This window comes from Leptodactylus fuscus, chromosome 6, assembly GCF_031893055.1.
Source record: "Leptodactylus fuscus isolate aLepFus1 chromosome 6, aLepFus1.hap2, whole genome shotgun sequence".
Classification (NCBI taxonomy): Eukaryota; Metazoa; Chordata; class Amphibia; order Anura; family Leptodactylidae; genus Leptodactylus; species Leptodactylus fuscus.
In genome coordinates, this window is record NC_134270.1 from 123,545,945 (window position 1) to 123,617,850 (window position 71,906).

General features: G+C 42.4%; 5 protein-coding genes across 5 annotated transcripts in view; 3 read left to right on the forward strand and 2 right to left on the reverse strand.

The window, feature by feature from the left end:
* The window catches only part of LOC142209377 (keratin, type I cuticular Ha5-like), a 4,398-nt gene extending 4,156 nt beyond the window's left edge, over window positions 1-242 (forward strand). The window contains exon 6 of the mRNA XM_075278350.1: window positions 18-242. Coding sequence (XP_075134451.1) covers window positions 18-242 — 225 coding nt within the window. The remainder of the gene's footprint in view (window positions 1-17) is intronic.
* A 12,899-nt stretch (window positions 243-13,141) lies between these two features.
* LOC142209350 (keratin, type I cytoskeletal 19-like) lies at window positions 13,142-16,672 on the reverse strand. The gene is made up of 8 exons (XM_075278316.1): window positions 16,089-16,672; window positions 15,713-15,795; window positions 15,406-15,562; window positions 15,100-15,261; window positions 14,327-14,452; window positions 13,955-14,175; window positions 13,780-13,814; window positions 13,142-13,314 (listed from the first exon to the last, which is right to left on the reverse strand). Exons 1-8 carry the CDS (start codon window positions 16,653-16,655, stop codon window positions 13,253-13,255), a joined length of 1,413 nt encoding a protein of 470 aa, XP_075134417.1. The 5' UTR covers window positions 16,656-16,672; the 3' UTR covers window positions 13,142-13,252.
* Window positions 16,673-17,614: 942 nt separating this feature from the next.
* Window positions 17,615-21,853, reverse strand: LOC142209356 (keratin, type I cytoskeletal 19-like). Its single transcript, XM_075278324.1, has 8 exons — window positions 21,336-21,853; window positions 21,144-21,226; window positions 20,831-20,987; window positions 20,257-20,418; window positions 20,046-20,171; window positions 19,577-19,797; window positions 18,665-18,705; window positions 17,615-17,756 (listed from the first exon to the last, which is right to left on the reverse strand). The coding sequence occupies exons 1-8, from the start codon at window positions 21,819-21,821 to the stop codon at window positions 17,665-17,667; spliced, it is 1,368 nt and encodes a 455-aa protein (XP_075134425.1). The 5' UTR covers window positions 21,822-21,853; the 3' UTR covers window positions 17,615-17,664.
* A 3,517-nt stretch (window positions 21,854-25,370) lies between these two features.
* On the forward strand, window positions 25,371-28,670 carry LOC142209354 (keratin, type I cytoskeletal 19-like). Its single transcript, XM_075278322.1, has 8 exons — window positions 25,371-25,946; window positions 26,031-26,113; window positions 26,197-26,353; window positions 26,694-26,855; window positions 27,047-27,172; window positions 27,429-27,649; window positions 27,763-27,797; window positions 28,603-28,670. Exons 1-8 carry the CDS (start codon window positions 25,371-25,373, stop codon window positions 28,662-28,664), a joined length of 1,422 nt encoding a protein of 473 aa, XP_075134423.1. The 3' UTR covers window positions 28,665-28,670.
* An 8,979-nt stretch (window positions 28,671-37,649) lies between these two features.
* On the forward strand, window positions 37,650-41,218 carry LOC142209358 (keratin, type I cytoskeletal 19-like). The gene is made up of 7 exons (XM_075278325.1): window positions 37,650-38,165; window positions 38,341-38,423; window positions 38,723-38,879; window positions 39,033-39,194; window positions 39,287-39,412; window positions 39,559-39,779; window positions 41,023-41,218. Exons 1-7 carry the CDS (start codon window positions 37,650-37,652, stop codon window positions 41,216-41,218), a joined length of 1,461 nt encoding a protein of 486 aa, XP_075134426.1.
* Window positions 41,219-71,906: the final 30,688 nt, after the last annotated feature.

The following is a 71,906-nucleotide window of genomic DNA, read 5'->3' on the forward strand; positions in this document are numbered from 1 at the left end:
TTTCTTTGCAATCCTAGAAAGTGGCCCTTGAAACCACATTAGCAGAAAAAGAAGCCAGTTATAGTTCCCAGCTGTCACAGTTACAAGATCTCATCAATCAAGTGGAAGCAAATCTGTCACAAATCCGAGATAAGCAAGAACAGCAGAATGAAGATTATAAGACATTAATGGATGTGACGACACATTTGGAGAGGGAAATTTCTACATATCGTCTACTACTTGATGATCAGGACACGCAGTAAGTAAATCATGTCACTGGGTATATACTGTGCAACCTACTTTTTATTACTCCAGTGGTTTTAAAATGAGAAGTGAAGCAACTTTCCAGATAGTCTTTTGCTTTGTGTATATGGATCTATCTATCTACTGTATGTGTATCCATTGTTACAGACTACAATCTGTATAAAAACATATAAGGACAACAAAACATTGTATACACACCAAAACAATAGGAAGGAAGAAACACCAGGACTTGGAATCAGAATAATATGGTTGGTTGATCCATGTTTCACAAAAATATAAATGTCCACTTAATTCAAAGTACTAGTGCAGTGCAACGCTAAGACCAGTTATAGACCTGCGCTTTTCTGTAACGTCATTGTCCCTGATGTCATCACTGAGGCCTGCCAAGAATCATGATATGACATGACATGAAACACAGCATGCCCAGGTCATTGTTGAGGCCCAATGCTGAGCCTGGGCTAATGATGTCACAGAAGAGTGCTGAATGTCACCAAGGGAGCACCAAGCACCATGAGGATGCCCAAAAAAGGTAATGGAAATTTCCATTTGTTCATAAAAAAACAAACAATTAGGAAAACTCGAGTCAAACCCAGCTCGGTACAAACCGATTTGCCCATCTCTAGTCAGTATACACTTTGTGGATAGAGTTTTGCACTTGTACTTTACACATGAATTCTTGTAGGAGTACCTGGGTTAGCAAATATCTATGACTGGTCTTGGCGTTGCACTGGGCTAGCACTTTGAATCAAATGAATATTGTGAAACATTGATCGACCAACAATATTGTTCTAGGGTGTAATTTGACCTGCTGTCGTTGTATAGGTGTAGATTAGTGTATTGTAGTGAATTGTGTAGTCTAGTAGTACATTTGCCCTTTGTTGCTTAGTATTCTACAGACAGGAAAATAGAGGGCAAATGATCCAGCATGGTCCTGCAAATATCACTGCAGGACATAGAGGACATACAAGAGATGTCACCCAAGAATTCATGTGTATGTTTTCTAAAGTATATCCTGATTTATCTTTCAGTGAATCAAGGTCTTCACCCCCTTTACCTGATGGTGAGTATAAAAAATATAATGTGCTTTTCTCACCAAGGATAGTTTTGTAACATACTCAGTGTGCCAACCATGTCTGGAGTATGGAGAGAGAAAAGGAACAAATGTCCATGGCCTTCTACCACCTAGGGGTCCTTCTCCTTTGCAATGTATGAATGGAGATATTGTAAAATAAGAATTACATAGTAAGAGGATAATATAGAGGAGAAATAGCAATTGAGAATGTGGAGGAAACAAGGTTGGAAAAAGAAGGGAAGGAGCTAAAAGGTTTAATTACATAAAGTTATTTTAAGGAGCATTTATGGAGAACCTGAGGGCAACTTTGTTGATAGTCTCTATAAGGGATTACCTATAACAGACCTGGTCACAATGCAAGACACAGTCTAGTGGTCGCCACCATGGCCACTTTCTATAAACATGAAGGAATATTGTACCGTTTGATATTTATAATATTTTCTTTATCTTTTAGTTCGCGCAAAGCTTGTAAGAGTTGTCTCTGTTACGCAAGAAATTGAAAGCAGAAAAATTGTGTCCCCAAAAGAAAATTATTAAATGTTTGACATCCTGGGTCAGATTGAAGTTCCTTGGGCCAACCAGAAGAAATGATTCTGAGGTCCACTTTCTGTCTACATCTACATTTAATTGCACTTGGATATTTGTTGTTCTCATTGTATACATCATCTCTAAAGTCTAAGATGTTATTTGTGATCAACTCATAATAAGTAGACCCTAGTGGTTGGCTCTACAGTCACCTCCAAATGGTACAGTCTTCTGCTAGCCACTTTGGGTGTATTGTTGTATAAGGGCCTGTTGACATGATGGTTTCAGCTTAAACTACAACTATAACTATTATGGAGAACATCTTCAGCTTTGATGTCTCATCTATGGCTGATAAACGTTCTGCACTGCTATATATTGTCAGTCACCTTTTAACACAGTGAATGTGTTTTACTGTTAGGACAATCATCTCACTTTATGCTCTTAGATTTCTGTGTATGATGTAATGTCATCTTTATTACCAAGAAGCATATATCAATTAAATGTATCTTGACTATGAGTAAAGTTAGATCTATGGGAGAGGCCACATTATTAGAGGGATGGTTGTTAGTTGGTGGCTTTTATTGTACATTGTCATTGTCACTAGTGAAACGTAATCCTGATGTAATGGAGCCATCATCATATGGCAACCATCTAATATACATTACTAATCAAAAACATTAAAAAGTCATTCCACATCATAGTGAAAATAAAACAAATTGGACTCTTCAAGCCACAAGAAACTAAATCATTTTGGAGATCACTTTAAAATCCATGCATCAGTATATAATGTATACATTGTGCTTGCTTATAGTCACTTACTATCACATTATGTTTTGTTAGTTATTATGTGTCTTGTTAAGTTTGTGTTCCATATCAAATACAACTTTAGATGAAGATTCCTTTGATCCCCCCAAAGGGCATGGACATGGGATATGGACAAGATATCATGAGGGCATCCAATTATTATTATCATAAACTATATATCATTGTACACACAGGCCATATAGATGGCATCTAATAGGTTATTTAAAGAGAACCACTTAAGAAATAGACACTAATGGCTTATAATTGGCTCCAAACTCTATCCAAAAGTGGTTCTTCAGCTGGACCTTTTCTGCCCATTATTATGTCAGTATCTGGGCCCTTCCTCTGGTATCGTGTGACCCTGATTGAATGTAAAGAATATCACACGTTCTGATATTACTTAGCCATAAAGATGGAGTCAGGGATGAATATAGTACTCTTGAATAGAGATGAGCGAGTACTGTTCAGATCAGCCGATCCGAACAGCACGCTCCATAGAAATGAATGGATGCACCTGGTACTTCTGCTTTGACGGCGGCCGGCCGCTTAACCCCCCGCGTGCCGACTACGTCCATTCATTTCTATGCGAGCGTGCTGCTCGGATCGGCTGATCCAAACAGTACTCGCTCATCTCTACTCTTGAATGCTCCATTTGAAGGGTAAAAACTAGATATGTGCCCACACTGGGACAAGTATACTAAAACTTCACTTTTATTCCAATCATTGAATACAGTGGAAGATTGCAATCTTCCACTGTATCGTATGTACTTTAATTGATGGAATAAAACTGAAGTTTTCAGTTGCTTGTCACACTGCTGGATACATATGAATTTTTTGTATTTATCAGTCCTAGATTCCAAGGGATTGTCCACACACCACCTTGTTGTGCCACAGGAGCCTATGTGTTTCCATGACAAGTTTCATCTTGAGCTGTATCGATCTTCGTCAATGAAAGATTAAGGAGAATGTTTATTACAAAGATTGTAAGAAGGGTTGACCATAGCATTAGATATGATTGAAAGCTGGGATTATAACCCAGGATCTAGGAGAAAAGCAGACCTTTTTAGAAGAGAGGTGTGTGTAGACAATGGGAGGTACAGTTAGGGTGCATTCACATGGAGGAAAATGGTGCTGATTTTGGTGTGGAATCTGCATCAGATTCAGCACTGAAAAAAAGCCTCCCATTTAAGTCAATGGGAGGCTTTTTTCAATGCTGATTACACACCAAATTCAGCACCATTTTCCTCCATATGAATGAACCCATACTCATGTTTCCCCTAATATTTATATTTCTGTAGTTCCCACCTCAGATGTATGTCTACTACTCCACTAAAGAAAGTCCAGGACCCATTTTTAGAATCTGAGGAGGTCCTAACTGATTTAACCAGGCCGAATGTTTTGGAGGGATGAATTATGGACCCACCACATGACGTGCCTACCTTCTAGAACAAATGCTACTGGCCAACAATATCATTCCATTGCCTGATCCCATCATAGAACCTCATTAAATGGTAGACCAACTGAGCTGAGTTGTATTACATGTTGTCCTTTTTACATTGTATGTGAGAACTGTTTAACTTATAGACAATAATTTAGTTTAACTTACATTTTACATAAATTAAGATCTATATTAAATATATATAAAATATATGTTCAAAACCATTACATTATATCTCTGCTTGACATAATCCATTATTAAAGGAATTCTTAGTGTATGAGCGCTAGAAATCACTGGGAAGGATTACATGAATATATAGATTGTACAGTATACTGGGTATTTATGTCGTCTATTTTAGACAATACAATATATATTTAATTTGTCTGTCACTAATTTAATAAAATCTTCTAAAATGACTCCATTTGTTGGTTTTAATATATAAATAGAGATGAGCGAACACTAAAATGTTCGAGGTTCGAAATTCGATTCGAACAGCCGCTCACTGTTCGAGTGTTCGAATGGGTTTCGAACCCCATTATAGTCTATGGGGAACATAAACTCGTTAAGGGGGAAACCCAAATTCGTGTCTGGAGGGTCACCAAGTCCACTATGACACCCCAGGAAATGATACCAACACCCTGGAATGACACTGGGACAGCAGGGGAAGCATGTCTGGGGGCATAAAAGTCACTTTATTTCATGGAAATCCCTGTCAGTTTGCGATTTTCGCAAGCTAACTTTTCCCCATAGAAATGCATTGGCCAGTGCTGATTGGCCAGAGTACGGAACTCGACCAATCAGCGCTGGCTCTGCTGGAGGAGGCGGAGTCTAAGATAGCTCCACACCAGTCTCCATTCAGGTCCGACCTTAGACTCCGCCTCCTCCGGCAGAGCCAGCGCTGATTGGCCGAAGGCTGGCCAATGCATTCCTATGCGAATGCAGACTTAGCAGTGCTGAGTCAGTTTTGCTCAACTACACATCTGATGCACACTCGGCACTGCTACATCAGATGTAGCAATCTGATGTAGCAGAGCCGAGGGTGCACTAGAACCCCTGTGCAAACTCAGTTCACGCTAATAGAATGCATTGGCCAGCGCTGATTGGCCAATGCATTCTATTAGCCCGATGAAGTAGAGCTGAATGTGTGTGCTAAGCACACTCATTCAGCACTGCTTCATCACGCCAATACAATGCATTAGCCAGTGCTGATTGGCCAGAGTACGGAATTCGGCCAATCAGCGCTGGCCAATGCATTCTATTAGCCCGATGAAGTAGAGCTGAATGTGTGTGCTAAGCACACACATTCAGCACTGCTTCATCACGCCAATACAATGCATTAGCCAGTGCTGATTGGCCAGAGTACGGAATTCGGCCAATCAGCGCTGGCTCTGCTGGAGGAGGCGGAGTCTAAGGTCGGACCTGAATGGAGACTGGTGTGGAGCGATCTTAGACTCCGCCTCCTCCAGCAGAGCCAGCGCTGATTGGCCGAATTCCGTACTCTGGCCAATCAGCGCTGGCCAATGCATTCTATTAGCCCGATGAAGTAGAGCTGAATGTGTGTGCTAAGCACACACATTCAGCACTGCTTCATCACGCCAATACAATGCATTAGCCAGCGCTGATTGGCCAGAGTACGGAATTCGGCCAATCAGCGCTGGCTCTGCTGGAGGAGGCGGAGTCTAAGATCGCTCCACACCAGTCTCCATTCAGGTCCGACCTTAGACTCCGCCTCCTCCGGCAGAGCCAGCGCTGATTGGCCGAAGGCTGGCCAATGCATTCCTATGCGAATGCAGACTTAGCAGTGCTGAGTCAGTTTTGCTCAACTACACATCTGATGCACACTCGGCACTGCTACATCAGATGTAGCAATCTGATGTAGCAGAGCCGAGGGTGCACTAGAACCCCTGTGCAAACTCAGTTCACGCTAATAGAATGCATTGGCCAGCGCTGATTGGCCAATGCATTCTATTAGCCCGATGAAGTAGAGCTGAATGTGTGTGCTAAGCACACACATTCAGCACTGCTTCATCACGCCAATACAATGCATTAGCCAGTGCTGATTGGCCAGAGTACGGAATTCGGCCAATCAGCGCTGGCTCTGCTGGAGGAGGCGGAGTCTAAGGTCGGACCTGAATGGAGACTGGTGTGGAGCGATCTTAGACTCCGCCTCCTCCAGCAGAGCCAGCGCTGATTGGCCGAATTCCGTACTCTGGCCAATCAGCGCTGGCCAATGCATTCTATTAGCTTGATGAAGCAGAGTGTGCACAAGGGTTCAAGCGCACCCTCGGCTCTGATGTAGCAGAGCTGAGGCTGCACAAGGGTTCAAGCGCACCCTCGGCTCTGATGTAGGAGAGCCGAGGGTGCACTTGAACCCTTGTGCACCCTCAGCTCTGCTACATCAGAGCCGAGGGTGCGCTTGAACCCTTGTGCACACTCTGCTTCATCAAGCTAATAGAATGCATTGGCCAGCGCTGATTGGCCAATGTATTCTATTAGCCTGATGAAGTAGAGCTGAATGTGTGTGCTAAGCACACACATTCAGCTCTACTTCATCGGGCTAATAGAATGCATTGGCCAGCGCTGATTGGCCAGAGTACGGAACTCGACCAATCAGCGCTGGCTCTGCTGGAGGAGGCGGAGTCTAAGATCGCTCCACACCAGTCTCCATTCAGGTCCGACATTAGACTCCGCCTCCTCCAGCAGAGCCAGCGCTGATTGGCCGAATTCCGTACTCTGGCCAATCAGCACTGGCTAATGCATTGTATTGGCGTGATGAAGCAGTGCTGAATGTGTGTGCTTAGCACACACATTCAGCTCTACTTCATCGGGCTAATAGAATGCATTGGCCAATCAGCGCTGGCCAATGCATTCTATTAGCGTGAACTGAGTTTGCACAGGGGTTCTAGTGCACCCTCGGCTCTGCTACATCAGATTGCTACATGTGATGTAGCAGTGCCGAGTGTGCATCAGATGTGTAGTTGAGCAAAACTGACTCAGCACTGCTAAGTCTGCATTCGCATAGGAATGCATTGGCCAGCCTTCGGCCAATCAGCGCTGGCTCTGCCGGAGGAGGCGGAGTCTAAGGTCGGACCTGAATGGAGACTGGTGTGGAGCGATCTTAGACTCCGCCTCCTCCAGCAGAGCCAGCGCTGATTGGTCGAGTTCCGTACTCTGGCCAATCAGCGCTGGCCAATGCATTCTATTAGCCCGATGAAGTAGAGCTGAATGTGTGTGCTTAGCACACACATTCAGCTCTACTTCATCAGGCTAATAGAATACATTGGCCAATCAGCGCTGGCCAATGCATTCTATTAGCTTGATGAAGCAGAGTGTGCACAAGGGTTCAAGCGCACCCTCGGCTCTGATGTAGCAGAGCTGAGGGTGCACAAGGGTTCAAGTGCACCCTCGGCTCTCCTACATCAGAGCCGAGGGTGCGCTTGAACCCTTGTGCAGCCTCGGCTCTGCTACATCAGAGCCGAGGGTGCGCTTGAACCCTTGTGCACACTCTGCTTCATCAAGCTAATAGAATGCATTGGCCAGCACTGATTGGCCAGAGTACGGAATTCGGCCAATCAGCGCTGGCCAATGCATCCCTATGGGAAAAAGTTTATCTCACAAAAATCACAATTACACACCCGATAGAGCCCCAAAAAGTTATTTTTAATAACATTCCCCCCTAAATAAAGGTTATCCCTAGCTATCCCTGCCTGTACAGCTATCCCTGTCTCATAGTCACAAAGTTCACATTCTCATATGACCCGGATTTGAAATCCACTATTCGTCTAAAATGGAGGTCACCTGATTTCGGCAGCCAATGACTTTTTCCAATTTTTTTCAATGCCCCCGGTGTCGTAGTTCCTGTCCCACCTCCCCTGCGCTGTTATTGGTGCAAAAAAGGCGCCAGGGAAGGTGGGAGGGGAATCGAATTTTGGCGCACTTTACCACGCGGTGTTCGATTCGATTCGAACATGGCGAACACCCTGATATCCGATCGAACATGTGTTCGATAGAACACTGTTCGCTCATCTCTATATATAAACATTTGTGAAAATACTGCATTCTGGACTTGCTGGAGAAATTATTATGAAATTAAGATTATGTTCTTAAAAGGGTCTCTCACCATGATTTACTGCCAAAAAGAGCTAGGAGATAAGAGCTGGTTGACTGTGTGCAACAAGAAGCTACTGCATAGACTGGGACAAAGTTGAGGAGGGGGCTGCTACGGCATGCCCCTTAACCTCTAGACATTGCTAATCTGAATCTGGCTATTATGTTGCTTTACGCTAGGTTCACACTAGCGCCCGGAGTCCGTTCTGCGCTTTCCGTCTTCTGCATGCAGAAGACGGAAAGCTGTCAGACCGGGACGGCCATGTGCGTCGGTGAGCGTTTTATGCTCTCCACCATGAAACCGTTTTTTTAAACCGGACACAGAGTACTGCATGTCCGACTCTGTGTCCAATTAAAAAAAAAACGGTTTTGCGGCGGAGAGCATAAAACGCTCACGGGCGCTCACGGCCGGACATCTTTTAAACCCATTCAAATAAATGGGTTTGAAAGAGCCCTGCAGGTTTCCATCTCCTGCTCAGTTTTGTGCAGGAAACGGAAACCTGCAGAACGGAGACCGGGCGCAGATGTGAACAAGCCTTTAGCTGATGCCTGATGCTGCAGTCACATTAATTAAAGTCAAACACTCGTGATTTACAACTGATCCTCTACAAGTGATAAGTGCTGGCATCTCCATGCTGAAGTTGCTGTTCCAGAGTTATACTGTGATAAGGGAAGCTTTTAGGACTTTTATCATCACTTTAATCAACAAAATGTAACTCCTTATAGTGATGATAGTAAAGTGAAAGAGACTTTCCATTCACTTTGGTGATAGCTGAACTTACACCCCTGCTACCCCCTCCCATCACCTACTTCCTGGATGTTTGCTCTCTTTCAGCCGGGAGCCTAGCTAGAGATAACACCAGCAGTTTACAGCCCTCTACTATACTAAACTACTGGTTCATTTATACATGTACTAGGAGGTACAGAAAATAAGCCATGCTGAATATAAAACCATAATTATTGTTGAAAAACCATATCAATGTGTAGCCCTGTGATCAAAAGAACTAGGAAAGCAAATTTTAACATGTTTATGTGCAATATTATATATAAAACAATTTTGTTTTAGGTAAAAGAAGCAAAATTTACATTCTTTTTAAATTTTATACCATTCTTCTACTTCTAGTGAAAAAAATATTCAACTTATTTAACAAATAAGGCTAGTTATATCAAGCCTTATGTGTCCTGAAAAAAATATTGTAAAATTAGTTTAGATAGGCAAAGTCATTAAAAAGATACTGTGTAAAGCAATGTATACAAAAGTGCTGAATTTGGCCTGGGTATTGGGGAGGCTTGGTCCTGAAAGAGTTAAGTCATGGGTGACAGAGTGGGCACCAATAGGTCATTCTACCATGACTGGGGTAAATGGACATAAGTTAAATCTTTGCCATGGGTGAAGGAAAGAATAGCTATGATTCTTTTTTTTTTTTTTTTAATGCAGATTGTGAGCCCCATATAGGAATTACAATGTACATTTTTTTCCTATCAGTATGTCTTTGTAGAATGGGAGGAAATCCATGCAAACATGGGGAGAACATACAAACTCCTTGCAGATGTTGTTCCTGGTGGGATTCGAACCCAGGACTCCAGCACTGTAAGGCTGCAGTGCTAAAGACTGGTGACTTCACTCTTCATATTCTTCTGGACCTCTCTGCAGCTTTTGACACTGTTGACCATCAACTCCTCCTCACTATGCTCCGCTCAGTCGGCATCAAGGACACTGCGCTCTCCTGGTTCTCCTCTTATCTCAGACCGCACTTTCAGTGTATCATTTGCGGGCTCTGTTTCTTCCCCTCTTTCCCTTGCTGTTGGGGTTCCTCAGGGCTCGGTCCTAGGCCCCCTGCTCTTTTCTCTCTACACAGCCCCCATTGGACAAACTATTGCCAGATTTGGCTTCATGTACCATCTTTATGCTGATGACACCCAATTATACACATCTTCCTGTGACATCACCCCTGCACTCATACAGAGCACCAGTGACTGTCTTTCTGCTGTCTCTAATATCATGTCCTCACTCTATCTGAAACTAAATCTCTCCAAGACTGAACTACTACTGTTTCCACCATCTAATAGATCTGTCCCTGATATATCCATTGCAGTCTCAGGCCTTACTATAACTCCTAGGCAGCAGGCCCGCTACCTCGGGGTCATGTTTGACGCAGACCTTTCCTTCACCCCTCATATTGAATCACTCGCACGTTCATGTCACCTCCACCTCAAAAATATCTCCAGAATACACATTTTCCTTATCAGAGTTACATTAATGACACTTATTGTCTCTCTGATTCATTCTCGCCTTGACTACTGTAACTCCTTACTAATCGGTCTTCCCTTCACTAAACTCTCCCCTCTACAATCTATTCTGAATGCAGTGGCCAGGCTCATCTATCAGGCTAGACGCTACAGCGATGCCTCTGATCTGTGCCAGTCGTTACATTGGCTGCCTATTCATTATAGAATAAAATATAAAGTTATCACCCTCATCCATAATGCCGCACCTCCATACATCTCCTCCCTCATCTCTGTCTAACACCAAACCCGCGCTCTCCGCTCACTCAATGACCTAACACTTACATCCTCTATTATCAGAACCTCCCACGCTCGTATACAAGACTTCTCCCGAGTTGCACCACTTCTCTGGAATGCTCTACCCCGGACAATCAGATTAACTCCCAATTTCTACAGTTTCAAACGCAAACTAAAGACGCATCTTTTCAGACAAGCCTATCACAATTTCTAACATAAACCCTTAACCCTCCTCTGTCCCCCGCTCCCACATTACCCCACATGATATGATGTCATCTCATGCTAACTTTATAGGTCCAAGCCACATGTTTCAGGACATGACTGGTGACGGCTCATACAGTTTTATGTTTGTGTAATGACAGTCACCTCTATTACAGAAGTGTCTGACCCCTGTATAAGTAATGCCGCCCCTGCTACCTCTTGTGTCACCCCCTCTACCTCATAGATTGTAAGCTCTTGCGAGCAGGGCCCTCAGTCCCATTGTGTGAAATGACGTTCTTTGTTATGTATCTGTCTGTAATTGAACCCTACAAATTGTACAGCGCTGCGGAATATGTTGGCGCAATATAAATAAAATTTATTATTATTATTATTATTATTAATAAACACTGAGCTACCGTGTTGCCCCTCGCTAAGATTCTGTCTATTGTCTAGCTGACTATGAAAATAATAAGAAAGTTCATGTACATAAGGAAGTAAGAAGGCAAACACATTTTTGTTGTTGTTTTCATTGCAAACATGGGGCAAGCTCTACAGTTGGTAATTCTGTTTGGATTTTTGTCACTTTTGAGGGCAAGAATAGCAGCGTGATGAAATGCTTAATGAGTATAAGTCTGTTGGTGACCACTTGTCTTCGTTTTATGCTAGCCTACTTAAGGAGCTACTGCATTACCTTAGTGTAAATGTGCCTGTGTTCTGGAAAACCCCTTAAAATAAATCCCATATACTAATGTTATTCTTTGTAATTATTAAGACTGATTAGAATCGGGAAGGTCACACTTGTATGAAAGTAGAAAAAATATCTACTTTTTTTTCAATATTTTTTATATGTTATTATGGCTGGCTCATTGTAATGAATAGTAATACATACATACATACATACATACATACATACATACATACACTCACCGACCACTTTATTAGGTACACCTGTCCAACTGCTCGTTAACACTTAATTTCTAATCAGCCAATCACATGGCGGCAACTCAGTGCATTTAGGCATGTAGATATGGTCAAGACAATCTCCTGCAGTTCAAACCGAGCATCAGTATGGGGAAGAAAGGTGATTTGAGTGCCTTTGAACGTGGCATGGTTGTTGGTGCCAGAAGGGCTGGTCTGAGTATTTCAGAAACTGCTGATCTACTGGGATTTTCACGCACAACCATCTCTAGGGTTTACAGAGAATGGTCCGAAAAAGAAAAAACATCCAGTGAGCGGCAGTTCTGTGGGCGGAAATGCGTTGTTGATGCCAGAGGTCAGAGGAGAATGGCCAGACTGGTTTGAGCTGATAGAAAGGCAACAATGACTCAAATAGCCACCCGTTACAACCAAGGTAGCCAGAAGAGCATCTCTGAACGCACAGTACGTCGAACTTTGAGGCAGATGGGCTACAGCAGCAGAAGACCACACCGGGTGCCACTCCTTTCAGCTAAGAACAGGAAACTGAGGCTACAATTTGCACAAGCTCATCGAAATTGGACAATTGAAGATTGGAAAAACGTTGCCTGGTCTGATGAGTCTCGATTTCTGCTGCGACATTCGGATGGTAGGGTCAGAATTTGGCGTCAACAACATGAAAGCATGGATCCATCCTGCCTTGTATCAACGGTTCAGGCTGGTGGTGGTGGTGTCATGGTGTGGGGAATATTTTCTTGGCACTCTTTGGGCCCCTTGGTACCAATTGAGCATTGTTGCAACGCCAAAGCCTACCTGAGTATTGTTGCTGACCATGTCCATCCCTTTATGACCACAATGTACCCAACATCTGATGGCTACTTTCAGCAGGATAATGCGCCATGTCATAAAGCTGGAATAATCTTAGACTGGTTTCTTGAACATGACAATGAGTTCACTGTACTCCAATGGCCTCCACAGTCACCAGATCTCAATCCAATAGAGCATCTTTGGGATGTGGTGGAACGGGAGATTCGCATCATGGATGTGCTGCCGACAAATCTGCGGCAACTGTGTGATGCCATCATGTCAATATGGACCAAAATCTCTGAGGAATGCTTCCAGCACCTTGTTGAATCTATGCCACGAAGAATTGAGGCAGTTCTGAAGGCAAAAGGGGGTCCAACCCGTTACTAGCATGGTGTACCTAATAAAGTGGCCGGTGAGTGTACATACATAGTAATTCAACACATTATTATTGCATGAGAAAAAAAAATCTTTATTGAAGTAAAGGACCCATAACAATGCTTAGAAGAAGAAGCAGCAAAGAATTTCAAGATGACTATATTAATATCGTGTCATCAGCCTTTGATATATAAGGATTATATGGCTTTGTAGTACAAGATGACCAGCCGTAAGGTGAGAAATTAACATTTGGTGTGGTGGCCGTGTTCAGGGGTGTGGATGATCTTCACGGAATGATGAGACACTGTAGAAGAAGCAAACAAAGAGTTAATATTTATCCTCAGTCAGTAGAGTGGTCATAGTCCCACCCGGCCTGGTGTTAGGACCTCTCTGCTACATAAGAAAACACACATTTTATAAATGACAACCTCCAGTTTTATCATATAAATCAGGAGGATACTATATTGATAACAAAAGGGGTGAAGTGAACTTCACATCTGTGTTGGTATCACAGATTTCCTGGAAAACATTCTTCAGCATTACATGACTGTTTTTCCAGTAAAATTGTGGTGAAGATGCCCCATCACAGACGCACCATATGTCACACACAGAGTCCTTATAGATCCATAATACTCATAGGGACAAATTGTTTAACTTACATGCTCTGATCAGATAGCTTTTGCCATGTGCATGAGGCTATGTCTACTAAGATGGCGCCAAGTGGAAAATCAGTGTGAAAAGGTGCCATGTAGTAACATTATAATCTTACCATCTTTTGGGCTGGAGAGGTGGTGCCCAGAAACACTGGAAAGGAGAAAACAGAATATAGTCTTAATCTAATAAAATGTTCACATTTTTGTAAAGGTTACACAAAAATCATATTATAACCTTCACAATTACTGTAGGTGTCACATCAAGTTTTGCAAAATAAATTTAACACATACTGGATGTCATGACCCTCAAGCAGGCGCTTGTATGTGGCGATTTCCATTTCCAGATGAGTTTTCTGGTCCATCAGGATCTTGTATTCATGGTTTTGACGTTCTAGGTCTGCACGAATCCGTGACAACTCAGACTCAACGTTGTTGATCAGGCATTGTAACTGGGAAAGTTGGGTGCCAAAAGTGGCCTCTGTCTCGGCCAATGTGCCTTCCAAAGCGGATTTCTGTTGCAAGAATTGAAAATAGGAATAGATCATGTTGTCTTGTATTGGACTTTCAGGTACACTATTGTGTCAGAATCCGGGCCTACAAGAGGATCTTCTGGTAATTTGGCCAATCCAACTGTATCAAATTTTGATATGAAGCCTCACTTACCATGCTCAGCTGGCTCTGTAGTTCAATCTCAAGGGTCTGAACATTGCGTCTTAGTTCAATGACCTCAGTTTGGACAGATTGTAGTTGTTCAGAACCAGATGCCATCTCACGGTTTAGTTCTTCACTCTGGTAAATGTAATACCATAGAATGTTGTGAAAACTATGAAAACTATAGAAAACATTAAAGTAGAGAACTGAAGCTGTATATGTTTTAATGAGGTAGAAATGTTTGGAACCATTATGAAGAAACACATGGCAATGTACAGTGTAATGAGGAAGATTCATTGAGACTTGATGATTCGTGCATCATTAGAGGATTCGCCTTACTTATTATGGGGTGGAGGCTACTGGTCTGCACTGTAAATGATGAATAAGGTAGAGCCAATGGCCCCACTTACAGCATGCCCTACTCACTCCCCACCATTCGGGAAAGTGGTGAGATTGGCAAAAAAATTGCATTTGTAACAACTTACAAACCTGTATTATGTGATTATTTTTTAAAACTGGTGTAGATTCTTAAAAAATGCCCCAATGTGTTTTATTTTTCAGACCAGAAACTGTAAATGAATCCAGTTAATATTTGTACCACACAATGGCACTATAAAGTATAGGGATTTGTTGTGTCTTCATGGAGGTATTTTGTCTTAAGAGCACACCATGGGCTTGTAATGGATGCAATGGGAACATGCTACATTTATATTGTAATATTTAGCAGACTTATGTCTCTTCTCATTCTGTATGTTTGACAAATGGTAAACTTAAGAAAAACTTACTCTTTGGAGGAACATGCTCTCGACTTCCCTCATATTCCTTTCCATCAGGTTTTCATATTGTTGACGTATTTCAGACAATACTCTGTTCAGATCCACTGAAGGAGCAGCATCAACCTCTACATTGACTCTGGCACCCAACTGAGCACGCAGAGAATTCACCTCCTACAAAGAAATATAGATACTGATTGACACAAAATTCACGTTTCTATTTTCAGCTTAGTTGTATCTTCCTACAAAGTTACTGTTATATTGCAAAAAGTATATAGGGTTATTCTTAGGATTTCAATGAAAGCTAAAAGTAATAACCTCCTCATGGTTCCTCTTCATCTGCAGAAGTTCCTCCTGAAGGTTTTGGACTTGACTCTCCAAGTCACATACCTCCCTATTCAGCTCTTCTAGGACTCGGCGCAAGCCATTAACATCAGACTCAACATTGTTTCTAAGTCTTTGCTCCATTTCATACCTAAAGATAAACACAAAGGTGGTCCAATATAAAGAAGGATTAGGTTGACCATAGAATTATACATAGAATTATACCATAGAATACAGTATTTCAGCCAACAAATGATAGACCATAGTTGACTAGTTACTCTATTGTGTTGATGTAACATACTTATTCTTGAAGTCATCTGCAGCTAGTCTGGCATTGTCGATTTGCAGCACAATTCTGGCATTTTCAATAGTAGCAGAAGATATCTAAATAAAAGAGAGAAAATCGTGATAGATTATCTAGTCGGACACTTATAGAATTCACAGGCTTGTCATCTGAATCTATAATCTAATGGTAATATTGTCAATTAAGATGTTGTGTTCAATTCTCCCTCTATAGAGCTGATACCAATAAATGCCTCTATTCGTATAAAAACTGGAATACATATATATATATATATATATATATATATATATATATATATATATTTGCTTAATATTGTGATTATATTGTATTATTCTTCTATTTCTCATAAAAGTCATATATCCTTGATACTCACCTGCCCTTGAAGCTCCTGAATGGTTCTAAAGTAGCAGCTAAAATCAGGCAATGTACTAGGTTGGTTCTTGTCGTACCACTCTCTTATATTCCTCTCCAGCTGGGCATTTTCTTGTTCTAAGGATCGAACCTTTTCAAGGTAGGAAGCCAATCGATCATTTAGATGTTGCATGGTTTCTTTCTCATTGACATTTAAGAAGCCTTCACCTTTCCAAGCACTGCGGCCTCCACAGTTGCTAAAATGGCTGCTGTGACCATGCATACTTCCAAATCCATATCCATGGCCTATAGAAGTATGTTTGGAAACAGATATTCCTTTTCCTCCGCAGCCTCCATGAACACTTGGGGTTCTATAGTGACCTCCATGATGGGAAAGGCTTGAACTTCCATGATGTACTTTCTGGAATCCTCCATGAAGAGATCCATGAGATGGTCCATGATGAGAAATTTTATGAGAATCTCCATGATGCACTTTATGGTGCAGAGTTGAGATATGGCTGGTGATCTTATGGCTGGTCCCCTTGAGGGATCCAGCGGTAGAATGGATTGGCTTGATACAGTGGCTCATGTTGAGAGAACTTTGAGAATCAGCCTACACAACAGCTATGAAAACCCAAGGACAAGTGCTCATTTTATAATACGGACAAGGGGTGTTGCAAAAATCAAAATGCTTTACAAGCATCATGTTTTGTTTCATTTAGCTGTTGATGTGATTTATATTGAAGACATTTGTATAATTGCTTAAGAAAGATCATAAGCAAGGTGGAAATAGTGACAAGTTTACTGCTGTGCAGTGCAACAGCGTTATATTCACCACACCTATGGAGCTAGAACAAAGGACTGGATGTCAGCATTATGGCTACATGAAAGGCTGTCTGTGGACATTGATGTCTTTAAATATACTGTGAAACCAATTGCATTGACATTGATAATTTAAAGGGGTTTCCCACTTTGTTAACGCAGCCTTTAATTGTATCATGGAACCATAGACCCTTTTATATAATATTGTACAACCCCTTTAACTGTATTCAGTGAATATAATATTATAGAACATATATATAGTACAACAATGTGCAGTAAGCAGAAAAAACTTTATTTATGAAGTGTGAAAAGAATGAATGGTGGTGATATACAGTAATACAGAGCATATATGGTAATATTAGTGAAGTATAACATAAGTAATATAGTCTAAAGCATACAGCCAAACTGTAGGCCATAGATCGCAACACTATAGCCCCAGGCAGAAATATTCATTCTGAAAAATTAGCAAATCAATTTACTAATATACAGTAATGTAACTACTGCCGGTCTCTTGTCTGTGTAGTCAACCAAGTCAATTGCTCAATACTGTAAAGGAATATTACTGAAATTAGGAAGAAGACATCATAAAGAATTTTCTTAGCCGTGAAGATTGCACAATGGTTTCCCTTTACAATTTTTCACTTTAACCCAAAACAAGCTCTAAACAAGTAAACTTCACCCTACAAATACACTAACACAAATAATTGCTATCTCCATTATTTCCGGGGTTTCACTTTGTTCTATGCTGCGTCCTCGGGAATGGATGATCACTTGGCTTAGTGATGTTCTTTGCTTTGGTGGCTTTGGTGGCTTTTTCCATGGTCAGCTTCATGAGAGCTGGCGTGATGTTTTGAGAGGGTTAGTGATACTGCAATGAGAATGGATGAGTTTTTTTTAAAATCAAGGTAATGTCACAGTCATCAAGGTATATCTATAGGAGTTTGATGAAGTAGCAGTTGTGGGGTGTGAAGAGGGGATGGAGCAAAGCTTGTCTGCCATGTAAAAATATACCACTATTATAAATGGGACATGGCAGGTGGCAGGGGCACTTTTGTGGGGCCGATGAGCTGCAAGATATCCCTCTGATGGCCAATATATGATCAGTGGTGTTAAGTTTTCAATAGTTACCATTAAGCTTGATCTATGATGGTGGGTATGAAAGGTGAATCTTAAAGAAGACCTTTCACCACCTTCACTGAGTTTTTTTCATCCTTTAATAGATATATTAAAGGATATACTAACTAGACTCTCTAATGTCAAGTGGGTGGTGTCAGACATGAGCCTTGTCTGTATCTGAATGGAGCTTTGAGTCTGAGAGCTTGCCTTCTCCTGCCTGACCCCACCCACTTGACATTACAGAGTCTAGTTAGCATATCAGGCACAGAAAATAACTGATTACTAGAGATGGTAAACTTAGAGATATTATTTAACTGTGCTGGAAGGGACTTTATAACTTACATGCAAAAATGCTTAAAATTAATATGAACTGAATGCAAAGGGGTGAAATATGTATGAATTTGTTACAAAATGCCACTTTAGATGCATCCCCAAGTGTTCGCAAAGGTGGTCCCCAACTGTTCCAAGTTTGTGGATTCATATTACAAGTATACCTTTAAGTGATTAATTCATAGTATGTGCCATAGCTGGGTTTATATTTTTGCTACCTAAAGGTTGCCTATAAGGAAAGGCTAAGGTAAGTTTCAGATACAGGGATTCTGTGTTTATATACTGTGAAATCATTGACTTTTTTTCATATGATATGACTGTGTTACTTACATTCTTTGCTGATCTTATCTTGATGGCGATGGTCTGGCATGCTGCAAAATAATATATTTAAATTCATTAAGGGTATACAAAAACAAAGAGAATACAAAGATTACCCTAACCATTTCTCATATCTAGCCAAACCCCCAACATGTCACATTTTATTGATTTCACAAAGAGAGGGAAGGCAGGAAGGAAGACCATGATATAAAAGGAAAAAGAGAAAACTCCTCTGAGTTTGGTAAGCTTAAAGTTAATTGTATCCTAGATGATGCAGCTTCAGCCTTCTCCTCTGCCTCCTGCTTTTAAGAGATTTCTCCCTGTGCTTACAAGCAGGAGGTAAGTGTGAAGCTGATTCTCATAGAATACACTTGATATTGCACAATACAATAGTTACCTCTCTCTGAGATCTAGAACTTGCTGCCTAAATGACCAGTAAGTGCTATGAGATGGAACTCTGCACCCTCTTCCTTTGAAGAGAAATAGGCATAATGGGAAATATAGGCTGCAGGGTTTGACTACAAGGGATACACAAGAGCCTCCACATTTTTCATTGATAATAGTCTATGTTGCACTATATAGGGAAATAAAGAAGTGCTTATAGAAAGACTGGCATTGAGAAACAATAACAGAGAGTTGCAAGCCTAAAGTGCCCCTAACAATGTAATGTAAAGTATAATAATGTTTCTCCTATAGTATAGTGCACATGATATACCACATGTATTGCCAGTACATCTTGAACTACTACAGAAATTCTCTCTATGGAATATCTTAAAATCATGATCTTTTACATCAGTATCTGTACATCAGTACTGTACATTTTACATTCTATGGTAATATTTGATCAATGTCTTCTTTATTGGCTCTATCTTTCAGGCAGAATATTTATTACTATCACAATAACATTAAAAAAAATTAACATACTGGATGTCTTGTTCTTCAAGCAGTCTTTTGTATGTGGTGATCTCCATCTCTAGATAGGTGGTTTGGTCCATAAGAATCTTGTACTCATGGATCTGACGTTCTAGTTCTGACCGTATCTTGGACAGCTGATCTTCTACATTGTCAATCAGGCTTTGAAGATGGGAAAGCTGGGAGCTAAATGTTGCTTCAGTCTCTGCCAAGGAGCCCTCAAGAGCTGATTTCTGTAGTCACATGAAGAAATTTCAGTGAAATGTTTATACCTGTTTGTAGTCAAGTAGAACTTTTTTATTAATCCACCAGATCTTGAAGTTGCAATTAAACCTTAAGGTGGCCAAGCAAAATTGTATTGAATATACTGTTCAGAAGGGTTGTTCTTTCTAAGTAAGAGAATTTTATATATATACAATACAAGCAAATTGATCTAGTACATAGTATTCTATTACATTTACTAAGGAACTGATATATGTACCATGCTGAGTTGACTTTGCAGCTCAATCTCCAGGGTCTGCAGACATCGCTTCAGGTCAATAACCTCAGTTTGGACTGACTGTAGTTGTTCAGACCCAGATGCCACCTGGCGGTTCAGTTCTTCACTCTATATGAAAAGTCATATGAAGTCACAAAGTACACAGTAAGAGAAGAAGACATATATACCAAGTTGAGTAAATCCATCAATTTACCCTAGCAAGGAACATGCTCTCAACTTCCTTCAGGTTCCTCTCCATCAAGTTTTCATATTGCTCTCGAATTTCAGACAAGACTCTGTTGAGGTCCACGGATGGTGCAGCATCCACTTGCACATTGATCCTGGCACCCAGCTGTGTGCGCAGAGCAGTAATGTCCTTCCAAGACACAAGGCAAAGAAATGTTATTTATGAAAGATGCTAGAAGTGTAGGGAATCAAGCCAACTTTCCTCAGATTCAGAGGCAATTTTTACACAAGGCTTACCTACTTGAATGAATGTGAACCCGCCAACAGTTTGTTTAGAAAACACTAAAAGCACAAACCACTGCTTACTTCCAAGTCCCAAACTTTTTGGTTGTTATGTAACCATAGCCATCAAAGGCTTCTACATGGTCTAGAATAGAAAAATTGGGCATTTCTAGAAATATTCCCATTCAGGTAAGTGAAATTTTGGAAACTTACATATTGTCATAGTCTGTTGGAAAGCTCAAATTCCATTTTAAGGGAACACTTTATGGGTAAATAGTCATTGAATATAGTGTACAATAGGTATATAGAATGGAATTTACCTCTTCTTGGTGTTTCTTCATCTGAAGCAATTCATCCTGCAGACTTTGCAGTTGCATCTCCAGGTCTGCTCTCTCCATATTTAGGCCTTCAAGGATTTTGCGCAGTCCATTTAAGTCAGCCTCAACAAAGTTTCTCAATCTAACCTCAATCTCATATCTTGGGGAAAGGAGATGGAAACAATTGGAAAAAGTCTTATGTACATAGGTACTTACAGTATATAAAATAAGACTGCCATAGTATAAACTATTACAACAATTTGGCCACATATCATTGGTATCATTTAGTCTTTTATTACTATCTGATTTAACCTACTTGTTCTTGAAGTCATCGGCAGCTAGTCTTGCATTGTCAATCTGAAGGACAATCCTGGCATTTTCGACAGATGCTGCTGAGATCTATTGAAAGAAAAAATAACCAAGCTGTTTGCAATGCAAATCATATTGATCATATTAAGCAAGCCCAATAGCCTTAAAGAATTTTTTTCAGATACTACTAGTGTCATACCTTAACTTGAAGTTCTTCGATGGTCTTGTGGTAATGCTGAGAATCAGGTAGTGATGTATGAGCATTTTTCTCGTACCACTCACAAATCTTCTTCTCAAGTTGGGTATTTTCTTCTTCCAGAGAACGGACCTTTTCAAGGTAAGTAGCAAGGCGGTCATTCAAAAGTTGCATTGTTTCCTTCTCATTGACATTGAAAAATCCCTCATTCTTCCAGCCATGGCTTTCAAGACTATGACCACTGTGTCCACTTCCATAGCTACTTCCATGAGTGAAAGAAGAGTGTTTGGAGAAGACAATGGGCTTAATTGGTCCACTATGAGAATTATGAGAGACATGGTGAGCTTTATGGAATCCTCCAAAATGAGAGCCTCCATGATGAAGAGATGGAATATGGCTAGGGAGTTTTGGAGAGTGACCTCCAAGATGAACACTTGGCTTAAAGTGTCCGGAAAGAGAACTGGTCTGTTTGTGCTGGTTGTGGCTCATGTTGATGAAGTTGGGTTCTTGAGCTTGGTTGGATCTCAATGTATCTTCCTCAGAAGAGAAGTCGATGTCTTGCTGTGTACAGGTCCCTCTTTATATAGTATGAACACTATGGGGTGTTGAAAGTGATGTTTAATTTGTTTACAATTATTCAGATTCTCAGCCCTTTCTTGTCAGCATCTTACTGAAAATGACTAGAATTATGGTCTATTTGGCTATTTCAGAACATCAGTAGAATAGAGTCATGACCAGCAATGGCTGTCATCAGTTGTACTTGTCATCAGTTCTAATTATCCTTAAGCTTAATTATTTCAAATGGCAAAAAGGAAATTACTGACCCACCCAATTGGTTTCAACATTTAGTGCATCAAAGCAGGTTTCATTCATACATCACTTGTGGCTGCTGATCCCAAAAATCTCTTTTAACAATTTGAGCCAATGATGGATACAATAAATAGCTGTAACAAATTGTATTTGTATAAGTATCTATATACTATCTAAACTTTAAAGAGATGCGTGGTATAAAGTCCTGTATATTGTTACACTGGTAATATTGGTAGGACACAGAGGCATAGCTAGCGGGGGGATAGAGGGGGTGACTTTCCCGGGCCCACTAACTCTGTGGGGCCGACCTAGGGGGCCGCCATTATTACATAGTTTATTTCTGCAGTCACCCATATAGTTAAAATGTATCCTGCAGCTTCACAGTCTTGTAAACCGCAAGCCAATACACGCCTGCTGTTTGCAATACCCCAAGACAACAGACGGATGTCTGCTTCTTGGCACAGGCGGCGTGATGACGTCACATCATCGTGCCTCCTGCGCTGAGACACAGACGTCCTGTTGTGGACAGGGATCAGGTGGCGGCTCCATTCATCAGGATCGCAGGTAGGTAAATATAACTTTTTTTAAGGCACAGTTATGGGTATATTAATAGTATAAGGGGTGGTTAGGAGGGGAGTTATAATGATAAAGGGAAGGCTTATTAGGGGGCATTATGACGATGGGAGTCAATTATATAAGGGGCATTTGGAACATAAGGGGGGTCGTTTATATAAGTTTTATTATGGGGTATTATGAATACAAGGTAGGAGGTAATTTATATAAGGGGCCATTAGGGGGCATCATTTATATTAGAAGGCATTATGAACATAAGGGGGTGGTCATTTATATAAGGGGTGAAGTATTTATGTCGTGGGAATCATGGGCATAATATAAGGGGGGCAATTAATTTAACTAAAGTGACACTTGGACTTTGTTAAGACTAAGTTCCCATGTAGCAGACTACAGCAAAAAAAAAAGCGCTGTAGAAAAAACATGACAGTAACATTGTGTTTTCTTCTTACAGCACTTTTCATAGAAGGTCTGCTGAGGTTTCCCTTGTGGACTTTCTGTTTTCAACACACCTATATGGAAACCGCCAACATTTCTATGCTGCGATTTCCAAAACTGCAACGCTTTTGGAAATCACAGTGTGTATGCTGCATGTATTTTTACACAATGTGTTGATGGGATTTACTAGAATGCCATGGTTTTTCACCATGCATTTTCACCACGTGGGGCCCCCTTACCACCCTCACTTTGCAGTAAAATATACGTAGCGGATACACTGCAATTTTCAAAACAGTCGCAGTTTTGGAAATTGCAGCATGTCAATTATACCTATAGAAACTCCAGTTATTATATCCCAGTTATATCTCTATAGATATAATTGATACAGATAGTCCGCAGAGGAAACTTCTTTGAATTTTATGTGCAAAGCACTGCAGGAAGAACTGTAATGTGTCACCGCCGCGGTTTTTCCCGCAGATCTTTTTAGCTGCAGAACGCCACATAGGGCCTTAGCCTTAAGGCGTTTTCCATTTCATTTTTATTGATGATCTATCCTCAGAATAGATCATCAATAAGAGATCAGTGACACCCCACTGCTCAGCCGTATGAAGGGGCTATGGCATCTGTTTATATCACACACTGTCTGTTTATAGTGACCGTGTGGTGTCACATAGATTACTGTCTTGTCACATAGATGTGCATAGGATCAATTACATTACAAGGCTATGAAATGAATGACACTGTGTAAACAGAGAAGGGGTCACTGTGCTTACACAGGTACCACGAGTCATTCAGACAGCTGATCCTGGGGGTCCCGGGTATTGGAACCCCACAATTTTTTTTTACCTTTTTATTGGAACTTTACAGGCACTGGAATAAATGGTCATGGCTGTCCAGATTAAAGAGACAGGGAATGTGAACGATTAGTCAGAGACATCACCTGTAAGTCACTAAATGTAACTGCACTGTATTGTATTCACCTAAATCATTTGCTATATACCACTATACATTCACCATATACTGGTAGTTTCGGTATATGAACGTATTCAAATTGGGGGCCCATTTGGTCATGTTCATCCCCTTCCCTGTGCTGAACCCTCTGGTAGGACATGAAGTTTCTTGAGGAACCAGTAAAGTCTAACTACTATTTTTTCTAGAAACCAATCTGTGTTCCAGGATCTCCAGGTTCTCCCCCAATAGCAAATGCCTGGGAGAAAGAGGGACTGAAGATGTTGAAATTTCAATGTGCCTGCTCCTTTGTACCTGTGAAAATTGAGCCATCACCAAATCTACTGTATCTCATAGGGATTTATTCCCTTCTACCCAGTAAAATAAATATACACCCAGGGCAAGAGGAAAAACTGTCAGCGAAGCTAAAAAGTGGCTGCTATTAATGTTAATTTCTCTTACTTGTATAGCGCCAACATATTCTGCAGCGCTTTATAGACATTTTCAGCTACTGTCCCATATAGGGCTCATAATCTAAATTTCCTATCAGTCTTTCTTTGGAATGAGGGAGAAAACCCACACAAACACGGAGAGAACACTACATATGCTGCTGTCTCATGTGTATGGCCAGGTTATACACATTATACAAGTTATAGAAGTCCCAAAAATGTTGCTAGGTTCACCGTTCCTTTAGTGGTTTGTTAGACCCCGTCCTCTTTCCTCAGTTTACTTGTCTCCTTACAAGTCATGGCCTCCTTTCTCCACGTTCCCTATACCAGCATTAGAAAACTGACATTTTGGTTTTGAGAAGTGTCCAGAGAAGGGTCAATGAAAAAGACATTTTCAAGGCATTTTTCATCTTATAGTACTGGGATCTTGGTCTCAATGGCACTATAGAAACAAATTCAAGTTACAATGTAGTTCCTATTTCTTTTTGACTAGCACTGCCATTGTCAGGGTGGAGGATGCATGGGTCCTTTCATCTGAAGGTCAAATATGGAAGAATAATTAATTGTAAGAAGTTTCATAACTATTTAATGATTTATATACAGCTCACAAAATGTTTAATGTTAAATCCTTCAACAAAGCATATAAAACAGATGAATGCCTAGTCTGTTGTGTATTCATGTAATAAAAATTAGTTTTATGTAACCCTCCCAGTCTTCCCTATATAAGGGACCAAGACAGATCCAGAAAATACTCAGAAGAGCATTCAGTAAGACTGATATCATTTAATTCCTAGTCTTCTATACCTTCTCATATTCTGTCATCATGAGCCACAGTGTATATTCATCTTCTGGATCCCACCATGGAAGGTGCCATATTGGCAGTCAGTTACCTAGGATCTCAAACCATGTCTATGGTGCCCATCATGGAAAATCCCACAAGATCCATCAAGGAAGTTCCCACACTTCTCACCATGTTGGATCCAACATTTCTCACCATGGATATTCCCACAAAGTCCATTATGGTGGAGGCTTGCATCTCTCACATCATGGAAGTTCACATAAAGTCCATCATGTAGGCCATTATAGTCCAAGTGTTCATGGAGGATCAGGAGGCAAAGGAATCACTATCTCCCACAGCATTCATAGTGGTCACCATAGCCATAGTAGTCACCATAGTCATGGAAAATCCCACAGCTCTGGCCTATTTAGTGTCAATGAAAAAGAAACCATGCAGCATCTGAATGATCGCCTAGCCTCCTATTTGGATAAAGTTAGCTCTCTAGAGCGACAAAATGCCCAACTGGAGGGAAATATCCGTGAGTGGTATGAGAGGAATCAACCCAGTACTCTACCAGACTTCAGCTCCTACTTCAGGACTATCCAGGAGCTACAAAGCCAGGTAAAAGAATAAATACAATGTACAATGAAGTCTATGGGTAACTGTTTACTAAATATGTTTGTCAATTGTTTCAATTTTCTGCAGATTTCCTCAGCAAGTATAGAAAATGCCCGTATTGTACTACAAATAGACAATGCACGCCTGGCAGCAGATGACTTCAGAAACAAGTAAGTTATGAATACAATAATGTTTAAGAAGTAGAAGATCACAGAAAGGAAAACAAATTTTATTTTAATTCTCATATCTTAAGGTTTGAAATGGAACGACAGTTAAGGAACTCTGTAGAGGCTGATGTAAACGGCTTGAGAACACAGCTAGAGGAACTGAAGCGGGAGATATGTACCCTGGATAGTCAGGTTCAAAACCTTCAAGAAGAATTGCAGCAGATGAAGAGAAACCATAATGAGGTAAAATACTTGTTTTATGATCCAAAGTTTATAGTTATTTCCTAAAGAACATCATGGGAAAAGTCATATAAACTATAAAGTTCTACAGAAGAAGACTCTGGTGAACCACTTCGGTAAATGCTACATAATATATTGCTGTAACTACTCCTTGATCCTCAATGTAAAGTTATTGTCATAAATTGACTTTCCTGTATATGCATCAACATTCAATTTATACAAAACTCTATGAAGAACAATCAACTTTAGGAGCCAACAGTGATGTGTTGAACCTAAACCAGAACCTAAAGTAGTAACTTCATTGCTAGGAGTATATATAACACCATAACTTCTTTATTCACAGGAAGTGAACTCCCTAAGAGCTCAGTTGGGGGCCAGAATCAATGTAGAGGTTGATGCAGCTCCATCTGCAGATCTGAACAGAACTTTGTCCGAGATAAGGCAGCAATATGAAAATCTAATGGAAAGGAATCTAAGAGAAGTAGAGGCAATGTTCCGGCAAAGGGTACGTTTTTCAAAAAAATTGCCTATGTCAAGATGAAGGTTTGGGACTGCCAATGGGTATATAGTAACAGTCTTTGAACTACCATATATTCCATTGTTGACCTATACCTGCCACTTAAAGTAGCTTGCCTATATTTCTATGATTTGTTGTTGCAACTTCCAATCATAAGTTAATTTTTTCCATTTATAAAGACAGAAGATCTGAACAGAGAGGTTGCATCGGGCTCTGAACAACTACAATCTGTCCAGACTGAAGTCATTGACCTGAGACGTAAAATTCAAACCTTGGAGATTGAACTACAAAGCCAGTTGAGCATGGTAAGTTTATTTCCAGATGGGCTGATCATACTGTAGAACATTAAGGAGCTTGGCATCCACAGCTGTAACATCTAGAACCTTAAGGCAAAATCTATACCGAGTTGACCCACCCCATACCTACAGCGAACCATTTATAAAACTGGTATTGTATTATAGAGCCTCACATAACTTTCTCCCTGGTCAGGCCACATATTCCATAAACTATGTTTGACCTTATTCTACATTTTTAACTAATGCTTTCTTAATATCATTCTAGAAATCTGCTTTGGAGGGCACATTAGCAGAGACAGAGGCTACCTTTGGATCCCAGCTTGCCCAGCTACAAAATCTCATCAACAACGTAGAATCCCAACTGACTCAAATCCGATCTGATCTAGAACGTCAAAATCATGAGTACAAAATCCTCATGGACCAAAAGACCCACCTGGAGATGGAAATTGCCACTTACAAACGCCTGCTTGAAGGTCACAATATCCAGTAGGTATTCACAGGCAGATATTCGGTCAGATGATCTTTGAGAATGATTATGACAATGTATCATATGATATAAAAATCGTAGCTTACATTTACACTAATATTTTATTTTTCAGTGCATCAGATCATCATGTTTCAATGGCCAAACATGGTATGTAGCCTGTCTTTTCATGCCTTTCATTATGTTGGCACTTTTTGTCACTAAGGACAGATAGATGGGTCTGGTATTTTTTTCCCCATGTCTTTTAGATGACTTTTGAGCAGAAGCATTCCGTGATTTCATTTATTATTTGCCATTTATAATACTGATGTTTTCTTATGAAGTAGATGGATCGCATCCAATAGGTTTTTTGCCACCTAGTTATGGGTAGGACCAGTTTGGGTTTTCTCTATACAGGCCTTATATCAAGCACTCTACTGTTTTGTCTGCAGCCTACCATTGTCTTTCTCTCTCAATGCTTCATCCATTGCCCAACCTCTTGTGTAGCCCCTTTTTCTGGGACTCTCTTCTTTATTCTGCTAGGTTCCTCATCACTGTTCTAAGTCTGCCTTATAATCTATCCTCCAATTTTATGTTACTACAGTATATTGTTAAATCTGCCAAACTCTCCTGTTTTAGTAGGGTAGGAAATTTATTATAGGCGGAAGTCCCACGTTGCAGAAATGCTGCTTTTGTGTTGCAGATTTTGCTGTAGTTTTTTGAGCCAAACCCAGGGGAATTGGAACTATCTAAGAACATTATACTATTCCCTTTTGCTCAATCCACGCCTGACGTTAGCTCAACCGTAACAAAATCTGCACTAAGAAAGCTGCATTTCCACAACGTGGGGCTTCAGCCTTACTGTGCCTTGTTTCCATACATCTTCAGTTTGCTACTGCATGTTATATAGCTCCATTTCATATAACAGTTTGACCTTGTATAGTCTAAAGGATATCTCTTTTTATCTTCTTTCCAGGGTCTCACCACCACTCAGTGAAGACTCACCATGCCATAAGCCATGTACATAGCAAATGCTAATCGACCAGCTCCTTGGAAGAGAAGTCATAGAAGACAGAAATATCTTCTCATTCTTGATTAATTTCTTTCTATATCCTATATAGCTTTCCTAAACTGACTTTTAAATCGACATAGGACATGAATGAGATATGCGGAGCTTCATAGGCTACAGACGCAGACATTTCAGAGTAGATGTAGGGCCAGAAGGTGGTACGAAATATCTAATCTCGTAAAGAGTTTTTGGCTGCAATTTGTTATAGTAGATGAAAAACATAGAACCTGGACCAGATCATGGTTGGCAGAGGAACCCTAACAAAATATTTGGCAAGGAACGCCTCCCACATAGTATAGTATGTGACTAATTCATTTTAATGGGTTTGCATTCCTTACATATCACCGATTTGATTTCTCCTTCAGACAACAAGCTGCCACCATTGTCTGGAACAGACTTACTTTTCTCTCCCCATTAAAGCACATGCACATAGCCGAGTGTGCGTGTTTATAGTTCATTCAGTTGTCTGCCATTATATTTGTATGGGTACCTTTATTGTGCTGTTAGCTGCAGAGTATGGCTCACTTTTTATAGATACTGTAGTTCCAAAGTATTCGCCCATATGGACTGCATTATTTGTTTCCAGTATGTTACATGAATTAGAGTTAACATGTGTATGCATTCTTTAGCTTACACAGATGAATGATGGCATATACATAGTCCTTACATAAGGCTTGTTATATGGAGTATGATGCTGATATTTTCCACTGCTATATGGCACTAGGTGATCTACTGCAATGACTGTTGTCTATGTTGAAGACATGATTCTTATGTCCATTATATGTTGTACTTTTCAATAAACTTTTCTGTTTCATGCAAGTCACTATCATGTTTTACTTTTCAATGTATATAAACCAAGTAAAATAATATAATCAATATTTCAACATGATAATGGACCATTCGCATTCAGAAATACAGTATTATACAGAGCAGTGGTTCTCAAGGCACGGTACGTGTACCCCTGGTGGTCCGTAGAGCCACCCAGAGTATAATTGTAGTTTGTGGGTAACAAGCCCCCCAAAGAATTGGGTTTGGCTGAACCCCAGAAAAATGTAGGTTTGAGCGAGCCCAATATTGTAAGAAAATCACTATGTATGTGAGATTTTATTAATGTACTCAGGGACATTATACAGTATGGAGGGGCCACTATAGTATATTATACTTATTATACTGAATGGAGGCCACTATGGGTCATTATACTGTATGGAAGGGTCACTATCGGACATTATACTATATGGAGGGGTCACCATGGGACATTACACTATATGGGGACTGCTATGGGGGTTCTTATTTTACATGTGGAGGCCATTATATTACATGTGGGGGGTCATTATATTACATGTGGGTAACTGAAGTGTGAGGGCCATTAAACTACAGGTGGGGGCACTGGTGGGGCTATTATACTGTGTGTGGGGGCACTGAAGGGGCCATTATACTGGCAGTACTGAGGGAGCTTTACACAATTGTTAATGAAAGACCACCCAGAAAGCTTTATTGTGTTAAAATAGATTCACAATTGCTACTTTGGGGGTAATTGGTTGGGACATTTTCTCACCAAGGGGTACTTTGCTTGAAAAGGTTGCTAACCACTGATCTAGAGCACAGCAGTAGCAATGCTGGGGACTCCGGCAGAGATATTGCAATGTTCACAACTGAAGTTTGATTTCTGTTCTTCTGGTCCATTGCAGTACCAGAAGAGTGGAAAAACAGACATCAAAATTATTAACACAAATGGAGCCTGAGGGACCCCATTAACTATGCAAATTCTGATGTATCTGTGCTGAAGAAACACCCGATACACATGTGAACATAGCCTAACCAGCAGAAAAGGGAATGGGACAAACCAGGGCTAGGCATTCTCTCTCCAAGGGCAGATAAAAAAAACTTCAAGTTCTTATTGAAATTTATCATGAATTCCACATTCTGGACCCATAGCTATTAGGCTATATTCACAGTGGTGCTGATTCTTGGCTGTGTTATGTCATGGCTTAGTCAGAACCAGTGTGGCATTCTTTCTTTCATGGACCCATTGACAGGTTAAAGAAAATAGAGCCATGTTTCTGATCAGTCAAAAACTAACTTCTAATTTGCATCATTTAAAAATCTATAATTACTAGTGTTCCAGTAGTATTCAATCGAATACCTCGCCGGCATAGGAATGAGTATAATCGGCTGAATAACAAGGGGTTAAACGCATTGAGTATTCGATGCATTTAACCCCTTGGTGTTCGGCCCATTGCACGCATTCCTATGCCGGCGAGGTATTCGATCTAATACTACTCGCTCAACACTAATAATTACCCATGTCCCTGGAGTGGTCATGTGACCGCTCCAGGGACACTTTCTGATAATCCAGTGACGTTCTGTTTCACCACTCCCGAAACAGAAAGTCACCATGACTCTACCCCTTCCCTATCCCCTGCCATACTTAATAGGCCTTCCTGTGTCCGTGGAATGGCTCCTCTCCCTCTTCCTGTCTTCTAGCAGTGGGTTGAATAGCTTAGCCCGGGAGACAGGAGGGAGGGTGGGAGGGACTAGCAATGGTGGGAGCGATAGACTTAGTGAGCTAGCCATGGTGGGAGGGGCTAGTAAATGGGCAGGATCGCTAGTCAGTGAGAGTGGGAGGGACTAGGCTTAGTGAGATGGAGGGTTTTGTAACGGAATGAGAGAGGATGAGGGGCACTGAGTGAGAAGAAGTGACCCCTGGTTCATATCTGCGTTTCGTAATCCATTCGGGGAGTCCACATGGGGACCACTGAATGGAATACCGAACGCATTGGCAAGTGGTATGCAGTGAGAGCACATGGAGCCCATAGACTATAATGGGGTCCATGTGCTTTCCACGCGCTTTCCACACAAGTCATGCGGACATGTAAGGGCTCGTTCGCACGGTGTAACGTCCCGCGAGATTTGGCACGTGTACGCCGCGTGACCCTTTGTGTGCCATACACGCTCCCATTGAGTTCAATGGGAGCGGGGATCGTATGCGCTGCGCTAGTTTGCGGCCGTGTATAAATGCACAGCCGCAAACTAGCGCGGCGCATACGATCCCTGCTCCCATTGAAATGAATGGGAGCGTGTACGGCACGCAAAGGGTCACGCGGCATACACGTGCCAAATCTTGCGGGACGTTACACCGTGTGAACGAGCCCTGAGTAAATCAAGAAGTACTTTTCTGTCCATATGTTCCATGCGGACACCACGCAGAAAGCACATGGACCCCATTATAGTCTATGGGGTCTGTGTGCTTTCACTGCACACCACTTGCCAATGCATTCGGTAGTTCGTTTGGGGGGGGGTCCCCATGCGCACTCCCCAAACAGATTAACAAATGCCAATATGAACCAGGCCTTAGTGCTACAGCTACACAGGAAGCTGCAAACACCATGTAAACAAAGGCAGAGGATGCAGCAGCAACCAGAGGCACTCAGAAATCACTCCAATAACTGCTAACAGTATATGGGGGTGTACTTATTAACCCATCACTAGCACTAACAGACCTTTATAAAGAAGACATTTTCTACCTGGAAAACCCATTTAAGTATTACAAGGTTCCAATTAAAATCAATAAGCAGCCTGTATAATGTGTTAAAGGGATTGTTCCAACAAAGCGACTTGTCCCCTAGAAATTCTCACCAGAATAGGAGTGTTTTGCTCCCCAGTGTGAATAGAGTGGTGGCTGGAAGATCATACAACCCTACAGGCAATTAAATGGGGCTGCTAGACCCATAGAAATCAATACAGTGAGGGCACATCTCTTCAAACACTGCTCCATTCCCAATTCTCTCCACTTTACAAATGACATCAATGTCCTCCGATAAGAAATGCTTCTGTGTAAATTTAATATTGATAGTTGAATGTAAAAAGATTGCACATACTCATAGAGTGACATGGTCATTTCTTAGCTGTTGCTGAGGACATCTAGTGGATTCACAATGCAGTTCTCCAGCAGTATCAACATGATCCTACACGTCCTATCTGGCATCAGAAGCAAAGTCATCAAAGCTCTAGGCTGTAAACATTAGACATCCTATAAATCTTTAGATACTTGATACAATTTTTCATCTTATAATTGCTGACTCTTATATACTTTGGGTGGCAGTCGCAGGAACAACTAATAGGCTTGCTTACAAATTCCCCAAATGTTATAGATGCCATACACAGACTCTTTATTATCTTAGTATATATGTGCACCTTGTTATAGGGTTTGTAGAGAAATCTATACATATATTTTTGTAAATGTATTGAATGGGAACGCATACTAGTGATCATTGGACTCTATGGACCTTAAAAACTGTGGTCCATAATCCTTAGTTATTTGTCACCACAAATAGCCTCAATGGAAAATGTAACTGCAAACATGGCTATTGTCTTATTTGTGGAGCATAAACAAAATACTATGGTACCTGTAACATCTCAAGGAGCTCGGTACACTACATTGTAAACATTACATTGATCTATGTGAATCCTAGAAGCCAAGCGGATCCTATTCTGTGATGATGGAAATCATCTCTAAAATCCCAACTTTCAAAGGACAGAAATAGGGACGAAATATGAAGCAATTTTTGCTCCACCCACTTCTAAATTGACTCTGCCCATTCCGATCCATTACTCTTTGTGCTCCCCACAAAATAACCCTAATATTATATGCCCCCACATTATAATGTTCTCCTCAAATTGACCCCACAGTATAAAGTCTCTCCCTTGTTGCACCCACAGTTTAATGTCACCCTACAGCTGCTCCATAGTTTAATGTCTCCCTCCAGCTGCCCTAGGTTAAACTGGGGGCAACTAGAGGGGTACATTAAACTGGGGTAGCTGGAGAGGAACATTAAACTGTGGAGTTAGTTGGTTGAGGATATTAAACCATGGGGCAGCTGAAGAGGGACATTAAACTGGATTTAAAATATCCCCTTCTAGTTGCCCCCAGTTTAATGTCCTCCTCCAATTGCCTCCATTTTAATTTTCTCCTCCAACTACCTCCTGGATGTAATGGTCCCTTCTATTTGCCCATAGTTTAATGCCACCTCCATCTGCCCCATTTTAATGTCTTTCTTCATATGCCCTGCGTGTTTAAAGGGATTCTACCACTAAAACACATTTTTTTCTAGTTAACACGTCGGAATAGCCTTTAAAAAGGCTATTCGTCTCCTACCTTTGGAAGTGCTCTCCGCCGCGCCGTTCGTTCAAAATACCGGTTTGTACCTGTATGCTAATTAGATCTCTCGCAGCGATGGGGGCGTCCCCATCGCAGGAGCAGCGATGGGGGTGTCCCTATTGCAGCTTGAAAACCGACCGCAGCGCCGCCTCTATGGTCTTTGGTATCCTCCCCTTCCTTCTTCAGCTTCCTGTCAGACGCCTGCGCAGTACTCTCTGTTCGGCGAAGATTGCCGAACGTACTGCGCATCCGCGAAATTGCGGTGCCCGCACTATGGCTGGGACCACAATTTCACGCATGTGCAGTACGTTCGGCAATCTTCGCCGAACAGAGAGTACTGCGCAGGCATCTGACAGGACGCTGAAGAAGGAAGGGGAGGATACCAAAGACCATAGAGGCGGCGCTGCGGTCGGTTTTCGAGCTGCAATGGGGACGCCCCCATCGCTGCTCCTGCGATGGGGACGCCCCCATTGCTGCGAGAGATCTATTTAGCATACCGGTACAAACCGCTATTTTGAACGAACAGCGCGGCGGAGAGCACTTCCAAAGGTAGGAGATGAATAGCCTTTTTAAAGGCTATTCCGACGTGTTAACTAGAAAAAAATGTGTTTTAGTGGTAGAATCCCTTTAATTTCCCCCCTCATATGCCCAGTTTATTGTTCCCCCTCCAACTGTCCCCAGTTTAATGTCCCTTTTATCTCACCCCAAAGTTTAATGTCCCCCCCATATGCTTCCCCCAGTTTAATGCCCCCCCTCCATCTGCCCCAGTTTAATGCCCTCCTCATATGCCCCCCTCCATCTACCCCCACAGTTTAATGTCCCTCTTCATCTGTCAACGTTTAACATAAAAAAAACACTGATACTCACCTTTCCATGCTTTCCTCCCACTCTGTCTCAGGTGACAGGTCTCTAGTCCCACAGTTTTGAAGGATCTGTAGGTGCAATGTGAGTGACGTCATCACAATGAGCCTACAGCTCCCGTAGCCAGAGCATACAGGGAAACAGTGGTGAGGCAGGGGCTTTCCACTTTTGCTTCACCACATACCTCTATGGATGCAGATGAGTTGAATTTGGGACATAACTCCTGCCGACTGGGACCGCGGGACACAAGCCAGATCGGGGATTATCCGGCAGAATCCAGGATGGTTGGGAGGTATGCTTAACTGTACCCATTAGATACACGTTGTGAATTTATCAACAAACAAATTTTTATAGGGCAGCCACCACAAATGACCCGGCATGTTGGATTTAATAGGGTCATATTACCTTCTCACTGGTTTTTCTCCAACTTACCATTGTTCACACAGCACAGTCAGAATGAGGATAAGGACAGGGCTATATATGCCATAAAGGCAGACCATGTGGCTGCAATGAGATCCTTGGAGAAGGAAGGCCCAGCTTTGCTCCCACTGGTCTGGGTCCATCAGAGCAGAATTTACTCTACTCCCTGGGCAAAAATAAAATGTTGCAAATATTTTATTTATTCAGATATATTTTTTTCTTGTGATCTTTGCTTCTATTAAATATTGTGATGCAGGACTCAGTATGTATACGAGTCTTTCCTATAAGTACCTGTCATGCTCTTTACACCTGATATAAAAAGCAACCTGATTTTACAGTGATGCCTATTAAATGAGTGGAAACATTTGTCAAAGCTCATAAAAATCCATCATAATGTAAGCACATAATTTTCATAAAAAATAATTTCGCTTCTTTGGACGAAAAATGGTTGCTTGTAATTTTATTGGACTTCCTGGTTAACCATTTAATTGCTGGAAGAATAATAAATATATATTATATATATATGTATTTAGTAAATAGATGTAAATGAAAAATGTCTATGGTGAATAAGCATGGAGGGCGTCAGACCTTACCAAGATCTTTGGTCCACTGTTTGGCCCCAGTGAAGCTAGGTTTTTAAATCAGATGAACACACCACGTAAACTGGAACAAAGTCTTTATTAGCAACCGGCCTGAAGGTTATCAGAAGAGTCTGTGGTTGGGTTTATATTTTTGTTGTAGCTTTCATGTTATTCCAGTGGATCATAGATTATAATGAAGTCCTGTGGGTTTCTGTCATGATGTCAACCTTATTGCCAAACAACATAGCTCTGTCCAATGGAATCTGCAAGACAGATGTGTAACCTAATCTGATAAAATGAGCTTCAGGCCTCATCCACATCTGCATTGGTAATTCGTTCATAGAAATCTGCAAGGGGACCCCCGAACGGACTACCGATCACATTTGCAAGCATAGGGCAGGGAAAGCACACGGTCTCCATAGACTATAATGGGGTCCTTGTGCTTGCTGCAAGATTTCCACACGAGTCATGCAGACAGGAAAGTAGATTGTGAAGTACTTTCCTGTCCGCATGATTCGTGCAGAGATCTGGCGGCAAGCACACGGACCCCATTATAGTCTATAGGATCTGTGTGCTTTCACTGCACACCGCTTGCCAATGCGTTTGGTATTCCATTCATGGGGTTCCCTATGTGGACTCCTCTGAACGGATTACCAACGCAGATGTGAACGAGGCCTAAGGCTAAAGCCCTACATTACGGAACAGCTCCTTTTTTCATTGAAGATTTTGCTGCATTTTTTGAGCCAAACCCAGGAGTGGCTACAAAAGTATAGGGAGATATAAAATAAGTACTCATAGTTCTCCTTCTGTCCACTCCACTCCTGATACCCACCCTCACCAATTCCCTACTATTCTCATTCCCACGCTGCTCGGGTCCCCACTTAACTCCAGCTACCTACATACATTGTATGACAAGGGAAACATAATAAAAAGAATTGGATCAATGCAGGAAATAAGCAGTTTACATCTCATCTTATAAGAACAAAGTAACAAACAGTTTTTGTTTGTGGTTCACACATTACAAAGCCAATAGTCATTCTTTACAAATCACCCCACAAAAAAAGGCAATTGACTACTGACTGCCTAAGGTGAACTTTATTGCCCAGGATGTAGTCTCAAAAGCTGTTGATATGTCTCAGTGGTTAAGACTCTTGGGGCCATGGAGTCAAATATGACCAATGAGAACGTCTGTATGTCTATATGCCAACATAGTATGGTATGTAATTGTCAACTCTATCTTCATGTTATACCCAGAAACAGTGCAGGCCCATAGATTTTTATAGGAGCCATAGTAAGGATCCAAACAACACAGTTCAGTAATACAACCATGTGAATGGCAGTCAAGCATCTTTAGCCAGAATATGTATCGGAATATTTGAACATCATAGATGGGGCTGGTGGATTTTAGTTGTGAAGAACAATGTCATAGACCAGACAGTGTCAGCGATATTACTGCTCCAGCATTGTCAGCGACTACTCTATGATTGCTACTGTAAGCAGGTTTAATGTTTGGAATTGAAGAACCTCTAAGCATATAGGTACGTATAATTTCAGGATAAGCAGACAAATAATGAGAGGGTAGAATCCCATTATAATTATATAAGACATTGTACTGTATTCCAAGCTAAAAATATTCTGTGTCGAGAACTTCTGCAGTTTATCATAAAATGCTGTTTCTTAGTAAGGTGTGGCGTTCAGCTGTTTTATAGGTGAAATGATATGGTATCCTCAGAAATACAACCAGGAACCCCAAATGAAGAGTTTTATGGGCACTTTTTTATTATTATTATAGCAGAAACCAGATATGACATGTTCCCATGGGAAACTAAACCCAGTGGGCAACACCCTACATAGAGGTATATAATAGGGCTCCCTAACATTGGCACATTGTAGGAAGCAATTGCCATTCACTGCCTTTGTTGATTGAAGCCATCATGAGTGTTAAGCAAAGCCACAGATCTTCTTCATCTGGATCTCTGAGGGGATTAGGAGGTGGTAGTTCTGGTGTTAGCCGTATTTCTACGGTACGATCATGTGGATCTTATAGATCACCAAGTATTCATGGTGGTCTGGTAGGAAGAGGTGGAAGTTCAGCTGGAAGTATTAGTTTAGGTCTAGGTTATGGTGGTGGAAGTGCTGGAGGATTTGGTTCAGGTTTTGGATATGGAGGAGGTAGTGCTGGAGGCTATGGATCCGGATTTGGCATTGGTGGTGGTGGCAGCACCAGTGTTTTCACATCTGGAGGGGAAAACGTTCTCAACATCAATGAGAAGCAAACCATGCAGATGCTGAATGATCGATTGGCAAACTATCTAGACAAAGTTCGTACTTTGGAAGTGGAAAACAGCAATCTTGAGAAGAAAATTCGAGAATGGTATGACAAACAGGTCCCATATACATCCCCTGATTTCCATAACTTCTTTAGGAATATTGAGGACCTTCAACAGAAGGTAAGATTATGATTTTTTTAATTGTATACGTTTTATAAACAGGACAAATGCTATATGATAAAAATCAGTTGAGTTTCCAATACCTCTCTTCATTGGTCATGTTTTTATTGTTCAGAACTATTGAACCTGTATTTTACCAAATCAGTAATGTCTCAATTTCTCAAACATCTTTCAGATTCTTCAAGGAAACAGCAACAATGCTAATATTCTACTCCAGATTGATAATGCTCGCTTGGCTGCTGATGACTTCAGGACCAAGTAAGTTCTCATAAAGTCTAAGAGAATGCTACCGTATGATCTTTGAGCTTTAGAATAGCCATTTTATTTATACACACGTCTACAGGTGTCTGTGTGCCTTTCTACCTAACCCTCATCTTAACAGGTATCAGTCTTGTTCATAAATTATGACTCAGCTTTTGGCAAGTTCTGGTACAAGTTATCCAAGCAGGTTCTTCACCATAGGATGTGAGAACATCTCACTATGTGTCGCACCACAATTTTCATACAGTACTGCAGTTTGATGCTATAATAATAACAATTTTTTAAAAAAAATTCAGGTATGAAAATGAATGCGCTCTCCGTGCAAGCGTAGAGGCCGATACCAATGGACTTCGTCATGTCCTTGATGAACTCAACTTTTCTAAGAATGACCTAGAAATGCAACTCCAAAATCTGACTGAAGAATTGAAATACTTAAAGAAAAACCATGATGAGGTAAAAGGAATCCAGGATCCATATCAATCATAGAATTCATTTTATAAAAACTAAAGATAATCATGACTTAAAAAAAAAAGCTCCATGTAGAACCTTAGCCTATGACATAGAGGTGAAGGTCTCATTTTGCTAAATTACCCTATTTCCCTTCAGGAGGTGAGCTCACTGCGTACTCAACTGGGTGCAAGAGTCAATGTAGAAGTAAATGCTGCTCCTTCTGTGGACCTGAACAAATCTTTATCAGATATGAGGGATCAGTATGAGGCTTTAACAGCCAAGAACGTAAGAGAAGCCGAACAGTGGTTCATAAACAAGGTAGGACAATGATAGGTCACTAAAGGGTGATTTGAAGGGTGAAAAAGATCATTCTGAACAGAAAATGATAAAATACATTTCTTGTATCATAGAGTGAAGACTTAAACCAACAGATGGCAAGCAGTGCCCAACAACTTCAGACACAGAACACGGAAATGATCGAACTCAGGCAAACAGTTCAAACCTTGGAAATAGATCTTCAAACACAGAACAAGATGGTGAGTCCAGTACCTTGTACCTTCTTGTGATGGTTTCCACTTTACTGGTTTACATCATAAACTCATGACAATCTCAATGATATTATACAGTCATTCCAAGTTTTTTCTATAGAGCATAAACTCACTTTCCAATGTTGTATAATTAGAGAGAAGCCTTGGAGAACACATTGGCTGAGACTGAAGCTCGATATGGTTCCCAACTTGCCCAGATTCAAGATATAATATCTGGTGTTGAGCAGCAACTGTGTGAACTGAGGTCCGATCTGGAAAGACAAAACTTCGAATACAGAACTCTTTTGGATGTAAAGGCATATCTGGAGAAGGAGATAGCCACTTACCGACAACTGCTCGATGGAGAAGACTTTCAGTCAGTATTAAACCAACATACAATTATTCTATTGTATATTAAACCTTACTAACTATATCTATATTTAGAAATAACCTATGTAAGCATATCAAATAGAGCTCACTTATATCACATATGGCATATTGAAGAAGGCATTCAGCCTTTAGGAATTGATTGAAGGCATCATGAGTGTCAAGCAAAGTCATAGATCTACTTTTCTGAATCTTTAAAAGGGATGAGATGTTTAAAATCTGGTTTTACCCATATGACATTTCAATTCTAAGCTTTAACCCCAGTGATTTGGTAGGGTTGAAAGCAATAACTTAGTTGTAAGCTATGGTGATATCAGGTCTTGAGACTTTAGCTATGATTTCCGAGATGGAAGAGGTAGTGCAGAAGGCTATGGATTTGGTGATGGCCATACTAGTGTCAATGGTACCAGAGGTTGTACAGGTATGGAATAGGTGAGAAGTAGTGCAGAAGGCTATGGATTTGGTTATGGCCATACTAGTATCAATAGTACCAGAGGTTGTACAGGTATGGAATAGCTGAGAAGTAGTGCTAGAGGCTATGACTTAGTCCAGGCTTCATCCATTGCCAATCTATCGAGGTTTCAAGTAACATGAATCTGCACACGTTGTCAAGAAGACCATACAAATTTGGAATCCATACTAAATAATTACATTTAATCAGTTTTCTATATTCTGTCAATATGCTGGGAAAGGAGGGAACATGCCAAAGTTCTTTTTTTTATGAATACCAAGCCTTTACTTTTGGGTAGGGGCATATAGTATCTGTAAGAAGTGCAGAGGTAACAGCGGCTTTAGAGGAGCAGTACCATATGTCACAAATTCTAATCTTGATCTATAATATTCTGTGCAGTATGGGGCCTCCTGAATGATAAGAAGGGGTATTCCATTGCCCAAACCACTATCAGCTGCAATCTATGAACAAACCAGACAGCAAGTGTTCAGTTCACGAGCAGCGCCACCACTGCATAAAAGATGTATTACACATTTTCTTTTAAAATCAAAGGGCTGTCAAAACCGTAGCCTAGAGTCCACCAGAGTGAGACACATTCTTTGTATTTGCTTTCATTTAAAAGATGGAACTTTCCTAACTTGACCTACCTATATTAGTTCAGATTACTTTAATAGTATTCCTACAGATAAGAGCTTTGTGGCTATGTTCAGGTAATTGATGAACTGTACACTGGGCAGCAAAGTACTATTTGTAACTAAATGTTGCAATCTGTCTTTTCCAGGAGGGGAACATGGAGGAGCACCATCTCCAGCAGTTCAGGTGGCTCAAGCAACATGGGTGGCATGAGTGGATTTGGTGGCATGAGTGGAATGGGTAGCATGAGCGGATCAGGAGGCACTGGAGGAATGAGTGGCAGCGGAAAACCAAGAACAATAGTGGAAGACATTAAAGAAGGCTACTCTCAATCTAAGAACTAGAGATAATATACTAGCCATTCTTATGTTCTGTGATGTTGTTATATTAAAGCACAAGTACTGACCAATAGATTGTTCAAACCAAAAGGAACAGCCATACATTTTGCCATATTGCATCTCAGCCCCATTGGTTGAGCTGTAATATCAGATACATCCCATGGAAAGAGTGGCACTGTTTAGAAAACAGCTAGTGTCAAACAACCTCTTTAACATGGAAGCATGATGGCCAATCCCATGAACATGTTATTGAGGGAGCTGCTCCATATCTAAGGCTCTCTTAAAAACGCCAAGAGCTTCAGCTTTAATAAACATACACTTACAGAACTAAAAATGTAATCTGAACCACCAAACTTCACGCACTATAGCTATGAGCAAGCGTCACTTATACTCCCCGCTTTTTGTCCCCTGCACTATTCTTGGAGGGTGATCTTTGTCTAGCATGTCTACAAATACTATATTTTGTCGGTTGTTGTATTGCCTGTTCCATGTCGGGGGAAAGTCAGACTCTGCAGAGATTGTTTCCTGCCTAACTGATAATAAAACTGCTTAAAGCATGAACGATGAGACTGTTCCTGTTTCTGTGTTTTCTTTGTGGGATGGGTCTGATGTTTTCAGGGTCAATAAATCAAATTTGACTTGGCTGTTAGAAGAAGGGAAGTATTAACAAAATAGGAGCCATGGAACTTAAGAACAAGCCTCCGTATCAGTGTGGACAGAGATGAATGCAGATAGCTGAGGGCCCCTATCAAAGCAGTACATGTTCCCTTTATTCTAGAATAGTCTTTCTAATAACCCAGCAGTATATGTGAGCCATAACTTCATTATCAATCCTTCAAAATACTTAGCTTAAATTTCCCCTCCACCTATTGAGCTATAGCTAGATTTCTGTTAACTCATTTAATATTCTGTCTTAAAAAATGTATCCAAATACCCTTTTCAAGACAACATGACTTGTTGGCTCTTCTTCTAGCACCCAGAAATGGGGCACATGCCCAACCTATCCCACATCTTTATTTAACCACACAGATTACACATATGGTAAACAGTGTCTACCCTAAGTGGAAATAGGACACTGGTCCATATTCAGCTAAACATACATATGCAGTAACTCATTGGATGGAGCCAGAAGACATGGAGTAATAGTGCTTGAGCTTGTCACAGCTATGGATTCAGCCTATTTCCTCCAGTTCTCCTCCTGGGCTGGCACAGTGCTGAGGGGGCCTGCTATGATGGCGGTGAAAGTCTCTCCCCTAGGGCACATCTTAGGTGTCAAAATTCCTGAGACTGATAGGAGTTATAGTGCCTATGATGGTTGTGCAGGAATAAAACTTAGGAGACTGGAGGTATGCAGGAAACAGAGTAATTGATAACTTTATTTGAGGTAGTATACAATACATGCTTCCATGAATGGAGGCAAAATTCTTATAGTTTTACCACTGTGAGTTGAAGGTACTCCCAGTCAAAACCTGTGCTTTTGCTTGACAAGGTAGGCTCTTCTTTTCCCAAGTGCCACGATAGATAGATAGATAGATAGATAGATAGATAGATAGATAGATAGATAGATAGAGATATATATATATATATATATATATATATAGATATACAGTGCCTACAAGAAGTATTCAACCCCCTGCAGATTTAGCAGGTTTGATAAGATGCAAAGAAGTTACAGCCTTCAAACTTCAAACAAGAGCAGGATTTATTAACAGATGCATAAAACTTACAAACCAAAAAGTTATGTTGCTCAGTTAAATTTTAATACATTTTAAACCTAAAAGTGTGGGTCAATTATTATTCAACCCCTAGGTTTAATATTTTGTGGAATAACCCTTGTTTGCAATTTCAGCTAATAATCGTCTTTTATAAGACCTGATCAGGCCGGCACAGGTCTCTGGAGTTATCTTGGCCCACTCCTCCATGCAGATCTTCTCCAAGTTATCTAGGTTCTTTGGATGTCTCATGTGGACTTTAATCTTGAGCTCCTTCCACAAGTTTTCAATTGGGTTAAGGTCAGGAGACTGACTAGGCCACTGCAACACCTTGATTTTTTCCCTCTTGAACCAGGCCTTGGTTTTCTTGGCTGTGTGCTTTGGGTCGTTGTCTTGTTGGAAGATGAAATGACGAGCCATCTTAAGATCCTTGATGGAGGAGCGGAGGTTCTTGGCCAAAATCTCCAAGTAGGCCGTGCTATCCATCTTCCCATGGATGCGGACCAGATGGCCAGGCCCCTTGGCTGAGAAGCAGCCCCACAGCATGATGCTGCCACCACCATGCTTGACTGTAGGGATGGTATTCTTGGGGTCGTATGCAGTGCCATCCAGTCTCCAAATGTCACGTGTGGTTGGCACCAAAGATCTCGATCTTGGTCTCATCAGACCAGAGAACCTTGAACCAGTCTGTCTCAGAGTCCTCCAAGTGATCATGAGCAAACTGTAGACGAGCCTTGACATGACGCTTTGAAAGTAAAGGTACCTTACGGGCTCGTCTGGAACGGAGACCATTGCGGTGGAGTACGTTACTTACAGTATTGACTGAAACCAATGTCCCCACTGCCATGAGATCTTCCCGGAGCTCCTTCCTTGTTGTCCTTGGGTTAGCCTTGACTCTTCGGACAAGCCTGGCCTCGGCACGGGAGGAAACTTTCAAAGGCTGTCCAGGCCGTGGAAGGCTAACAGTAGTTCCATAAGCCTTCCACTTCCGGATGATGCTCCCAACAGTGGAGACAGGTAGACCCAACTCCTTGGAAAGGGTTTTGTACCCCTTGCCAGCCTTGTGACCCTCCACGATCTTGTCTCTGATGGCCTTGGAATGCTCCTTTGTCTTTCCCATGTTGACCATGTATGAGTGCTGTTCACAAGTTTGGGGAGGGTCTTAAATAGTCAGAAAAGGCTGGAAAAAGAGATAATTAATCCAAACATGTGAAGCTCATTGTTCTTTGTGCCTGAACTACTTCTTAATACTTTAGGGGAACCAAACAGAATTCTGGTGGTTTGAGGGGTTGAATAATAAATGACCCTCTGAATAAACTTTTCACAATTTAAAAAAAAATTAAACAAAGAAATAACATTCTTTTTTGCTGCAGTGCATTTCACACTTCCAGGCTGATCTACAGTCCAAATGTCACAATGCCAAGTTAATTCCGAATGTGTAAACCTGCTAAATCTGCAGGGGGTTGAATACTACTTGTAGGCACTGTATATACATATATATTGTAAGCCGATGGCAGGCCAGGTAATGGAGGGAGTGTACACCTCACCCAGACTACTAAGCTGGGTGAGATGAGAAAACTCCAGAAGGAATGTTTCTTCTCAGCAGACAACTTTTGTCTGCTGAGCATTTTGGTAAATGTTCAGCATTGGGCTGGATTTTTAGGAATGGCAGGTAGGTTGGTAGTGGGATGTGTCATTCCACCCCCCTCCAGTCCACACTTTGGGGATGTTCCGAGAGAGAGTCAGAGTCTGCTCATCAAGGGAGGCTTAAGAAGCCAGCTCCAGCAGCGGACTTTGGGCAGAGCTTGGCTGGAGAGCCAATAGAGAGGTCATATTTTTGGAGCTGTGTCCTGAATGATTCTACTGGTTTTTGGATTTCTGTTATTCAAGGTGAGGTAACCGATTCTGTGTTTAGTTAGAGCCTAGCTGGGCAGGTATTTATTTTTGTATTGTTTCCTTTTGTTGCTGCACTACCTTTTTGAGTGAAAATAAACTCTATTTTTGTTTTGGACTAAATAAACTGGACTTTTGTGTCTATGCCAACTAGCAACCCCAGACCCTGACAGTTGGTGGAGGATGCAAGTAAACAGCGGTTGTTAGGGGCAATGACATGTCCACTCCTTGCTGGAGAAAAAAAAAATTATGTCCTGGGTGAAGGCTGCTGCCGCTATACAAACCCAGACTATGGAGGAGATACTGAAGCATCTTGTACAGTCCAATGTGCAGCAACAACAAACAAATCATTTGCTGATGGAGCAAATAGCGCTCCTTAAAGAGACTGTTGTCACTAGCCCGCAAAGACCTGTGGAGCAGGAGTGATTGAGGAGTTCAAAAGTGAGTGGTCTATCCCAATTGTATTGATACCAAAGTCCAATGGTACTTGGAGGTTTTGCAATGATTTTAGAAAATTGAATGAGATTTCAAAGTTTGACGCTTATCCCATGACCAGGTGAGCTGATAGAGAAGTTGGGTAATGCCAGGTACATAACCACACTGGACCTTACAAAAGGTTACTGGCAAATACCTTTGTCTAAGGAAGCCAAGGAAAAATCTGCCTTTAGTGTTCCAGAAGGGCTGTTCTAGTACAGAGTTATGCCATTTGGACTGCATGGAGCTCCTGCTACCTTTCAGAGGTTGATAGACCAGATCTTGCGGACACATCGTGACTACGCAGTACCTTACCTGGACAATGTGGTCATTCATAGCCCAGACTGGGGAAGTCACCTCTGTAAGGTGCAGGCAGTACTAGACTCCATAAGTGAGGCAGACCTTACTATCAACCCTGAGAAATGTGCTTTAGGGCTGGAGAAAGCCAAGTACCTGGGCTATGCCATTGGCAAAGGTGTAATAAAGCCCCAAATCAATAAGGTGGAGGCAATACAAAACTGGCCAAGACCATTGACCAAGAAGCAAATCAGAGCATTTCTTGGCATTGCTGGCTACTACCAGAGGTTTGTGCCAAACTTTGCCTCTATTGCAGCTCCTCTCACTGACCTGATGAAAGGTGGGAAGTCAGTGATGATCCACTGGACATCAGAGGCAGAGGAGGCGTTCCAGAAGCTAAAGTTAGCTCTTTGCCAGCAGCCAGTGCTGATAGCCACTGACTTTAAGAAAGAATTCTTGGTGCAGACAGATGCCTCAAATGCAGGTCTAGGAGCAGTGCTGTCCCAGGTGGTAAATGGTGAGGAGCATCCAGTAATGTACCTGAGCAGGAAGCTGTCTCCCGCTGAGAAAAATTGCACTATTGTGGAAAGGGAATGCTTGGCCATTAAGTGGGCACTGGATGCCCTGAGGTACTACCTCCTGTGCAGAAAATTTAAGTTAATAACTGACCATGCTCCTCTTACATGGATGAAAATGAATAAGGACAGAAATGCTAGGGTTACCAGATGGTTCCTATCCTTGCAAAATTTTCCTTTCAGTTTGGAGCATAGACCCGGGAATTTATTGGGAAATGCTGATGCCCTGTTACGGGTCCATTGTATTATGGCCACAAATACCCAGCCCTCCGGTCTGGAGAAGAGGGGGGGATATATAAACCGATGCCTGGTCAGGTAATGGAGTGGGTGTACATCTCACCCAGACTACTAAATTGGGTGAGATGAGAAAAATCCAGAAGGAATGTTTGTTCTCAGCAGACAACTTTCGTCTGCTGAGCATTTTGGTAAATGCTCAGTATTGGGCTGGATTTTTAGGAATGGCAGGTAGATTGGTAGTGGGACCTGTCATTCCACCCCCTCCAGTCCACACTTTGGGGATGTTCTGGCAGCGACTCAGCTGCAGAGAGTCTGCTCATCAAGGGAGCTTAAGAAGCCAGCTCCAGTAGCAGACTGTGGGCAGAGCTTGGCTGGAGAGCTGACAGAGAGGTCATATTTTTGGAGCTGTGTCCTGAATGATTCTACTGGCTTTTGGATTTCTGTTATTCTAGGTGAGGTCACCTATTCTATGTTTAGTTAGAGCCTAGCCGGGCAGGTATTTATTTTTGTATTGTTTCCTTTTGTTGCTGCACTACCTTTTTGAGTGAAAATAAACTCTATTTTTGTTTTGGACTAAATAAACTGGACTTTTGTGTCTATGCCAACTAGCATTCCTTAATAGTATCAAGAGGATGCCCTTTCTCTGTATATTGGGAGCAGTCATTGCTCTGAGGCCCTCATAGCACAATTCTGGGCTGGCTGGAGGATCTCTAGACCAGACTAGAATCTGACTCAGAATTCCTATTCTTTCCCTGTATGATCTCACCTCTCCAGGGATCAGAGAAAACTCCCAACATCCTCCCCTTCTCCAGAACCCTTTGACTAGGCTGTACCATGTCTCAAGTTCCCAGTAGGAAGTGGCACATATAAAGAGCCCAAACTCACATATGGTCTGCCTCTAGAGATAGGTGAACCAATTAAAGAGGACCTTTCACCATTTTGCACACAGGCAGTTCTATATACTGCCGGAAAGCTGACAGTGCGCTGAGCTCAGCGCACTGTCGGCTTTCCCGATCTGGGCCCAGTGTGAAGAGCTTACGGTCCGGTACCATAGCACTTCTATGGTCGGAAGGGCGTTTCTGACACTCAGTCAGAGACGTCCTTCTTCACAGCACAGCCAATCGCGCTATGCTGTGAGAGCTGGGAGGAACTCCCCCCTCCCTCCCTGATAATGCTCGTCTATGGACGAGTACTGCGAGCAGAGGGAGGAGGCGTTCCTCCCGGCTCTCACAGCATAGCGTGATTGGCTGTGCTGTGGAGAAGGACGTCTCTGGCTAACTATCAGAAACGCCCTTCTGACCATAGAAGAGCTACGGTACCGGACCGTAAGCTCTTCACACCGGGCACAGATCGGGAAAGCCGACAGTGCGCTGAACTCAGCGCACTGTCAGCTTTCCGGCAGTATATAGAACTGCCTGGGGGCAAAATGGTGAAAGGTCCTCTTTAACTACAAGCTAGATTCAACCCGAATATTCAAAGTTGTGAGTTTCTTTTAAAAAACCTGAATAAATGATGATTTCTCTCAGAAAAACTAAAATGTCTGCCACATGTATTGTGAGTCACTGAGACATTCTGATATTTTAGTACCTACTGACTGACAGCCAATAATGAGTGGTAGTTGGACATCTTACAATGCTGATGTCATATATAGTATATAAGATTGTGTGGTCTAGAACTTGAGGAATTTTCACCGCGCCCTAACAATGTCACGCAATATGTTTTAAGTTTCTGCCCCTTTCCTCTTCACACTGTACACTGCTGAATTTAAGTGCAATTCATCGAATTGTTACTTGCAAAAGTACTCCAATGATTCTGCAATAGTAGGCCTCATCACAGACGGAGACAACAGGGAGTACAGAGACTTAAACTGGGACTTTGTGGAATGGTGCCAGAGGAATTACCTCAGGATTAATGCTGAGAAGACCAAGGAGATGGTGGTGGACTTTAATAAGTGAAGAAGTGCCCTGAAACTGGTGGACATCCAGGGGACGGGCACTGAGATAATCAAGACCTATAAGTACCTGGGTGTGCTACTGAATAATAAGCTGGACTGGGCTGATCACCTGGAGGCGCTGAACATAAAGGGCCACAGTAGGCTCTACCTGCTCAGGAGGCGGAGGGCTTTTGGAGTCCAGGGGGCACTTCTTAGGGCCTTTTTCGACTCTGTGGTAGCATCAGCCATATTCATCGGATCGGTCTGCTGGGAGAGTAGCATACTAGCCAGTGACAGAATACACTTGACAGGCTGATTAGAAGGGCTCGCTCTGTCTTCGGTAGCCCCTGAACCCAGTGCAGGTGGTGGGTGACAGAAGGATACTGTCCAAGGTGAACTCCATGCCGGAGAACAACTCCCATCCCATGTATGAGATAGGCATTATTGTCAGTGACCGACTGCTTCACCCCAAGTGTGAGAAGGAACGTCATCGAAGATCCTTCCTCCCAACCGCGGTCAGGCTCTATAATCAACATCAGGCTAAGTGAAGGGCAGTCCGCACAGAGAACTAAATGATCTTGAGTCTTTCTTTTTTCTTCTTAGTTGCTATGACTCTTAGTATCTTTTCTACCTGCTATTCTGAGCTTGTCTGTGTTTTTTCTTGTATTCTTATTGTATTATCCATGCTGCTGTAACACACGGAATTTCTCCATGGTGGGACTATTAAAGGATTATCTTATCTTATGCCAATTCAAGCTGTGTCTTGCACTGAATTTGGTTGACCTGAAACAAATCTGGGACCTGAGACATCCTAAACCTAAATAAAACAAATCTTGAGAGGTTCAACAATCTCTATCTATCACATACCACTATCTCCTAGTGATATGAAACAATCCTATGTTTCATATCACTAGGAGATGAAACATAGGAGATGATTTATGCAAAGATGACTAAAAGGGAGACTTTCAGGTCCGCACTCTCTTTAAGAGTTAGGCATGTTTTGACAAATTAATGAAAAATATATTTTACAATATTGTGGTCTGAGGCAGTAAAAACTTATATAAACTGAGAAGTATATGTAGAATTAGCAGGAGTGATCCTGGCACTGAGTCTTCAGTATTATTACTGTGATATCGGCATGTGGGTGTGAAGAAATATTTTTCAGCTAATTGCTAGGTGTTATGAAAAAATGTTCTCCCTCCGGCAGCTGGAGATGACTACACCAACCCAGACATAATAGTATCAGGCGTCAGTAACCAGAGCCTTATCGAAAAGATACGGGGGAGTTTGTTTTGTTACAGTAAAATATGTTACGGTAATTCTGTTTGTTGTTAAACTACAGCTGAATGCATGACCTGACACCTACATGTCCTGAATATACACATACTGTCTATCTATCTATCTATCTATCTATCTATCTATCTATCTATCTATCTATCTATCTATCATCTATCTATCTATCTATCTATCTATCTATCTATCTATCCAATAATCTGGCACGTGTTTCCAGTACTTGTTTGATAATGTGGAAGCCCTAGGAGCAAACTGTACTTTGGAATGTCTTCCTGAACATTCTCTAACCTTGTCAATAGTATTTTAGTTTCAGATTTTTATTAAATTATAGCGAAAACAGAAAACATTGTAAACCGCAAAATAAACAAAATACAGGTATAAGTTGAAGTAATGCCAATGTATGTCAAAGATAGCATTATTCAAACAAATAATACAGGGGGGGTTACAAGAAGAGAATAAAAATTAAAAAAACAACCTGGATCAGAGGAGCAAGGGGGATAAGTAGTACCATAGTGCATATAATCGAACTCAATCCAGTCATATGGCTAAAGCTGAAGACAATATGGAAGACCTGGGATATGAGACCTGTGGATCCAAGGTGCCCAGACCTTATCAAAGAGCGAGCAGGTATTGCAGATAGTGGCATTAATCTTCTCAGCACAATTGTGTCAACGCGTCTTATGATTATCTTCAGTTAAAAGCAATGTGAATCCAGGCAGCTATGCAAATATATTGGAGTAACTTAAATTGGCCATATTTCAAGTTGGAGGGCTTAAGGTTGAGAAGAAATATGGGGGCTACAAATGGGAAAGACAACCCAAAAAGCTATTATGTCCTTCTATGGACAGCCAGCCAAAAGCATTGGGTATGGGGGTAGGACCACCACATATGGAGACTGTAGGAAAAAAGTTATGGAGTCGGTGAGAGACCAAATATGTCCTATGAAGTACTTTTAAAGATTCCATAACGGTAACTTACCAACTGCCTTTGTTAACAGGCATACAACAGTCAAGCCATGGGGCTGGGGTCACAATAGTATCAAGGTCACACTCCCAGGCCATCATAAAATCAAGCTTAAGGTGCATTCACACTACGGATACATGAATCTGGGGGCAAAGATGGAGGGGACATGAATCTGGGGGCAGAGATGGGGGGACATGAATCTGGGAGCAGAGATGGGGGGACATGAATCTGGGGGCAGAGATGTGGAGACATGAATCTGGGGGCAGAGATGGGGGACATGAATCTGGGGGCAGAGATGGGGGACATGAATCTGGGGGCAGAGATGGAGGGACATGAATCTGGGGGCAAAGATGGAGGGGACATGAATCTGGGGGCAGAGATGGGGGGACATGAATCTGGGGGCAGAGATGGGGGACATGAATCTGGGGGCAGAGATGGAAGGGGGACATGAAACTGGGGGCAGATGAAGGGTGTATATGAAACTGGGGGCGAGATAGAGGGGGGACATATAATTTACGGGTGACTGTAGGAGGATTATATTGTGTGCGGGCACATGAAAAATTAACGAGTGGGCGGAGTCAACATAAAAGTGGGCGGGGCTAAATTTGTCCCTCTTTCAGTTCTTCAAAAGTTGGGAGGTATGGCTTTATGCTTTACACGCGCTGATTCTGAACGTGTTTTAATGTTCAGAATCAGTCAGCGTATCCGTAGTGTGAATGCACCCTTACTGTCAGAGGGTGGAGCATTAAAGGGGTTGGCCACTGTGAAGGGTTAATCTTTGCAACCTTGGTTATATTGAGAAAAATAGTAGAATAGTAGCTTGCTCTGATCATAGTGCTGACCTTACAGATCAGCACTGCCAGCCAGTCTAGGGCATAGTGATATCGAAGCTGGGAAAAGAAGAAGATGTACACTGTTATCTGTTCTTGTTGTGTCTGCATGTCGTAAAACTAGGCCTGGAAGTGGATCTCCCTGTAAGGGTGTGTACCCTGTGACTGTAGTATATCATACTTCCTAGAAGTATCCAATGGATGACACAGACAACCATGTGTTAACTCATGTATTGTTTATACACGTATTCATAGTTTGTAAATGCCCATTTTGTACTTTGACCAATGATAATTCATATTTCTATATAATGTAGTTTGTTATGCCTAAATTAGCATACAGCCATTATTTCTCTATAAAAGCTAAGTAATATGTAATAAACTTTGGAACATCCTGATCACGATACTTGTGTGTCTGTCTGTGTGTTCTCCGAGCAATTGCTGTGACGTCACCAATACATATATATTGATTAATTAGGACTACGGCAACATATCCAGGGCTGATTGCCCCTAACAGCCACTTTCAGGCCAATATAGACAATCAAATGTACAATAGAAAGATATACAATTTTCCAATATACTTTCTGTATCAATTCCTCACAGTTTTCTAGATCTCTGCTTGCTGTCATTCCTTCTGTTACTTCTAGAGGATAAAACTCTGACCATGGTCATGTGATTTACGGTCCATGGTCATGTGATGAGCACACAGGTGTCGCTCGTTATAGTCACAGCTCAGTAATCAGCCATCTGCCTGGTAATCAGCTGTGCACCTGTATACTAGTCACATGACCATGGACCGTACATCACATGACCATGGTCAGAGTTTTATCCTCTAGAAGTAACAGAATGAATGACAGCAAGCAGAGATCTAGAAAACCGTGAGGAATTGATACAGAAAGTATATCGGAAAATTGTATATCTTTTTATTGTACACTTGTTTGTCAGTATTGGTCTGAAAGTGGCCAATCCCTTTAAGCAAGCCATATATGAAAGAAAATTTATATTCACCCTCTCCAATCTGGACATCCTGAATATCAGGGTGAGAGTGGATAGCGATTGACAGAGGAAAAATAGAGTAGGGGATAGGGGGAACCCTGGCAGGTGCTGCGACAAATGGGCATGGTCTTAGGGGAATCAGCAGGAAGCTCCAGATATGCAATGGAGTCATGACAGAGAGCCTGAAGGAAACTTTCCTCCCTGGAGGATGTGAGAAAACATTAGGCGGAGGAGGTGAGGTGAAAAAATTCCTTTACATTTCTTATAATAGAGGGATGAAAAGCCATCATGTCCCGGAGCTTCCCCCTTTAGGCTGAAGCCCACATTGCAAAAAACACAGTGTTTTACATTACCTGCAAAGTGAATGAGATAATGGCGAATCCCATATACCCAAATGCAGAAATAAATCTGCTGCGGAAAAGCGGCGTTTTCAAAAACGCCTGTGTATTTGAAGTTTGCAGTATGTCATGTCAAACGCTGGCGTTTTTCCTATAGGTACAGTAGGGGCAGATAGTTTACAGAAAAAAACACTGGGGGAAAAAAGAGATGCTACTTGGGACAATACCCTTAAAACCAGTGGCGTAACTACCACCATCGCAGCGGTAGCAGCTGCCACAGGGCCCGGGACATTAGGGGCCCGGTGACAGCTGCTATCATTATGCTCGGAGGTCTTTTCGGACCCCCGAGTATAATGATCGGGGCCCCCTGTTGGTGGAATACTTTCCACCAACAGGGGGCCCCGAAGCTGCAGCAACGGCTGACACACAGGAGCTGCAGGTCTGGCTCCTGTCAGCGCTGCAGGACGTTCCCCCTCTCTCCCCCCTCCCTTTCTCTGCTGTCCTCTGCCCACCAATGAGAGGAGGAGGCGGGGCTTATCCCTGCCGTCCAGCACAAAAGAGAAGAGGAAGAAGCTGCTCTAGGAAAATGAAACTGAAGATACACAGGTACGTACTGGGGTTACTTATTACTATCAGGCATTTGGGGGGATTACTTGTGTTTTAGTAACTCCATGTGCCTCATAGTAATAGCAGTTAACCCCATCATCTCCCTCACATTAACCCCTGTTTGCCTCACCATAAGAGTTACTGATATGTGAGACATTTGGGGGTAATAGTAATGAAGATACTTTATTATTACCTCCATGTCTCTCACATATCAGTAACTCTTATGTGAGGTACACAGGGGTTAATGTGAGGGACATGATGGGGTTAACTGCTATTAATATGAGGCACATGGAGTTACTAAATTGTAATGCACAGGACCAGATTTTTTTTTATCCACAATTTGTCCTGGTATAGCGGTCAGCGGTGACAGTATTTAGTCCTGTAGGGTCCACTAAGGGACATAATACTGTGTGCAGGGGCCACTAAGGGATATAATACTGTGTGCAGGGGCCACTAAGGGATATAATACTGTGTGCAGGGGCCACTATGGGACATAATACTGTGTGCAGGGGCCACTATGGGACATAATACTGTGTACAGGGGCCACTATGGGATATAATACTGTGTGCAGGGGCCACTATGGGACATAATACTGTGTGCAGGGGCCACTAAGGGATATAATACTGTGTGCAGGGGCCACTAAGGGATATAATACTGTGTGCAGGGGCCACTAAGGGATATAATACTGTGTGCAGGGGCCACTATTGGGTATAATACTGTGTGCAGGGGCCACTATGGGACATAATACTGTGTGCGGGGGCCACTATGGGACATAATACTGTGTGCAGGGGCCACTATGGGGCATAATACTGTGTGCAGGGGCCACTATTGGGTATAATACTGTGTGCAGGGGCCACTATGGGACATAATAGAGCGCGCAGGAATGCGTAGGAGGGACTCGGTCGAGATCTTCGGTGTCGGGGGGGCCCCATGTCAAAAGTTCGCCACGGGGCCCCGCCATTCCTAGTTACGCCACTGCTTAAAACCTTTACTGTGGCCACCAGAATATCTTATAATCCAGCATCTATAGGATTCTATTTATTTTGAATCATATTATAGACCATTTTCCCTATAATGAAGATAAAACAACAAATCCCCCATAAATATACGTTTATGATTCGCCATGTTCTTTCTAATTGTCAGTCTGTGCACTCCTAAATTTATCACCCCTACACTCTGGTGCTCCACAATGACACAGGTGAAGAAGATTTATTGATCAGAGGCTCTCAGTGTCAGAAAGGAGAAAACTAACCCTTAATGCTAAATGTATCAGTTGGTCGCCTATAAGGAGTGAGGATTCTGTGGAGAGACTTTTGGCAGACTATTAATTGCGGAGGGAACTGTTGGGATGGGAATGATGGAAAGTGAATAGAGATGAGCGAGTACTGTTCAGATCAGCCGATCCGAACAGCACGCTCCATAGAAATGAATGGATGCACCTGGTACTTCCGCTTTGATGGCGGCCGGCCGCTTAACCCTCCGCGTGCCGGCTACATCCATTCATTTCTATGCGAGCGTGCTGTTCGGATCGGTTTTGCTCACCGTCCTTGTGATCATTTTGACCCCACGGGGTGAGATTTTGCTTGGAGCCCCAGATCGAGGGAGATTATCAATGGTCTTGTACAGTATGTCTTCCATTTTCTAATTATTGCTCCCACAGTTGATTTCTTCAATCCAAGCTGGTTGCCTATTGCAGATTCAGTCTTCCCAGCCTGGTGCAGGGCTACAATTTTGTTTCTGGTGTCCTTTGACAGCTCTTTGGTCTTCACCATAGTGGAGTTTGGAGTCTGACTGTTTGAGGGTGTGCACAGGTGTCTTTTTATACTGATAACAAGTTTAAACAGGTGCCATTACTACAGGTAATGAGTGGAGGAAAGAGGAGACTCTTAAAGAAGAAGTTACAGGTCTGTGAGAGCCAGAAATCTTGATTGTTTGTAGGTGACCAAATACTTATTTTCCACCATAATTTGCAAATACAGTCCTATGAAAAAGTTTGGGCACCCCTATTAATCTTAATCATTTTTAGTTCTAAATATTTTGGTGTTTATAACAGCCATTTCAGTTTGATATATCTAATAACTGATGGACACAGTAATATTTCAGGATTGAAATGAGGTTTATTGTACTAACAGAAAATGTGCAATATGCATTAAACCAAAATTTGACCGGTGCAAAAGTATGGGCACCTCAACAGAAAAGTGACATTAATATTTAGTAGATCCTCCTTTTGCAAAGATAACAGCCTCTAGTCGCTTCCTGTAGCTTTTAATCAGTTCCTGGATCCTGGATAAAGGTATTTTGGACAAACAATTCAAGTTCAGTTAAGTTAGATGGTCGCCGAGCATGGACAGCCCGCTTCAAATCATCCCACAGATGTTCAATGATATTCAGGTCTGGGGACTGGGATGGCCATTCCAGAACATTGTAATTGTTCCTCTGTATGAATGCCTGAGGATTTGGAGCGGTGTTTTGGATCATTGTCTTGCTGAAATATCCATCCCCGGCGTAACTTCAACTTCGTCACTGATTCTTGAACATTATTCTCAAGAATCTGCTGATACTGAGTGGAATCCATGCGACACTCAACTTTAACAAGATTCCCGATGCCGGCATTGGCCACACAGCCCCAAAGCATGATGGAACCTCCACCAAATTTTACAGTGGGTAGCATGTGTTTTTCTTGGAATGCTGTTTCTTTTTGGACGCCATGCATAACGCCTTTTTTTATAACCAAACAACTCAATTTTTGTTTCCAAAATGAAGCTGCCTTGTCCAAATGTGCTTTTTCATACCTCAGGCAACTCTATTTGTGGCGTACGTGCAGAAACGGCTTCTTTCTCATCACTCTCCCATACAGCTTCTATTTGTGCAAAGTGCGCTGTATAGTTGACCGATGCACAGTGACACCATCTGCAGCAAGATGATGCTGCAGCTCTTTGGAGGTGGTCTGTGGATTGTCCTTGACTGTTCTCACCATTCTTCTTCTCTGCCTTTCTGATATTTTTCTTGGCCTGCCACTTCTGGGCTTAACAAGAACTGTCCCTGTGGTCTTCCATTTCCTTACTATGTTCCTCACAGTGGAAACTGACAGGTTAAACCTCTGAGACAACTTTTTGTATCCTTCCCCTGAACAACTATGTTGAACAATCTTTGTTTTCAGATCATTTGAGAGTTGTTTTGAGTAGCCCATGATGCCACTCTTCAGAGGAGATTCAAATAGGAGATCAACTTGCAATTGGCCACCTTAAATACCTTTTCTTATGATTGGATACATCTGGCTATGAAGTTCAAAGCTCACTGAGGTTACAAAACCAATTTTGTGCTTCAGTAAGTCAGTAAAAAGTAGTTAGGGGAATTCAAATCAATAAAATGATAAGGGTGCCCATACTTTTGCAACGGTCAAATTTTGGTTTAATGCATATTGCACATTATCTGTTAGTACAATAAACCTCATTTCAATCCTGAAATATTACTGTGTCCATCAGTTATTAGATATATCAAACTGAAATGGCTGTTGCAAACACTAAAATATTTAGAACTAAAAATGATTAAGATTAATAGGGGTGCCCAAACTTTTTCATAGGACTGTAAAGTCTTACAAAATCAGACAATGTGATTTTCAGGATTTGTTTTCTCGTTTTGTCTCTCATAGTTGAGGTCTACCTATGATGTAAATTACAGACGCCTCTCATCTTTTTAAGTGGTGGAACTTGCACTATTGGTGACTGACTAAATACTTTTTTGCCCCAATATATACACCCTTCATCTGCCCCCAGTTTCATGTCCCCATTCCATCTCTGCCCCCAGATTCATGTCCCTCCATCTCTGCCCCCAGATTCATGTCCCCACATCTCTGCCCCCAGTTTCATGTCCCCTCCATCTCTGCCCCCAGATTCATGTCCCTCCATCTCTGCCCCCAGATTCATGTCCCCCCAGATTCATGTCCCCCCTCCATCTCTGCCCCCAGATTCATGTCCCCCCAGATTCATGTCCCCCCTCCATCTCTGCCCCCAGATTCATGTCCCCCCATCTCTGCCTCCAGATTCATGTCCCCCCATCTCTGCCTCCAGATTCATGTCCCCCCTCCATCTCTGCCCCCAGATTCATGTCCCCCCTCCATCTCTGCCCCCAGATTCATGTCCCCCATCTCTGCCCCCAGATTCATGTCCCCCCATCTCTGCCATCAGATTCATGTCCCCTCCATCTTTGCCCCCTGTGATGAATGGCCCAGAGTTATGATTTTTTTTTTCCCATGCCCATCTCAGATATATTCCCCATTTGCCTCAGATGGATTCCCTCTACCTGATTAGCAGGATGTGAGAGATAGTGTCCACGATTACCCCCTGGAAGTGGCTTTGATCATCCCTGTGTTTCACCCTGGGCATGGCATTAGCATGTCTGTGCGAACTTCGTTAATCCTAGCAGGGGGCCATCTTGGCTCAGTGCACTCAGGATTCTAGTAACACCTAGTGGTAGACTGTTTGACTCCGTAAACACTTCAATCAGTTATGGGATTTATGAAGTTATTGTCACAGGAAAATATGATACAGTCATGACAATAACTCCCTCCTGTGCACAGTACCAGGCCGCACGTTTCGAGCCCAAGCACGATCCAATCAGAGGCCTAGGATGGGTTCCAGCACTGAACTCGTTACCCATAGGGAATTGGGAAATCGTCCTTGGTCTCTACCTGATGGGGATTTTGTGAGGAACCCCATCATGCCCCTAGCCAAACAGTGGGTTCACCTGGTAAAGAGTTATGGCCATTTATAGTTATTCTGGTATAAGGTGAGGGGGCTGAGTTGCCCACCTTGCTGACCTCATTGTGGGAGGGGGCTGAGGGGAGATATATTGTCACCCATGCCAGGACCCGGCGTTCTTTGTTCTTTGGCTGTGTTCTTCCTGGTCTACTGGCATGTGTCACTAGGTGCTGAGATGCTGTGGAACATGTTCCCCTGGACTATTGACTAACGCCTCTGGAAATACCATGCACCCTGGACTATTCTGTTAATGGGGTCATCAACTCCTTTCCATCTGTGGACTACCTAAAAGGACTCTAAAGCTATGTGCCCTGGATTTCATGAGTGGAATTCCGGAGACCGAATCTGGTATTATATCCCTGTTTCTAATCTTTTATTCTTTTTATCTTACTGCACCTACCTTTCTGTAACCGTATAAGCTTGTAACCGCCAGAGTATATCTTTATATATATCTCTGGCTGACTAGTGTCGACCATCTTGGGTTAATAAAACTGTAAAACTTTAGAAGGCTCTTCTCGTATTATCCTATAAGGCCCGGTCCTCTCTCTGGCTGTGAGAGTGGACGGTATAGATAAGAAGGTGATCGCGGTTTCTGCGCCAAAGTGGTTCTGGGCGAGACTGCGATTCATCACACCCCCAGATTCATGTCCCTCCATCTCTGCCCCCAGATTCATGTCCCCCAGATTCATGTCCCCCATCTCTGCCCCAAGATTCATGTCCCCCATCTCTGCCCCCAGATTCATGTCTCCACATCTCTGCCCCCAGATTCATGTCCTCTCCATCTCTGTCCCCAGATTCATGTCCCCACATCTCTGCCCCAGATTCATGCCCCCCCATCTCTGCCCCCAGATTCATGTCCTCTCCATCTCTGCCCCCAGATTAATGTCCTCCCATCTCTGCCCCCAGATTCATGTCCCCACATCTCTGCCCCCAGTGTCATGCCGTCCTCTCCATCTCTGCCCCCAGTGTCATGCCCTCCCCTCCTTCATCTGCCCCCAGTGTCATGCCGTCCTCTCCATCTCTGCCCCCAATGTCATGCCGTCCTCTCCATCTCTGCCCCCAGTGTCATGCCGTCCTCTCCTTCATCTGCCCCCAGATTCACCTTCCACCTCCACATTAAACTTACCTTCTCCTCCGCTCCCTCGCCGCTCTCTGCGCGCCTCTCTCGCTGACACATATGCGGCTGAAGCGAGGAGCTGACCTGTGTCAGCTCCTCGCTTCGCCGCTGCTGCTGGCTCCTGGCTTGTAGACGCGATGTGTCACATCGATGTGTCACATCGCGTCTACAAGCCAGGAGCCGGTGGCAGCGGCGAAGCGAGGAGCTGACACAGGTCAGCTCCTCGTTTCAGCCGCATATGTGTCAGCGAGAGAGACACGCAGCGGCGAAGCGAGGAGCTGATCTGTCAGCTCCTTCCTTCAGCCGCATGTGTCAGCAAGTGAGGCGGGCAGTGGCGAAGCGAGGAGCTGACCTGTGTTCAGCATATGTGTTCAACTCAGATCTGCGTCCTCTGGACTCAGATCTGGGTTGAAATCGGGACATACCTCCCTCCAACCGGGACCGCGGGACATGTCACCCAAATCGTGAATGTTCAGCGGAAATCGGGACGGTTGGGAGGTATGGATTATCACTCAGGTTTTCCCAAGTGGAGAATCTGCCTTGTAATAAGGGAATGGGATGTTTGCCACGGCTTAGCTAGCTATATTTACCATTCCGGGGTGTGGGATACTGCGCACTCTCTTTCGCCATACCATTTTTTGGTACAATATTCTGTGCTGATTTATTTTTTTATAAATGTTTCTTATACCATTGCTATGTTTTTTTTTCTAATACAGAACTCCAGACTCCCTGCTGAGACTACTATGGATAGCATAGGATGGCGTTATTGTTGAAGAGTTTAAGCTCCTACTAGTGGTGGATACAGGCTTCTTTCAGAATTATATCATTTAACTCTATGTTTATACAGGGAACTTGGAGCTCTGAATTAAAAAAAAAAAAACTGACAAATAATTGAACTCTAGATATTTTAAGAAATTTTTCAGTTCAAGAGTTAAAAATATTAAAAACAGACATTCCCTTTAAATCTACTAATCCTATAAGAACAGGAACACAGACCTGTTATTCCTCCTCCTGACTCATGTGCTGGATGAGTCACTGTGTAATTATGTTTGCCGCTTGCCAAGTTCACTAAATATTTTGCGGGCAGTCTCCAGGTTACACTGACTGGGGCAGATATTATAGAAGTGAGAAATGTTCTCAGTGTCTGTTGGTATGGGCGGCAGAGAAGATCTTACTCCGAGTTCTTTTGGCCCTTCATTCTCAGTTCTTCTGACACTTGAGAAACCACCAAACACTTGACAGACGGTTCTGAGTCTCCACTCATCACATGCCCAGGCTTTAAAGGTGATCTAAAGTGTAGGGCTGCAGTAAAAGCTGAGTGTTATGTCGTCTGCTATTTACACACTTAGGATCCTTGCTGCCGGACATGCTGTTTTTCGGGGGAGAGGGATGGGGTGAATAAAAATATCCAAGGTAGGCAACCCCTTTAATGAACTGATTTCCTCAGTGAAGCAGATTCCACAAAAGTTAGTACCCAGCTTTTCCAGAAACCTTAAAGAGTTTCTACACAATTTACTCTGCAGCTCCACCACAGGTGAAATAAAGCATTACAGAACGTCCATTCAAACCAATGGCTTGTGTAATGCAGGACAGGACATGAGGTCTTGTAGGGTGAGAGATCTACTTTGTAGGCCCTATAAGGATCCTGAACGGAGAACCTCCCACTATTTGAAAATGAGATTTCTAGCCTGGATGAACCCTTCCCATCTAGTTATGTAGTGCTATTCTCCCTATATAATAACGCAGCTGAGTTTGCTACAATGTGTTAGTGTTAAGTTTTGTCACTTTGTGTGGCAATTTTTTGTGTAATTAGGGATTTTGCACAAAAAATCCTTTTCTTTTGCCTTGGATGTGTGCAGTGGCAGTGCTTGGTATCGCAGCTCAACCCACTTGAATGGGACTGAGCTGTGATGAGAACATGCGACTGATCAATGTGATGTCACATGGCTTGAAGCAGAGAGTGCCACGGCCGCTTCACACAGCTCATGGGACCCCTGTGGATCTACAGGTAGGTCCACAATTAAAAAGTCCCGGAAAGCTCTTGAATGACAATTCCAGCTTTGCTGCCTCTCTATACAGTAGAATTCAACAGCACTTGAGATAATAGAGTAGAATAATAGAATGGAGAATAATGTTTGTTAGATTTCTCTAGGTTTGAGAATACATACAATAAACTAGTTTACACAGTCCGCTCCTGTGTTGGCACCATGTCTGACGTATCCATAGGAGGCCCATGGAAAGTCTTGGTGAAGGAAATCTCAGCATGTATGTCGGGGTAAGGAGTGACCCAAGCTTTTTTGATTTATAACTACAGAAGCTAACCATTGTGCCCTCTGCTGTCATATATAAGCAGTGCACGTGGTGCAGTATTTTACAACCAGTGTTCGCTCCTGTTTAGGGATACACGAAGATGCCTAGTTGTAGAAGAGCTGAGTTTGTCACTTAGCCAGTGTCAGACTGGGGGGTCTATGGACCACCAGTAATATTCATTCTGGGGTCCAGTCTACAGCTACCTGTAAATACGGTGGTACTTGACATTTGTTTGCAAATCCCTAAATTGTCACCAACATAATTTATTTTCCCTGATGTGTGATTGAGAAGATGGAACCTGGAGCGGATAGATATTGGTTGTCCTAACACTTACATGTCATCTCAGAGACACAGCGTGTCTATAGTATGTAAAAATAAACCGGGTTACTTCTTAAATAATCTAATATACTGACATATAGCCAGCTAACGCTAGGTTCACACTAGCGCCCGGAGTCTGTTCTCCGCTTTCCGTCTTCTGCATGCAGAAGACGGAAAGCTGTCAGACCGGGTCCAGCCGTGAGCGCCGGTGAGCGTTTTATGCTCTCCGCCGCGAAACCGTTTTTTTTAAAACCAGACACAAAGTACTGCTTGTTCGACTCTGTGTCTGATCTTAAAAAAACGGTTTCACGGCGGAGAGCATAAAACGCTCACCGGCGCTCACGGCCAGACATCTTTCAACCCCATTCAAATGAATGGGTATGAGAGTCCTGCAGGTTTCTGTCTCCTGCCTCTGTTTTGTGCAGGAAACGGAAACTTGCAGAACGGAGACCGGGCGCAGATGTGAACAAACCCTGATGCTGTACAATAACTATCTGCATGATGTACAATGAGTGTACTGTGCTAAGCCATGGTGAGCTGGGGGATCATCTGGTTGAGGGGTCCACAGAGAGATTCACCTATGGACCAATCTTAGCTCGCAGCATATAGCACAGCTTACCATGGTATTATTATATGTTATCTGCGATTTTATACAGAAGTGCAGGTGAAATACTGCAAAATCTTTACAAGCAATGCAACCAAATGCACTAGAAGTGAAATAACACATTGTTTGCTGATCCACTCCTAGAAGACTATGATACAAAACTCAGGTCTTTCATCTGCAAGAATATTACACCATAGCAGATATGTATTATGCATTAGCTGCACTATAGTGGACTCTCTATGGGAATATCGCCACCTGCTGTTTGAAAATGGTGATGTCAAGTAACTCTACCGCTGTTTTATAGCAAATATATATCACTGAGGTCTATTACTATTATTAGTCCCCCTATTTACACACTGTAGGGGCAATTTCATAGGAAAAATAGTAGATACTTGATGCTAAATTAACAGCCAGTACCAGATAAAATGTGGACAACCAGATTAACATCTCATAGACTGTCAGCTCTTGTGGGCAGGGCCCTCTACCCCACTGTGCCTGTCGGTCACTGTTAGTATTGTATTTGCTTTGCATATTTTTTGTACCGTATGGTGCTCTATAAGTAAACAGTAAAAAATAATAATAATAATAATAATATTAAACACATATATATTAAAGCATTTGTTGCATTATATAAATTTGTATATATATTATATATTCTTTTTTAATGAAACAAAGAATATATATATATATAGAGAGAGAGAGAGAGAGAGAGAGAGAGAGAGAGAGAGAGAGAGAGAGAGAGAGAGAGAGAGAGAGAGAGAGTAATCCCCTATTATTTGTGAATATAGAGGTGTAGAAGCCATCTAGTTGAGTTGTTTGGTTGCTGAAATGTGTGATTTCCACAATGTCCACCAGATGGCAGTGTTATCCTTTGAAAGATCTTTCTACAGTGACACATTAGGAAAGGCTTAATAGGGGCAAAGATAAGCATATTCAATGCCAAATACTAATAGTAAGATGCATCCATACACGTGCCACTTTTCGTACAGTTTTCTTTTTGCAGGTCAGATGATAGATTCTTAAATAGGACCTATTATGTCCTCAAGCACACACGATTTTACAAACGCACATATATTATATTATATTATATATTATATCGATAATATTTTAGATTATACTAGAATACTTGAGTGGATTTGTTGGATTCCTTCAATGATCTTAATTTTTTTTTTTATCAATTTGTTTTCAATTATCTTTTTAATTAAATGGTCAAAGAGGTTCATGAAGGAGAATTTATATTTCAATAAAAAATAATGTCTTATATCACTAAGAATCTTTTTAAGTGATAGGGTCCATTACTAAGGTGTCGGTTAGTGTTAGTCAATGAAAAGGCTAAAACTAACTACCCACTGGCACATCAAGGGTACAAGGAAGAGCTGGGTATTGGCCACTACATGGCTATCTAAAGCTATGGCCGAGTAATAAGTCAGCCACAGACTAGTATTAGGCTTGGAAGGGCCAAAAATGGTGGCCCTTTCCACCTTAATAATGTCAGGCTGCTGCATTTGGGGGGAGGGGGACATGCCACATAATTTCAAAAATAAATAGATAAATAAATACATAATGGAAAGAAACTATGCCCCACTTCCTCAATTTTTCAGAACCAGACAACTATAACAGCAGCATAATAGCAGTCGCATTCTGGAATTACTATCCAGCATAATCTGAAAGACAAAAACACAAAAAAAGACATCAATATGAAAAATAAATGTAAACGCTTACCTACAGCCACCTTACCTCTTTTGTCAAATTAAAAAAAAAAAAAAAAAACTAGAATTCAGTGCACTCTGGTTTCTATTCTGGTACAGGAGACCTAGAGAATGGGTTAGTGCAGAGACTGTCAAAGTTACATTGTAGTGCCTAATAAAATTTAAGAGGTAGAGGTGGGGGGTGCGTGGAGGCAAAATCAGCTGGCTACTCATATGTGCCTCCATGAAAATGAACATACTGGACTGTCCTGCAATTCAAATGAATAGACGGCAGTAAAACTTAACACTGCAGGCAAATCATGCTAGCACGATCTAACTGTTATCATTACTCTGCTTCATTTGTATTTGTGATAGTAACTGCCGAAGGGGATGCTATCTGTGTGGTATTGTCAAGAAGGCAATCTCTATGGCATTATAATTTCAGCTTTGCAGCATTTAGGGGCACTGAGTGTCACAATATTAGGGGTAGTATTTGATAGGCTCCAGGACGTAAGGGAACTTCTGTCTCGCCTCAGACTTTGCACCTAGTGAGAAAGAGAGTCAGCACCAGCAGTGAAACACACTACCAGTCCATGAACTGCTGCACCCTAAGGACACTGTGGGACTGTGCTGGTTTTGCCTTCTTGAGGGGGATATGATGTAGAGGTGGGGCCAGGGGCAGAGTTGGGTAGCCTATGACTCTCCTGCTTTGACTTTAGTAAAATCTAATATGTGCCGCCGCAGCCCAATGCCACCCAAATCACAGTAGAGAAGAAGGCACATAGTAGATTTAACTAAAAATAAGGCTGGTTTAATGTAGTACTGTGAAGGCACATCCTCCTCTCACCTATGCAAAATCCTAGAAGATTATAAGAACAGGATGGCTGGGCATCATCTATAGAGGTCAGGAGGTACACATAGCCAATGAGGAGCAGACTCAACAAGGGTGCCTGCTAACATCTAATGATGCTGCAAAGAGGTCCAGCATGTGCGATGGAGGTGAAAGTGAGGCACTGCTGGGGGGCCCTAGTCTGCCTATAGTATGTGTGTATACCTGTATGTCTGTCTGTATATATATCTTTGTATTGATATATGGATATCTGTTTGTGTATATTACTATGCATGTGTGTGTATATACTTTATGCAGTTATATGTGTATTTATAAGTTTTTATCTATGTATATGTGTCTATGCCCAGATGGAGGGAACTGGAGGATGGCAGTAGTAGTGGTGGCGGCTGTGGCACCGGATAGGCTGAATGCCCTCAACTAATCTCCTGATCTCAGCTTCTAGGTCAGACACTTAAGAGGGGGGCCTACTCTGCTACCAGATGGTGGTGGTAGTGGTTCCCCGGGGTGCTTCCAGTTGGAGAGGGGTCCTCTCTTACCCTGAGCTGGAGTGATAGTGTTCGAAATGGTCCTGTTGGTAATGCAGCAATGACTCAGGAGGGAGCAGTTCAGTTTAAACAGGTTAAACTTTGCTCAACAACTGTAGACTATAAACCACGCAACTTCAAGATGGGGGTAGTAGTTTCCCACTGTATAGTACTAGAAGTTTTAGTCTTGAATGGATGCCCAGTTAAGGTAAGGCTCTAGTGCCATACTCCACTCCAACAACTTTATCTCCCCAACTCCAGCAGAGGATACTGGGGCCGTACTTCAAGGCAGTCCTTCAATAGTTTGGTTACAGGTCCTGGACAACAATTCTTGGCACAGGACTCCTTCTCTCTTCATGACACAATGTCCAGATGCCGGACAGCAAAATTCCCTGTCTCAGGGCTGTCTTTAGATGAGCCTTAGACAGATTCTTCTCTCTCAAGGGATGTAGTGTGTTGAATCGGAGAGCTCAGTGTGGCGGAGCCAACTAACACTGCTAACTGCTAGATGGGAACTGAGGCCCCAATGGTTCTATGGAGACCTAAGTCTCTCAGATCCGCCCAGTGTCCTGTGAGAAGCCAGGGCTGTACCAAGTGTGGGGGACAAAACAGTGGGGAATCTATCAGGGAAAATATACAGTAGGGAGAGCTGCAAACAATACATATAACATGAAACATATAGACAGAACATACAAACATACCCAGAGGCAGAAAGACAAACAAAATAGAAGCAGAGGCACTCTGGAATGCTGCATCTCTATATAGTAAAGCATACAAAATATAAATTGGATATCATTGTAAGGGTAATATAATAATCATGTCATTCACTTAAAAGTGAACTATATTAAAAAAATAATTCCTGCCTATGTTTCTCAACGTTTTTCAAGTGAAGTACCCCAAGTGAGAAAAAGTACTCACAAAGTATCAAAAATGTTAACAAAATAAGGTTTTATTTAGAGCCTCTATCAACAGTTAATAGTCCCATCAGTGCTCCTGCATGACGTATGATGGTTTCCTATGTGCTCTCACATGTAGTTTAATGGCCCACCTGTGACTTCACATGTAGTATACTGACTCCATCAGAGTTCTCATATATACTGTAATGGCCCTCCCATGTAATATAATGACACCCATATGTACTATAATGACCCGTCAGTATCCCACATGTAATATAATAGTTGATTCAGTGCCCACAGATGCCTGTAAAGTGCTGTGGAATATGATGGCGCTATATAAGTAAGCATAAATTATAAATAAATAAATAATCGTATAATGTCCCCTGTCTTGCTCTCACATGTAATATAAGTGCCCCCTCAGCTACCCAATATGTAGTATAATGGCCCATTAGTGTCCACAGATATAGTATAGTCACTCCCTCAGTGTCCCTACATACAGTATAATATCCCCCACACTCAGTAGAATGCCCACCCTTAATACATCCATATGTAGTATAATGGCTTTGTCAGTACCCCCCGTGTACTATAATGGCTCCACATATAGTATAATGGCCCCCTTAGTGTCTCCACAAGTAATATAATGACCCCCCTCATTGCCCCACATATAGTATAATGGCAACTGACATCCAGTATAATGGCCCCATCAGTGTCTCAACATGTAGTATAATGGCCCCTATACTCAGTAAAATCCCCCCTCAGTGCACTCACACGTAATATAATGGTGGTCACATGTAATATACTGACCCCTCTTCTTCCCCACATGTAGTTTAATGGTTTGTCAGTATCCCCACATGTAATATAATGGCCATGTTAGTGCACCCAACTGTTATATAATAGTCCACACGCTCTGTAGAATGCCTCCGCGTGCAATATTATAACTTCACAGTGCTTCCACATGTAATATAATGGCCCCACAGTGCCCCCACATATGATATAATGGCCCTCACAAATAGTATAATGACCATTAAGTGCAGCTACACCAAGTGATGTACAAGGCTCCCGTGGAGTGAGCTGGGAACAGAGAGGTGAGTAATGAACCCCTGGGGTGCTTGTAACTACAATGAGCACCTCCACACTTGGAAGTGATCATTTCTCTTCTATATTAATGATGGCTCTCACTGCCATACATGAGTTTCCAGCTTGGACAGGGAGAATAGTTGTTCTTAGCTGTAGCATGTACCTCCAGGGACTACTGGCCGTACTCCTTGGGGTAAGTGTACCGCAGGTTAAGGCTAGAGATGAACGAACAGCGTTCAATCGAATTGGTATTCGATCGAATATCAGGCTGTTCGAGGTATTCAATTCCAATCGAATACCACGCGGCAAACGGACTAAAAATTCGTATCTCCTCCCACCTTCCCTGGCGCTTTTTTTTGCACCAATAACTGTGCAGGGAAGGTGGGATAGGAAGTAGGAAAACGTAGGCAAAAAAAAAATTTGGAAAAAGTAATTGGCTGACTAAATCAGGTGACCTCCACTTGGGAGGGGCACTGATGGTGGCACCATCATGGCATGCTGCAGACACCTGTTGCCTTACTGGACGTAGGTAAGCATGGGGCAGTATAAGAGAAGTTAGATGGAGCTTGTGTATTTGTACAAGGAGGGCCAGAAGTTCAGGGAGTAAGAACTGGTCATTTCCTGAGTGTTGGACGCATCCTCTCTACATCACTGCTGCATTTTTATTATATGGAATAAAGATTTTTTTTTTTTTAGAAACTCCTATGTTGAGCACCCTTCCTTTTTTCTTATTTCTCCATGCAATCCTATTTAATGTAAGTAATGTAACATATTATTAGGTACTCCCTTGTCCAAGACTATCAAATTATAATAGCATTTAACCCATGTGGTGAATGCTGTAATGGAAAAAAGATCAAAATGCTTATGCTGTACGCTGAACATTGGGTAAAATGTTTTTGAGTTCGCTGTAGAGGCATGTCTCCATGTCAATGATTTCTTTCTATGAGGTACACTACCCAAAAGTACACTCAGATAACTTTTACCATAGGGCAGCAGGAGAAGCACTTTTATGCCTTCTTTTGGTAAGACGCAATGTCTAATCTCCCCACACCTGTAATCATTATTATTTCTGCTCTCTCGGGATGGTTCCATTGCTCCGACATCAGCTTGGCCAGAGCTGCCTCAGATGAGAGGGAAACATAGAGGGGTTAAGTAAAAAAATAGACCCCCCCCCCCCCCCCTGGGCACAACTCACCATGAATTCTTTAACCCAGACCACCACCTCCGGGGGAGGAGGAGGACCCCTACAGGAGCGACAGCGAGAGTCACCGTAGCCTGAATTTCAAGCATTTAAATGCTCCTCCTCTCCTCCCCCCCCCCCCCCCAAGCTGGAAAAACTTCAAAAACCTCTCACTGTCAGGGAGAGGGATCTCACAGTCAGCACAGGCCAGGTGTCTCCTTTTAGAGGAGGACTTTCGCCCAGAGGAGGGGTAGACGAGGACATAGCAGAACTCGTGGCCCACTCGACTCTACGGGAAATTTCAACTTCAAGGAGATAGGAGATACAGGAAGAAAACCTTGCAAGACCTGATGCCATACTTATGGAGCGAACAGTGTTGATTTAGGACAAACACAACCAGCAAGTTTTGACTTGAGCAACAGGTGCACAGGCAAACTATAGGATAGCCTCAATACAAAGTAGGAAGGCCATGAGAGAGGAGAGGATGTAACTTAAATAGCCCACCCCCAGGAAGGGGCATGGCTAACCGCTGCCAGTACCTGCAGAGAAAACTAAGTTTTCCTCCTTTCCTAAAACCTCCTATCACCTATCCCCCCGCTGAGCACCTGCCCTCATTGGGGGAAAGGTTGGGGGGGGGCCTAAGAAAAAACTGCTGACGGCTGGACCAGAAATAGGCCCCGGACCGTCGAAAATTAAGTCCCCAGCAAGGGAGAAACAAGGATCCCCCTCCAATTTCCCAAGCAAATGGAGAACAGGAGGCGGAGAAGCTTATTCAGCTTGATACGTGGCCTCCGTACACTGACGGAGGTCGCGGCGGAAGTTGCGGCCGTCGGGCGGAAGTGCGTGGCAAGAGCCGCCAACCAGCGTGCCAACCAAAACGCGCCGGCAATGCGATCACCGGTGCGAACCGCAGCCTGGAAAAACCCAGGGCAGGCCAGGCACCAGGCCCTGGCTGCAAGAAGAGAAGCCTGCAGCCAGATGCAAGCCGAAAAGAAAGAAGAAAAGAGAAAGGGGACAGGAGGTAAGTAACCACCCTGCCAGAGAGGACACAAGGTCCTTTTAGAGGGCCTAGCTGTAATTAATTAATTGTTAATTAAAAAATTCCATCTGTCCTACCAGCACACAGGGTCAGAAATACCCCTCTTTGTGCTGCTGTTATGACTAAGGGAAAACATATTATCTTCATAATCAATGCATTTTATTCTATTCGCCTTGGAGAAGACAGGTAAGTTCTTTCAACGATTTTGGATGGCTGCTGCACCTCTTAGTTCAGCAATCCAACTCGTCCCAGAGGTGCTCGACAGAGTTCAAGTCTGGGCTCTTGGCAGGCCAGTCCAGTCGGTTAACCTGATTGTCACTGTACCAAGCCATGGTAGACCTCGCTACATGACAGCTGGCGTTGCCATCCTGGAAGTAACATTGGTCCGACCCATAGAACCGCCATAATGTTATCTAAAATAGTGCAATAGGCTTAGGCGTTGAGTTTCCCAAGTCCATAACAGGAGAAATACCCAGACCATAACTCCACCTCTGCAGAACTTTACTGGGTGTCCAAATACTTATTGGTAGACAGTGTATATATTAATATAATAATAATAAATTTTATTTATATAGCACCAACATATTCTGCAGCGCTGTACAATTTATAGGGTTAAAATACAGACAGAAAGATACATTACAAAGAAAGTCATTTCACACAATGGGACTGAGGGCCCTGCTCACAAGAGCTTACAATCTATGAGGTAGAGGGGGTGACACAAGAGGTAGCAGGGGCGGCGTTGCTTATACAGTGATCAGACAATTTTGTAATAGAGGTTACTGTCATTACACAAACATAAAACTTTATGAGCCGTCACTAGTGATGTCCTGTATCATGTGGATGGTGTCTGGACATATAAAGTTAGCTAGAAATGGCATCATATCATGTGGGGAAATGTGGGAGCTGGAACAGAGGAGGGTTAAATTTTGGGGATTCTAATGACGGTACGGAAGGGTTTACATTAGGAATTGTGATAGGTCTGTCTGAAAAGATGTTTCTTTAGTTTGCGCTTGAAGCTGTAGAAATTGTGAGTTAATCTGATTGTCCGGGATAGAGCATTCTAGAGAAGTGGTGCAGCTCGGAAGAAGTCTTGTATACGATCGTGGGAAGTTCTGATTATAGAGGATGTAAGTTGTAGGTCATTGAGTGAACGGAGAGCACGGGTTGGGCGGTAGACAGAGATGAGGAAGTAAATGTAGGGAGGTGCGGCATTATGGAGAGCCTTGTGGATGAGTGTGATAACTTTATATTTTATTCTATAATGGATAGGCAGCCAATGTAGTGATTGGCACAGACCAGAGGCATCGCTGTAGCGTCTAGACTGATAGATGAGCCTGGCCGCTGCATTCAGAATAGATTGTAGAGGGGAGAGTTTAGTGAGGGGAAGACCGATTAGTAAGGAGTTACAGTAGTCAAGGCGAGAATGAATCAGAGAGACAATAAGTGTCTTTAGTGTATCTCTGGTAAGGAAAGGGTGTATTCTGGAGATGTTTTTGAGGTGGAGGTGACATGAACGTGCGAGTGATTCAATATGAGGGGTGAAGGAAAGGTCTGCGTCAAACATGACCCCGAGGCAGCGGGCATGCTGCCTAGGAGTTATAGTAAGGCCTGAGACTGCAATGGATATATCAGGGACAGATCTATTAGATGGTGGAAACAGTAGTAGTTCAGTCTTAGAGAGATTTAGTTTCAGATAGAGCGAGGACATGATATTTGAGACAGCAGAGAGACAGTCGCTGGTGTTCTGTATGAGTGCAGGGGTGATGTTACGGGAAGATGTGTATAATTGGGTGTCATCGGCATAAAGATGGTACCTGAAGCCAAATCTGGCAATGGTTTGTCCAATGGGGGCGGTGTAGAGAGAAAAGAGCAGGGGGCCTAGGACCGAGCCCTGAGGAACCCCAACAGCAAGGGAAAGAGGGGAGGAAACAGAGCCCGCAATTGATACACTGAAAGTGCGGTCTGAGAGATAAGAGGAGAACCAGGAGAGCACAGTGCCATTGAGGCCAACTGAGTGGAGCATAGTGAGGAGGAGTTGATGGTCAACAGTTTCGAAATCTGCAGAGGTCCAGAAGAATAAGAAGAGAGAAGTCACCATTGGATTTAGCCATTAGGAGATCATTGGAGACTTTTGTGAGGGCCGTTTCAGTAGAGTGCAGAGCGTGGAAACCAGATTGTAAGGGGTCA

Excerpts from the sequence above, each read along its gene's own strand:
- LOC142209350 (XM_075278316.1), bottom strand. The coding sequence starts at position 16,655 with ATGAGCCACTGTATCAAGCCAATCCATTCTACCGCTGGATCCCTCAAG. Across the intron at positions 14,176-14,326 it reads TACAGAGCCAGCTGAGCATG|AAATCCGCTTTGGAAGGCAC; the intron begins GTAAGTGAGGCT and ends TTCTTGCAACAG. Across the intron at positions 13,315-13,779 it reads CCTCTCCAGCCCAAAAGATG|TGTCTCATCATTCCGTGAAG; the intron begins GTAAGATTATAA and ends CTTCTTCTACAG.
- LOC142209356 (XM_075278324.1), bottom strand. The coding sequence starts at position 21,821 with ATGAGCCACAACCAGCACAAACAGACCAGTTCTCTTTCCGGACACTTT. Across the intron at positions 20,419-20,830 it reads TGAAGAAACACCAAGAAGAG|GACATTACTGCTCTGCGCAC; the intron begins GTAAATTCCATT and ends GTGTCTTGGAAG. Across the intron at positions 20,172-20,256 it reads AGAGCATGTTCCTTGCTAGG|AGTGAAGAACTGAACCGCCA; the intron begins GTAAATTGATGG and ends CTTTTCATATAG.
- LOC142209354 (XM_075278322.1), top strand. The coding sequence starts at position 25,371 with ATGAGCCACAGTGTATATTCATCTTCTGGATCCCACCATGGAAGGTGC. Across the intron at positions 26,114-26,196 it reads GCAGATGACTTCAGAAACAA|GTTTGAAATGGAACGACAGT; the intron begins GTAAGTTATGAA and ends TCATATCTTAAG. Across the intron at positions 27,650-27,762 it reads CTTGAAGGTCACAATATCCA|TGCATCAGATCATCATGTTT; the intron begins GTAGGTATTCAC and ends TTTATTTTTCAG.
- LOC142209358 (XM_075278325.1), top strand. The coding sequence starts at position 37,650 with ATGAGTGTTAAGCAAAGCCACAGATCTTCTTCATCTGGATCTCTGAGG. Across the intron at positions 38,880-39,032 it reads TAAAGAAAAACCATGATGAG|GAGGTGAGCTCACTGCGTAC; the intron begins GTAAAAGGAATC and ends ATTTCCCTTCAG. Across the intron at positions 39,780-41,022 it reads CTCGATGGAGAAGACTTTCA|GAGGGGAACATGGAGGAGCA; the intron begins GTCAGTATTAAA and ends TGTCTTTTCCAG.